At 44.0% G+C, this 71,375-nt stretch overlaps 5 protein-coding genes and 2 non-coding genes across 8 annotated transcripts; 3 read left to right on the forward strand and 4 right to left on the reverse strand.

Moving 5' to 3' along the window:
• Positions 1 to 9,747: 9,747 nt before the first annotated feature.
• Positions 9,748 to 11,255, forward strand: LOC123417720 (peroxidase 1-like). The gene is made up of 2 exons (XM_045106920.1): positions 9,748 to 10,052; positions 10,173 to 11,255. Exons 1-2 carry the CDS (start codon positions 9,837 to 9,839, stop codon positions 10,935 to 10,937), a joined length of 981 nt encoding a protein of 326 aa, XP_044962855.1. The 5' UTR covers positions 9,748 to 9,836; the 3' UTR covers positions 10,938 to 11,255.
• Positions 11,256 to 13,480: 2,225 nt separating this feature from the next.
• On the reverse strand, positions 13,481 to 18,443 carry LOC123448727 (mitochondrial substrate carrier family protein E). 2 transcript variants are annotated; one of them, XM_045125712.1, is made up of 9 exons: positions 18,235 to 18,443; positions 16,422 to 16,537; positions 16,241 to 16,298; positions 15,914 to 16,063; positions 15,375 to 15,585; positions 15,013 to 15,058; positions 14,587 to 14,707; positions 14,399 to 14,471; positions 13,481 to 14,158 (listed from the first exon to the last, which is right to left on the reverse strand). In XM_045125712.1, the coding sequence occupies exons 1-9, from the start codon at positions 18,350 to 18,352 to the stop codon at positions 13,969 to 13,971; spliced, it is 1,083 nt and encodes a 360-aa protein (XP_044981647.1). In that variant the 5' UTR covers positions 18,353 to 18,443; the 3' UTR covers positions 13,481 to 13,968. The 2 variants fall into 2 exon arrangements, with proteins under 2 accessions (XP_044981647.1, XP_044981656.1); XM_045125721.1 differs by lacking the exon at positions 18,235 to 18,443 and adding an exon at positions 17,089 to 17,362.
• A 4,368-nt stretch (positions 18,444 to 22,811) lies between these two features.
• TRNAA-UGC lies at positions 22,812 to 22,884 on the reverse strand. The gene has a single exon. It is a non-coding gene; the product is annotated as a tRNA-Ala (tRNA).
• A 184-nt stretch (positions 22,885 to 23,068) lies between these two features.
• On the forward strand, positions 23,069 to 23,175 carry LOC123423410. The gene has a single exon (XR_006621070.1). It is a non-coding gene; the product is annotated as a small nucleolar RNA Z279/snoR105/snoR108 (small nucleolar RNA).
• A 4,092-nt stretch (positions 23,176 to 27,267) lies between these two features.
• Positions 27,268 to 28,111, reverse strand: LOC123448749. Its single transcript, XM_045125745.1, has one exon. It carries the CDS (start codon positions 27,907 to 27,909, stop codon positions 27,493 to 27,495), a length of 417 nt encoding a protein of 138 aa, XP_044981680.1. The 5' UTR covers positions 27,910 to 28,111; the 3' UTR covers positions 27,268 to 27,492.
• Positions 28,112 to 28,262: 151 nt separating this feature from the next.
• LOC123448738 lies at positions 28,263 to 30,075 on the reverse strand. The gene is made up of 2 exons (XM_045125734.1): positions 29,129 to 30,075; positions 28,263 to 28,574 (listed from the first exon to the last, which is right to left on the reverse strand). Exon 1 carries the CDS (start codon positions 29,583 to 29,585, stop codon positions 29,151 to 29,153), a length of 435 nt encoding a protein of 144 aa, XP_044981669.1. The 5' UTR covers positions 29,586 to 30,075; the 3' UTR covers positions 28,263 to 28,574; positions 29,129 to 29,150.
• A 12,089-nt stretch (positions 30,076 to 42,164) lies between these two features.
• On the forward strand, positions 42,165 to 44,009 carry LOC123448756 (receptor like protein 29-like). Its single transcript, XM_045125756.1, has one exon. It carries the CDS (start codon positions 42,180 to 42,182, stop codon positions 43,593 to 43,595), a length of 1,416 nt encoding a protein of 471 aa, XP_044981691.1. The 5' UTR covers positions 42,165 to 42,179; the 3' UTR covers positions 43,596 to 44,009.
• Positions 44,010 to 71,375: the final 27,366 nt, after the last annotated feature.

Here is a 71,375-nt window from a genome sequence, read left to right on the forward strand (position 1 = left end):
CCACTTCACATTTGTCGTTTTCATTTGCCTTTCTCCTTTGCCGTTTTCTCTTGCTTTTGCCGGTTTTCTTGCTTGCTTGTGTGCTTGTTTGTTTGTTGAAGTCATCATGGTTGAACACACCAAACTTTGCGACTTCTCGAGCACTAACAATAATGATTTTATTAGTACTCTGATTGCTCCCGCCACTAGTGCGGAATCGTATGAAATCAACGCAGCTTTGCTGAATCTTGTTATGAAAGAGCAATTCTCTGGCCTTCCTAGTGAAGATGCCGCATCCCATCTCAATACCTTCATTGAGCTTTGCGATATGCAAAATAAAAGAGATGTGGATAATGATGTGATTAAGTTGAAACTTTTTTCCTTTCTCGTTGCGAGATCGCGCAAAAACTTGGTTTTCTTCTTTGCCTAAAAATAGTATCGATTCTTGGGATAAGTGCAAAGATGCTTACATATCCAAGTATTTTCCGTCGGCTAAGATCATCTCCTTACGTAACGATATCATGAATTTCAAGCAACTTGATCATGAACACGTTGCACAATCTTGGGAGAGGATGAAGCTTATGATTAGAAATTGTCCCGCTCATAGCTTGAGTTTGTGGATGGTTATACAAATCTTTTACGCTGGCTTGAATTTCGCTTCTCGCAATATCTTGGACTCCGCCTCAGGTGGAACGTTCATGGAAATCACGTTAGGATACGCTACAAAACTCCTAGACAATATCATGACCAACTACTCTCAGTGGCACACTGAAAGGTCACCTGCTAGCAAAAAGGTACACGCTATAGAAGAGATTAACTCGCTTAGTGCTAAGATGGACGAGTTGATGAATTTGGTTGCTAGTACAAATGCTACTGTAGATCCTAATGACATGCCACTATCTTCTTTGATTGAGAGTAGCAACGCTAGTTTGGACGTGAATTTTGTTGGTAGGAACAATTTTGGCAACAACAATGCTTTTAGAGGAAACTATGTTCCTAGGCCTTTTCCTAGTAACTCCTCTAACAACTATGGAAATTCCTACAACAACACTTATGGAAATCACAACAAATTACCCTCTGATTTAGAGAGTAATATCAAAGAGTTCATCAACTCTCAAAATATTTTCAATGCGTCCATAGAGGAAAAACTACTCAAAATAGACGATTTGGCTAAGAGCGTTGATAGGATGTCTTGTGATATTGATGCTTTGAAAGTTAGATGTGCTCCTCCCAAGGTCAACTTGGATGAAACTTTGAAAGCTATGTGTATCTCCATGAATGAGAGCAAAGAAAGAACCGCCAAAATTCGCGCTAGGCATGCATGGTTTAAAAGGGTGCGTTCTACTGATGCAAATCATGAAGATCTTAAAGTGCTTGGTGTGTCACCTCTTGAATCTTTGTTTTCGCGTGTCAAACCTATTTATGGAGGGGCTGGATATGAATCCACTTTGGTTGAAAAACACCCCAATGATTTGGAGTCCACCTATCTTGATGATAAAGGTGTGGAGAGTGGAGTAGAAGAAATCAAAATTTTGGGTAGTAATGAAACTCCCACTTTGGATTTCAAGGAATTCAATTATGATAATTGCTCCTTGTTTGAATGCATTTCTTTGATGCAATCCATTGCAAACTCTCCACATGCTTATAGCCAAAGCAAAGCCTTTACCGCGCATATCGTAGATGCTATGATGAAATCTCTTGAAGCGAAGCTCGAATTAGAAGTCTCTATACCTAGAAAACTTCATGATGAGTGGGAACCTACTATCAAAATCAAGATCAAAAACTATGAGTGCAATGCTTTATGTGATTTGGGTGCTAGTGTTTCCGCGATTCCAAAGTCTTTATGTGATATTCTTGGTTTTCATGAGATTGAAGAGTGTTCTCTTAATTTGCATCTTGCGGATTCTACTGTCAAGAAACCCATGGGAAGGATCGATGATGTTCTTATTGTTGCAAATAAGAACTATGTACCCGTGGATTTCATGGTACTTGACATAGATTGCAATCCTTCATGTCCCATTATTCTTGGTAGACCTTTCCTAAGGACTATTGGTGCTATCGTCGATATGAAGGAAGGGAATATTAGATTTCAATTTCCTTTGAAGAAGCACATGGAGCACTTTCCTAGAAAGAAAATAAGATTGCCTTATGAATCCATGATGAGGGCTACTTATGGTTTGAGCACCAAAGATGACTATACGTGATTCCATCACTTTCGCCTAGCTAAGGGCGTTAAACAAAAGCGCTTGTTGGGAGGCAACCCAATGAATCTATCATTTCTTTCTGTTTTGTGTTTTCCACACTTTCATAATTCTATTGTGATTGTGTTTTTTTGTTTCTTTTTGCGTTTGTGCCAAGCAAAACCGTTATGATTAGTCTTGGGGATGATCGTTTGGTCATGCTGGAAAAGACAGAAACTTTCTGCTCACGAAAAGAATTTTCACTTTTTTTTGTAAGAGCTTTTGAGTTTATTATTTTTTCTGCTGATTGCTACGCAAATTCTTCAGACTGTCGTAATTTTCAGAATTTTTGAAGTACCAGAAGTATACGAAATATACAGATTGCTACAGACTGTTCTGCTGTTAACAGATTCTGTTTTTGTTGTGTTGGTTTCTTATTTTGATGAAACTATGGATAGTATCGGGGGGTATTAGCCATGGAAGATTGAAAATACAGTAACCCAACATCATCATAAGTAGAATTTTAAGTTTGCTACAGTACCTAAGGAAGTGGTGGTTTGCTTTCTCATACTAATGATATCACGAGTTTCTGTTTAAGTTTCGTGTTGTGAAGTTTTCAAGTTTTGGGTGAAGTTCTTATGGACAAAGAGATAAAGAGTGGCAAGAGATCAACCTTGGGGATGCCCAAGGCACCCCAAGAGATTCAAGGATGTCATAAAAGCCTAAGCTTGGGGATGCCCCGGGAAGGCATCCCCTCTCTCGTCTTCAATCCATCGGTAACGTTACTTGGGGCTATATTTTTATTCACCACATGTTATGTGTTTTTGCTTGGAGCGTCTTGTGTTGTAGGAGTCTTTTATTTTTGTTGTGTCACAATCATCCTTGCTGCACACCTAGAGAGAGAGACATGCACCCACCGTGATTTTGTCGGGCTTCACTTATATCTTTTGGTAGACAATTCAGCTCACATGTGCTTCACTTATATCTTTTGAGCTAGATACTTTTGCTCTGTGTGCTTCACTTATATCTTTTAGAGCGCAGCGGTGCGTGGCTTGGTAGTTGATCTATGCTTTGAAAGTAGTCTCAAAAGGGGTAGTTATCCAAAGGGATACGAAAACTTCCACCTTCATGTGCATTGAATAGTTAGAGAAGTTTGATTCATCTCAATTAGTTTTGAGTTGTGGTTATGGTAAATTGAAGTTATGCTAGTAAGGTGTTGTGGATCTATAAATACTTGTGTTGAAGTTATTGATTCCCGTAGCATGCACGTATGGTGAACCGCTATGTGATGAAGTCTGAGCATGATTAGTCTATTGATTGCCATCCTTTGCGTGGCGGTCGGGAACGCGCGATGGTTTATACCTACCAACCCTTCCCCTAGGAGTATGCGTTGAATGCTTTGTTTCAATTACTAATAAAACTTTTGCAAAAAGTATATGAGTTCTTCATGACTAATGTTGAGTCCATGGTTTAGATGCACTTTCACCTTCCATCATCACTAATGGATCTCAACATTCACGTCACATAAGAGTAGTTACAAAGGACATCTATGCTAGGTAGCATGAAAGCATCAAAAATTCATTCTTTACCACTTCCCTACTCGAGGACGAGCAGGAGTTAAGCTTGGGGATGCTTGATACGTCTCAAACGTATCTATAATTTTTGATGGTTTTATGTTGTTATCTTGTCATCTTTGAATGTTTTATGTACCTTTTATATCTTTTTTGGGACTAACTTATTAATTCAGTGCCAAGTGCCAGTTCCAGTTTTTTCTGTGTTTTTGGCCCTTTTCAGATCTGATTTTGGAATGGAGTCCAAACGGAATAAAATCCCCGAAATGATTTTTTTCCCGAACGAAAGAAGATCAGGGGGCCTGTGGGCCAAGCCAGGAGGGCTACAGGGAGCCCACAAGCCCCCACTCCTCCACGAGGGGGGAAGCGGTGGTGGGCAGGCTTGTGGCCTCCCTCGCGCCCCCCTGGCCTAGATCTTTGGCCTATATATTCCCTAAAATACAACAAAAAATCACGGGATCCACGAAAATACTTTTTCGCCGCCGCAAGCTTCCGTTTCCGCGAGATCTCATCTGGAGACCCTTCCCGGTGCCCTGCCGGAGGGGACTTTGGAGTTGGAGGGCTTATTCATCATCATCATCGCCCCTCCAATGACTCGTGAGTAGTTCACTTCAGACCTACGGGTCCGTAGGTAGTAGCTAGATGGCTTCTTCTCTCTCTTGGATCTTCAATACAAAGTTCTCCATGATCTTCATGGAGATCTATCCGATGTAATCTTCTTTGGCGGTGTGTTTGTCGAGATCCGATGAATTGTGGATTTGTGATCAGATTATCTATGATATATATTTGAGTCTTTGCTGATTTCTTATATGCATGATTTGATATCCTTGTAAGTCTCTCCGAGTCTTGGGTTTTGTTTGGCCAACTAGATCTATGATTCTTGCAATGGGAGAAGTGCTTGGTTTTGGGTTCTTACCATGTGGTGACCTTTCCGAGTGACAGTAGGGGCAACAAGGCACACATTGAGTAGTTGCCATCAAGGGTAACAAGGTGGGCTCTGTCGTTGATATGAGATTGTCCATCTACATCATGTCATCTTGCTTAAGGCGGTACTCTGTTCTTTTGGACTTAATACACTAGATGCATGCTAGATAGCGGTCGACGTGTGGAGTAATAGTAGTAGATGCAGAAAGTATCGGTCTACTTGTTTTGGACGTGGTGCCTATAAATATAATCATTGCCATAGATGACGTCACGACTTTGCGCGGTTCTATCAATTGCTCGACAGTAATTTGTTCACCCGCCGTCTACTTGCTTTCATGAGAGAAGCCACTAGTAAACACTACAGCCCCCGGGTCTATTCACATCTATCGTTTCCACTTTCGCTTTTACTTTGCTTTGTTACTTTGTTGCTTTCAGTTCTCACTTGGCGAACAATTTATAAGGGATTGACAACCCCTTCATAGCGTTGGGAGCAGGTTCTTTGTGTTTGTGCAGGCACTTGTGATACTCCTTCACTGGATCAATACCTTGGTTCTCAAACTGAGGGAAATACTTACCACCACTGCGCTACATCACCCTTTCCGCTTCGAGGGAACACCAACGCAAGGCTCCAAGGCCACAGGGGAAATCCTTTGCATATTTGCCTAGAAAGTCCCTTAAGGCGTAGCCGTAGCAGAAGGATTCCTGGTGCCGTCGACATACCTATTTCTGGCGCCGTTGGAAGGTCTTTTGTTGCAGTAGCAGTCCTCCTCCTCCAATCCTAGTCCAACTAGGATTGGAAGGTGGGGTCCTTCTCCACCTTCCCACTTCCCCCTTTTTTTCTTTGATTTCTTTTATCTCCTGCGCATAGGGCCTCTTGGGCTGTCCCACCAGCCCACTAAGGCCTGGTGCGGCACCCCTAAGGCCCATGGTCTTCCCCCGGGTGGGCTGCCCCCCCCCCCCCCCCCGGTGAACATCCGGAACCCATTCGTTACTCCCGGTACACCCGGTAATGCCCGAAAACTTTCCGGTAATCAAATGAGGTCATCCTATATATCAATCTTCGTCTACGGACCATTCCGAAAACCCTCGTGACGTCCGTGATCTCATCCGGGACTCCGAACAACATTCGATAACCAACCATGTAACTCAAATACGCATAAAACATCGCCGAACCTTAAGTGTGCAGACCCTGCAGGTTCGAGAACTATGTAGACATGACCCGAGGGACTCCTCGGTCAATATCCAATAGCGGGACCTAGATGCCCATATTGGATCCTACATATTCTACGAAGATCTTATCGATTGAACCTCAGTGCCAAGGATTCATATAATCTCGTATGTCATTCCTTTTGTCCTCCGGTATGTTACTTGCCCGAGATTCGATCGTCAGTATCCGCATACCTATTTCAATCTCGTTTACCGGCAAGTCTCTTTACTCGTTCCGTAATACAAGATCCCGTGACTTACACTAAGTCACTTTGCTTGCAAGGCTTGTGTGTGATGTTGTATTACCGAGTGGGCCCCGAGATACCTCTCCGTCACATGGAGTGACAAATCCCAGTCTTGATCCATACTAACTCAACGGACACCTTCGGAGATACCTGTAGAGCATCTTTATAGTCACCCAGTTACGTTGTGACGTTTGATACACACAAGGCATTCCTCCGGTGCCAGTGAGTTATATGATCTCATGGTCATAGGAATAAATACTTGACACGCAGAAAATAGTAGCAATAAAATGACACGATCAACATGCTACGTTCATTAGTTTGGGTCTAGTCCATCACATGATTCACTCAATGATGTGATCCAGTTATCAAGCAACAACACCTTGTACATAGTCAGAAGACCTTGACTATCCTTGATCAACTGGCTAGCCAACTAGAGGCTTGCTAGGGACAGTGTTATGTCTATGTATCCACACATGTATCTAAGTCTTCATTCAATACAATTATATCATGGATAATAAACGATTATCTTGATACAGAAATTATAATAATAACTTATTTATCATTGCCTCTAGGGCATAATTCCAACATGGACAAGCGCTACTACTATAGTTACCAGTAGCGCTGCCCATACCAGCACTACTACTAGTGTTTAGCTGTAACGCACATATTTTCAGTGCTACTACTAGGTTTTCCTCTAGTAGTGAGCCCTGAGCCTGCTTCATAGGTACCGCATTCAACAGGGTGAAACAGTGTAAAAAGGTAGAGTCAATAAAAAAAATCATCATGCCCCGGGCCCAGCCCCCCCCCCCCTCGCGCGGCCTGGCCCTGTCTCCGCCAGTGCTGGTATCCTCCATGTAGTGTTGTTAATATATTCGGACACTGGTTAAATGGGATAGAATACATGTTTACAAATCTTTTTGGGATGGGAGCGCTTGATGCTATTTGACCGTGGCTATGTAGACATGGTAAGTTATTTAACGATAAAAGTATTTCTCTAATTTAGGTTATCTATAGATGCACAGATACACTTTGTTTAACGTGCGGAGAATCGAGATATGTTTACGAAGGTGTGTACACGCAACGGCACAGCTAGGACCGGTGCTACCAGGGCTATGGCATGGGGCGTAGCAGTTTGTTGCTTCGCTATGTGTAGCAATTGTTTGCCACTATTTGCTACAGTACCATCGATCCACGCCACCGTGTACCCGCTTAGAGCCCACGGTGAGGGATATTTTTACCTCACATGGATGGCAGCATGACCTTCGAATCGGCCCTCATATGTCTTAGGCGTTATACAGTCTTCATATGATTACTTGTAATCTAAATTTTACATCTTTTAACTTAGACTTAGTTATGCTTGTGTGCATCTTAGTTATGCAGAAACTTGGATGTAATTTTTAAACATTTTAAGTAATAGAACTTCTTTATCGAAAAAAGAACCAAACAACCCCTTAGAGAGAACCCAATGATTGTAGGACGTCACTACACAGCGGCGCCGCACCTGTGTCTTCCGGTGCGGCGGCCGCTGCCTCCTCTGTAAATCGTATTTTAAACCATACTTTCATCATATAAAAAAATTAATGCTCCTAATCTTGCATGAAGAGCATGGGCTTGCACTACATGCATCCGGATCCAAGGAGAAACACGACAGACTCGGCATGCATCCAAGGAGTACTAATAGCAACGATGTTGCATTTTCAAAAAGATTTATCTCTCAAACTGTTATCTCAATTAATGATCCGTTTTCATCACTGACTTTATCGCGACGAGATCTTCAAAACTAGATCCCATGTCGATATGTTTCGACAACTTATGTTTTTCGTTGTTATTTGCCAGATTACTATCACTTACTTGTCACACTATTTGTCACATAGTTCTCACATTAAATCAATTTGGTTATCAGATTTATGAATGTCGATATATCCCCACTAAAAAAGCTTGATTCATTGTACTTGAGTTGTTCATGCATTTACTTGCTTATTATTAGTGTTTTAATACTCATTTTTTAGCTCCACATAACACTGCATTATTTAAAAAGTATAAAATTATTGTCTCGGTAACTACGTATAATTTTTTTGACAACTGGACATATGTAAGATAACAACTATGATAACATAAATGTGGCAACTAGGAACGACGAAAAGAAATCAACGAAACATATTAACATGTGATCTTATTTTGAAGATCTCGTCGAGACGAACCTAACGGTGAAGTCAAATCTCCAATCAAATTATTAATCTGTGAGATAAATCTTTTTTAAAATACAAAAATGCATTTAATGCAATGATGTAAGCATGAGGTGAAAGATTCTTGCATGCACATGGAATTGTGCAAGCAGACGCATGAGAAAGGTGTGGTGGGACGGTTCTCCTTAGATTTTCCCATAATTGTAGTGGCATGACATAGCATACGAATTAGGAGCTTTCGGCTTGAAGCAACAAGTCACCCGTGGAAAATCTGTAGGGATTGTATGGACATGAATGTTTGGTTTGTTGGTGTATCTACATCTTATATAAAAAAAATAGCAATTCAATAAATAGTTGAAAATTTCTAAAAATATTTTTGAAATAAACTTGAAATTTCGTTGTACTTATGAAAAAAAAATTACCCTTTGATTTCTTTTCAACAAAGACAAACTTTCGATCAAAATAATGTGAATAGTGGCCTATAATAGCAAATAAATTTTGTCTTTTTGCCCTGAAGTCAATTTTGGTTTTTTTCATGAGAATTTGTATAGTGATGCAAAACAAAGTCAAGTTTAATCTAAAAAAATTAAACTATTTTGACTTTTTGTTTAAATATTAAAAATAATTTTCTATATATAATGCATATGCAATCAGAAACCAAAGTATATTTTTCAGGATAGTATTAGATATACAGCCAGCCCAAATCATCGTTCAAGCACATGGCACTACAGAAGGTCATTCCCTACATATTATATCATGTGGATAGTTGCCCTTCAATCAGCTGAAACCAGTTCAGAGACAGACGATAGATTCATAGCATGTTAGTATGGACGCCAATCATGGACAATTGCGATGAACGGCTTCGGCGACATCTATTTGCTTCCCTTTTTTCGCTTTGACTTGTTCGATCAGCCGCAGTTTGCATCAGTTGATAACTGAGGCGGTTGTATCGAGATGGTAGTTAGCACATGCATGTGTATATAGGGGGTGTTTATTTTCACGGATTTTTTGATGTATGGATTAAAAAAAATTCTTTTATTCTCATGTGAAACAAACAGGACAGACTTTTAGGGACTAAAAGGGGTATTTGGGAGTAAAGAAAGAAGTCCTTATGGAGGGTCTTTTTGCGACTTTTTGACACTTTTTTCAACAGTGCCCCTACTTTTAACATGTCATTTAATAACTACTATTGCATCATTAGGGGTAACATGATCTTTTTGCATGTCATTTAACGACCTTTAGTTCATGTTTAGTTCATGAAAACAAACGGATAGGGACTAGAGACTTTTTAATTAGGACTAAAAAAAAGTTCTAAGACTTATGAAACAAACAGGGTGAAAACAGGTTGTAACTTGTAACACGTACGTTGACATGCATGCACCCAAAGACTACGTAACCGGCCGGCCGGCATATGCACGTGTATAAATACAGGGAGTTGCGAGGCATATACGCACCACCATCGACATAGATACCACTCGTACCAAAACATTCTTCTCTGTGGCCAAATATTGGAGCTTAATTCGAGCCAGTAATTGGCTAAGGTCCATGGCGATGGCGATCAGGTCTTTGCTGCTGCCTCTGGCCCTGCTGGCTCTCGCAGCTAGCTCGGCGGCGGTGGCTAATCTAGAGATCGGCTTCTACAGCAAGACATGCCCGGACGCCGAGAAGATCGTCCGCGAGGAGATGGCCAAGATCATCGCCGCCGCGCCCAGCCTGGCCGGCCCGCTCCTCCGGCTCCATTTCCACGACTGCTTCGTCAGAGTACGTGTAGTAACTTGCCTAGTCTGTTGTCGCAATTCTTTCTGCTGCCATCGACCATGTCATGTCATCCCATGGAGTGTACGCTTACATGTGCCGCGCATGCAAATGGGTTCATTGCAGGGTTGTGACGCCTCTGTCCTCCTGGAATCCACGGAGGGCAACGTGGCGGAGAAGGACGCCAAACCAAACAAGAGCCTGCGAGGGTTCGGCTCCGTGGAGCGGGTCAAGGCCAAGCTCGAGGCCGCGTGCCCGGGCATCGTCTCCTGCGCCGACGTGCTCGCCCTCATGTCCCGCGACGCCGTCGTGCTGGCCAAGGGCCCCTTCTGGCCGGTGGCGTTGGGAAGGAGAGACGGCAGGGTGTCCAGCGCCACGGAGGCGAGCAACGAGCTGCCCCCGGCCTCCGGCGACGTACCTCTGCTGGCCAAGATCTTCGCCTCCAAGGGGCTCGGCCTCAAGGACCTCGTCGTCCTCTCCGGCGCCCACACGCTCGGCACGGCGCACTGCCCGTCCTTTGCGGACCGGCTCTACAACACCACCTCTGGCTCCGTCGACCCGTCCCTGGACAGCGAGTACGCCGACAAGCTGAGGCTCAAGTGCAGGAGCGTTGACGACCGCACCATGCTCTCGGAGATGGACCCCGGCAGCTTCAAGACCTTCGACACCAGCTACTACCGCCACGTCGCCAAGCGGAGGGGCCTCTTCCGCTCCGACGCCGCGCTCCTCTTCGACGCCACCACCAGGGACTACGTCCAGCGCATCGCCACCGGCAAGCTCGACGGCGACTTCTTCAGTGACTTCAGCGCGTCCATGATCAAGATGGGCGACGTCGGCGTGCTCACTGGCACCCAAGGAGAGATCAGGAAGAAGTGCTACGCCCTCAATTAGCGTAACTGCATGGTGCATGCATCATCTGATACGATTATCCAATATGATGTATTATTGTCAATGGTATTTCATTAATTAAATCATTTCTTCACCAAAGTCCATGGGGCAGCTACATGTTACGTAAGTAGTACGTGTTGTCTTGTGCCATTGTGTGGAGGTCCTGGACCTTTCGACCTGGTCACATTCTGCAGTTCATCAGAAACTTAAGAGGAACTTAGTGAGGCCTGGAACTACCGGTTGCCGGATTGTTCACTCAGAACTTAATTAATGAGAACCCATGTTTCAGCAATAAGCCGTTTCTCTTGGGCACATGGCCTTGTAAGCGGTTGTAACCCATGGATTGTCGTTCAAGACAACTGACAAGGAGCTAGCAGTCTTTTGTATTGACTTATTTAAAAGTCATGATATATATCTCAACACATTTCCTCAGGTTTAGGCTTATTTAGTCTTTAGATGTGGGATTGATGTAGGCTGTAGAATTATTATTTTTTTAATATTGTGTTGGCAAGGTCTTAAACTCAAGACCTTTTGGCTCGGATATCATATGAATTCATACTCCAGTCAACTTATCCAAAAGTCCAAACTGATGGAGGGAGACACACAATATATTTCAACATTTTAGTCATATTCGCGACAGTTGCTCATGGCCACTGAGGTCATTAGGTTGTTCGATGTTGCAATAGACTCTCGTGCACTTTCGGGTGCAAAATTCTGGCTTCGTTGACAATTGAAGAGGAAGGTGACGGGTTTAACTTCGCCACAACGCACTAGTTCATGTCAAAAATCAAGAATTCACTGGATATGGGAGGGGAAGGCGGACACGGGATATTTTCAGGCATTTGCAAGTGTGCAGCGACGGAAGAATCATATTTTTAGACTCCGAGCAGGAAAGGCGAACCGCATGTTTGATAATGTCGCAGGAATGGATGCAATCTTATCGTACCTGTGGATGCTAACTAGGGAGCGTGGATTGGTGGATGATGATGTGAAAAATGAGCAATGTTCCCATGTAAGGTGGGTGCTCGCCAAAGGGCGTTGCACATTCTATAGATAGTTGTATAGGATCTTGTACTGTTTGGATTCCCTTTCTTAATACAGAAGATGCACGACTTGTATGTTCTTGAAAAGAAAAAAATCATTGGTCTAAAAGAATCTAGGCTTATGAGATCCTAAGGCATGGAAATCATAATGAAACGACGCTTACGGAACACGGACGGGGTAACCCACCTTACCAAAGCATGACCACAAGAAAGCGTCAAAGGCGATACATGATACTCCCTCTGTTTTTAAATATTAGTCTTTTTAGAGATTTCATTGCGAACTACATACATATACATATTTATAAACATAATTTAGATTGTAAATTCATTCCTTTTGTTCCGTATATAGTCTAGTAAGAAATTTGCGTACAAAGTAGTTGTAGTCCGTGAAGATACATATAACCGAGTCCGAATTGTAAGGAGATGGAATGACCAACTTACCGGCCTTCGTGTCCTTAGCCGCCATTGGCCATACCAACATGCCAACATGCATGATGCGGCCAGTTTAGCTAGCTTAAGCCCGCATGCATGTTTAACTTGCATGCTATGGGATAGCGGAGTAAGACTCACTTGCACGTTATGTCCACACTGTACTAATATATGATCGTTCGACAGCCGAGGAAGATACTTCCTCCGTTCCTAAATATTAAAGTCTTTTAAAAAGTTTCACTAAGAAGACTATATACGAATGTATATAGACATACTTTAGAGTATAGATTCACTCGTTTTGTTTCGTATGTAGCCCTTTAGTAAAATATTTGAAAAGACTTACATTTAGGAACGGAGGGAGTAGAACTTAACTTTCTTGCATGGAAATTATGGAAAAGAATACTCCCTTCGTTTCTAAATATAAGTATTTTTAAAAAATTTACTAGAGGACTACATACGAGCAATACGCAAAAGAATACTCCCTCCGTTTCTGAATATAACATATGTCTACATACATGAGTGAATCTACACTCTGGAAAAGACTTATACTCCCTCCGTTCCGAAATATAAGTCTTTGAAGAGATTTCACTAGTGGTCTACATACGGAGCAAAATAAATGAATCTATACTTTAAAGTATGTCTATATACATCTGTATGCAGTCCACTAGTGAAACCTCTAGAAAGATTTATATTTAGGAACGGAGGGAGTATTTAGGAATGGAGGAAGTACAAAGTAGTGTAGTGGTCTAAAAAAAATCGTGAATACGCAAAAGATGTGTGTATCATTGTATTGATAGAGAAAATAGAATATAATTTGTAACAGGGTTAATCTCATAAGCACATGCGCAGAAGAGATATAGTGATCTAAATGATCTTATATTCCTTTACGGAGAAAGTGCCTTTTTTGTATATAATAGTTAAGCTACAGCACAAATCACACAATTTGTTGTACAAATATAAAAAATTAGAAGAAGAAAAAAATAGTGAATGGGACATTTAGAGATTGTTAGAAGCACGTGCAGCAAAGGATCATATATTGTGTTTTAGAAAAAAAGGATTTTGTTCTTTCTTCAATCAAGGCAAAAGTTTTTCATTTTTATTAATTGAGAAGAAGAATGTTGCCCGGTTAATCATGCAAAACTCTAGCAGGACTGTGCAGGACACACGGCTTATATGTCTAACTCCGGTCGAGCTTGTTCAGACTACAAACCATCCTCCACCTTGTGACATGTCAGCTCATCATATCACCATGCATTGCTCGACATCATACAGATGGTTGATCCCATACGACACAACCCCTCGAGCATTCAAGGAAACGATCATCATCCATACACAAACTATGTGAGAAACTGAGAATGCTGCTGCTGGCTCCTAACTCACAAAATCTCCGACTTAACGAAGGACAGCCAGCTCTTCTCTCTTTCTGCTACCTACATATGTTTCTGCATTGCTGAAAATGCATATCCACTTCAACATCGGCAAGAAGGAACTCCGCCACCGGACAAACCAAAAAAAAATCCTCTGGGTCAATTCTCTCTTGCGCCTCAGCCTCAGTGGGTCTGTTAGTTCAAGGCCGTTTCCGCATCTGCATCGGTCTTCTTGTTGAAATGCTCTCTCAGGAATTCCACCGCCATGAACGTGAATGCAGATGCGGGTATGTACCATATTATCCGAGGGACACTTCCCTTGAACAAGCCATTCACTCCCTCGGAATCCCATGTCTTTTTAATAGCATCCAGCCATCCATCATACCTGATTGATTGTATTACAAAACACAAAGAAATTTAGCAGCCGAGGATACAAATCACATGCTACCAAACGGAACAGGAAATGATGTTTGTCAGGGTGATGTAGAGAGTGAATGGTTCTAGAGGTCAACGGAAAGAAAAATGGGGAGGGATGCGTCAATGTGCGTCGAATAAATATCAAACTGGCTAGCCGAAAAACTGATGCATGCGTCAATCACAAGGGTCAGATTTTGCCATGTACTACCTAGTAGTTGATCCTTGTACTTGTAGTCTTGTCTTGATCACATCCAAGGGGGTTGTCAAGTATGCACTAAAACCTGCAAAACACATTGGAAAAGAGTGGTAAATCAACAGGCTAAACACTTCGGGATTCTCAAGAAACATGATAGCCAACATATGATTTATTAAATATATATAATAGACCAGACCTACCGCCTGATAATCCTCCTAGAACAAGCCCTTCAAAAGAGTTGCTGACTTGCAAATCGCTGTCTGGCAAATACTTCCTCTTCCCATATACAGTCAGTTCTTTCATTGCTTCGTAGAAAGTTACCTGGAGGTGCCAAAGATCATGCACATAAAAAGGATTGGAAGGGAAATATCTTAAATTGTCTGCAGCACACAAGCACGTGGTTTTAAAGAAAAAATTAACAGATCTGGCAATGACATAATACTGTTAGACAAAACCAATATCCACAACATCTGGAGTTGAATGCAATGACCAAGATCTAGCCGCCTTACTACCTACTACCGATAGGAGCTGGCCCAAACATAAAAACAGACATTTCTTTCAAGAGGCGAACAGGTCTCCAAAGTTATAAGAAGAATGAGAAAAGCATAAGCTGAATTCTCGCTTACCATTAGGCCAGCAAACGGGACATCCCTGGCAAGCGTAGACCCATATCTGCGAGAAATAAATGGTTTTGTGACTGAAGCAAAACTAAAATGTGTGACAACTAGACTATCATCATGTGCGGAATAGTATCAGTTTTCTTTGCACAAAAGTTGGTCAAGTTTGTTCCACGAACAACCATACATTCATCTTAAAAAATGTGCGCATAAAAAATTCAAAAAAATTGTGATAACCTTTTAAAATTGATACTCATACTTGTATCACAGTATTCGAGTGTATGTTTTCTTATGCCAGACCAATAAAACTCTTTTTTTCTCTCTAGAAAACAGAAGCTGTTATTCTAGCAACAAGCAGTCAGTGCCAGTACCCTGCATAGAGTCCCTTCACACCATGATCTCTCCAGATAGAAGAGCCAGCATGGAACATTCCATTATAGTAACCATACATCTGAGTGCCAGGAGATTGAGAAAAATTCCCTTTTGTAGCATTTAGTGCCCAAGATTTGCTGGAGCCTTGGACTTGCATCCGTTGCTTCATAACTTCACAAGGCACATAGATAAAAGATCCAAGTGTATCTCCTGGAGTGGGCATTCAAAAGTTTATGTGGTGTCAATGAAGCAGCACATTATTCCAATGAAAAGGAAAAGTGTATCAGTACAGCATTACATGAGTGACAAAGCAGAAGAACAGAGAAGCTTGAATATGCAGAAGACCTCATGCACTGCGTGACACTAAAATTGACAAAGAATAACTTATTGAGAACTCAATGTAGACTGCGTGTGAAAATCAGTTTCTGCCTCTAAATCCTAGTAACATGCTGATAAAACCATTCACAAATTTTAAGCAACATCATGCAGATTTTCTGGGGGGTAAAATACAGTACACATAAAGTAAATAATTTCTCACCAATTCCTCCAGCAATAAAGTGAGACCAATGACCACTGAGATTAGGATTATTGTTCTCCAGCCATGTCTTTGTTGATTCAATAACACCAAAATATGTTGCACCTGTAGCAAGTGAACCAGTAATGCCTGGACTAACTCCTCTGTAAAAACCTGAAATATGGCAAGAGTACTGAAGTTTACAAGATGACTACTGGAGCTCTGAATAAGGTCAAACAAATCTCAGTACTCGGCCACAGGGAGATTTTTTCTGGGTTTCACAAAGCTAATACTACAGTGTTCCAGGATTTTCACTCTCTTTTTTCACTAAAAATCAGAGCAGCTGCTAACCTCTTAATCCATCAGAAGCCCAAACTGTCCTGACCATCTGAAAAATATTCTTCTGAGCCTGTTCAGAACAAGTGAAGAAAGACATGGCATCAATGTGTCAAAATCATTCAATAAAACAAGAAACTCTACAGCTCACGGCCATATAAAGTGCGTGGAAATTTTTAGGAAAACGATTCCACACCTTAGCACCTGACATTATAGCTTGACTCTGAAGCCTTGTTTTCACGGTGTCAACTGGATGCATCATGCCTTCTCCAAATGCGCCTGCGATTGCTCCCCACACAAATTCCCTCCATACTGTATCAGGAGATTTATGTCAGTAACAGCATAGTGCACATTTTTGGAACTGTGTATTGCTCTGTTCTATAAACTCTATTATAAATTAGCAGTTTAGCACATAGTCTGCTGTCAAGGTGCAGCCAAATTTCGGTGAAAATGAACCATCATAAAATTATAGATTTACTGTAGTGAAATACATAATCCATTCTAAAAATGTCAAACTATTTATCAGATTCATGAGTGGGCAAGGATATGATACATCAATTGCCATCTTGCCATGTCCGGATCTAAACAGTAATGTTTGCTCATAGAAGCATGTTTACTACATAACCATCCAATGCAAGGCAATAACTAACAACAATATGAATAATAACCTGCTATTTGCATAGAACAAAACCTATATTGCAGAAAACATAACAGATGGTCCGTATCATTCAATCAGGTCAAAATCCTAAGCCCAATAAACAACAAACTCACGCTGCGAGGCCCACCTCCATCTTGTACACTCATCTCAAGTTAAATACAAAGGACCCCAAGATTATTATTTTTTTGGGAAGGGGGGAGGGTACTGCAGAAGTTGGTGATGTTCGGAGACAGCGATTGGTGGGTCAGGCTCTGGACGCTAACAACGGCAGTAGGGGAAGAGGGCCAGGATGCCGCCATGGATGCCGATGCGTGTGATTGCTCAGGGGACTAACTACATTGCCTATTTTGTGGTCCTAGCGAAACAGCTAGCGAAATCATTCAAGAAGGAACCAAAGCAAAGCAACATGAGCAGCATGCATGCATATGAAAGATAGTGGTGTCTATATCAAGATGTAAGCAAAGCTGAACCCAAAGGAGATGATTCTGGCCATCAATCGATCCCCTTTACTCCTTTAGAGTTAACTGGAATATGGGAACAAACCACAAGGCTACATACATCTGGCCTTTGTTCTCAAGTAACTAACAAGGGTTTAGTCTTTAGTGCAAAACTAGCTACTAGTATAGTAGTATAACACTATATATGCACTGGCAAGTACACAAGGAAACCATCTCAATCTGCAGCGTTAACAGAAAGTGCAAGTGATCTGGAATTTGCCAAAGAAAATAGTTATCTGGAGCTCACCTACCAGGTGCTTTGGTAACTAGGTGCTGATGCTAATTGCTTAGTATCAAATGTAAACTGTCTGCAACATGTAGGTTTAATTTCCTGTCCTGTTCCTGACATACATTTTGGATCTACTGGATGATTTCCTTGAAATAAGGTAGTTACAGGCAACCATTTCCAAGCATTTTTTGAGATTTTCGCTAACTTTTGAAGGACAACATACTTGTGGGTGTGTATGGGTGTTCCAGTGTGTAAATATCCTGGGCAATGGCATATTAGTGCCATTGACTGAAATTTAAGAGCTCATTTTTTCCGTATTCAAGCCACGAAATCATTCAAACCGCGAAACTATGCCTTTAAAATCACTCACAGCAGCGTGGATTGATAAAGTACTGGCTAGCTAGCTAGCTAGCTACTCTCCATGAATCCGTGCCACATGCCCTTCATGGCATTTCTACTCCTGGTACAACCCATGTCGACCTACCTCTCCACCTGAAGGATCAAAAAAGGACCTACCTCACGAACGATCCATGGATGCCCTGCATAAAGCTGCTATTGTAGCACAAGCGAAAAGCTACTGTTCTAGACGAATCCAGAGGGGCGGGGGGCGGGGGGCGGTCCTTACCTGGGGGGAGAAGAGGAGGGGGAGCTGAAGAGAGCTTCGGCGGGACTGGAGAGATAGTAGAGGAGGCGCCCCCGCAAGGCTCGGCTCGGTCTCCGGCGCTTCTCGACGGCGGCACCATGAAACGGAGGGAGGACTGGAAGGGGGGGGTGCCGGTGGAGATGGCGGCGGCGGCGGCGACGGCGGCGAACGCGGTGCGGGTGGAGGGAGGGAGGAGGCGAACGCGATGCGGGTTCGGGAATTGTTTGTTCTCGGCCGCTGCCGTTCATGGGCTTTTCTGGGCTGTCCACTTGGGCTGGTTATTTTTTCAGATGTCCACTGGCGGCCATTTGATATTTTTTTACAGCATTTGCTGGAAAAAATGATTTTTTACAGCAGGGCATGCCCAGAAAATTTGAGAGAGGAAGTAAAAACTGCTGAATGTCCAAACAGTACCCGGGATTGCCTTCTGATATAGGATCTTCGGAAACAAAAATGCTAAACATACAAAGAGTTACATAAGGTTACACGCTGACTAAGATTATTTCTTTCAAACTAACCACTCCCCCCTGATTTTCAAGGAGGGTGGGGCCCTCGTTTCCCTTAATCCCCAATCAAAAAACACCATTTTGTAAAACCTATGTAAACTTATGTATGTGTAGCATTGCTGCTTCGGAAATGGGGTCCTTTAAATACTTCAAGGACATCATTTGGGGGAAGGTGAAAGGGTGGATAAAAAAATATTATATGTGACATGCACGGAAATCCTAATAAAAACAGTGGCCCAAACGATCCTAGTATATTCAATGTCTTGCTTGAAACTTTCAAGGGGTTTATGTGAACACATAAATGAGCTTAATAGACAGTTCTTTTGGCGCAGCAAATATAGATAACGCAAACCTTATTGGGCATCTTGGAAGGCAATGAAGAGTTATGGTGGTCTTGGTTTCCGTGATCTTTAACTATTTAACATTGTTGGACGAGTGGACGTAGCAGTAATAAGAAGTTACCATTATGTACCAGTTAGCAAGACGATTTTTGGTCATGGCAATACGAAAGAAAGGGATGCTTCATGGTTTGCTCAGCATATTGTATGTTGGTCTCAAAAGGAAAAGGAGAGGATATATCCTTGACGGTAGAGCTTCATCATCTAATGCGGGTGCCGAGGAGAAATGTTGGACTACCATGTGGAGTGTTAAGGTTCGGATGGAAATCACAACCTTCTTGTGGGGCCTTGCAAGGCATTCTCTCCCTACGGAAGATGTGCGTCACCAACGAGAGATGAGCCCAAATGAGCACTGTCATTTTTGTGGCGTCGTTGATTCTTGGAGACTCTCCTTAGTTGAGTGTACACCATCAAGGTGTGTATGGGATTTAATGGATGAAGGTCTAGTGGAGCATATTGTCGAGATTAGAGAGTCGAGTGCGAAACATTGGCTTTTCAAGATGTTGGAATCATTGTCACTTGCAAATTTATAACATTATTGGTAACCTTGTGGGCGATTTGGACGACGAGAAGGAAGTCAAATCAAGAAGGAATTTTTCAGATCCCTATGTCAACATACATGTTTGTTCAACGCTTTTTATTTTTTAACTTGACAACATCAATGCCCTAAAATCTGTGTTCGTGCCCCGGGCTACCCACATTTTTTCTATTTGTAAATGTTGGAAGCCACCCCCGGCCGATCATGTTAAATTTTACGTTGATGGTGGTATAGCTAGCCACTAGTGGCGATGGAGGTGTAGCAGCAGCAATATGCAGAGGCATTGTCGAAATTTATCTTGGATCATCGGGAATTGTCTGCCCCTGGTGTGAAGGAGCCGACATCATTGGAGGCTCTTGCGTGCATTGAGGCATTGGCACTCGCCGAGGATTTGATGGTGAGTAAGGTGGTTATTGCATGTGATTGCAAGCAAAAAGTGGAGAATATCAAAGGTGGTTCCACGGGCTCTTACTTGCTCATCATTAAGTAGTTCATTCTTTGGTCTAGCTAGTTGATAGTTGTTCAGTTGGGTACGAAGCTTGAGCTTCAAAATTTGAAGCTCATAGTCTTGCCAAACATGTCGCTTGCTTGATCAGGGTCGCCATTTATGGCTTCTTAATCCCCATGACCCAACTTGTATCATATGAATGTTTATATCACGCAATAAAGGTGGTTGGCATATGTGGAACTAGTGGAAGCCAACACCACTTACATCCAGACACATGGCACTAAAGAAGGTTATTTCCACGGGTGCATATTATATCTCTTGACAAGTATCGCATAGTTGTTGACATTGATATATACAAGTAAACACGACCATGTGTTGCAACGGGAGGGAAAAAAGAACAACCAGATCTATCTCATGACTCGCCGACGATGACGTATGCTCTCAAAGAGGACAAAACAAGAAAACCGTAGATGACAAAATTAACTTGGTAAAGGAAGATCTACTTTTGCAGAAAAAAAATACTTAATGATGACATGATAGATGGAACATAACTTAATGATGGCATGCAAATATTGAAAAAGAGAAGCTTAAAAATGGCATGATAAGATATAAAAAAATAGATAGGAAAAGCCAAATGGTGGAAACATCCCCTAAAGGAGGAAAAGGACGAGAGCAACAGCAGTAACTAAAAAAACATGACTCAATGCGTGATACAAACATATATATAGGAAAAACAGAGAATCTATAGAAATAAACTCAACAAAGACAAGAAAATATTAAAATCCCTGAAAAAACTTATATATAAAAACGGGGGAAGTAAATAAAAAAAAGGTAAATTTGACGATGACATGAAAAGATACGAGCAAATCTATACCTAATAATAAAGCGGCTATTGCTTCCGTCGGAAAACCTACCACGACATTTTTATAAAAAAGCCCCTGTAATTTTTGTTATTCAACCCGTGCTTCATAATTTATCTGCAACGCAAAAAGAAAAACCGATTCACTGTAAAAATTATACCCGTACGCATCGTCTCCTCCCGTCGACCCTGGGCCGCCGCCACACCACTCGCCGCTGCGGCCGACCTCAACCGCCACCGCTGTTGATCTCAACCCACCCGTCTCCGTGGCTGTACCTCTCCCCGCTCACTGCCCCCATTGCGGCGCTCGAGCGCATCGCGTCGACCCTGGTCCATCCTGGCATGTGCCCAGACCGCTGCCACACCACTCGCCGCCGCGGCCGACCTCAACCACCACTGTTGTCGATATCAACCCACCCGCCTCCGCGGTCGTACCTCTGCCCGCTTGCTGCCCCCGTTTCGGCGCTCGAGCACATCTTCTGGATCAAATCAACGCGACAGCTACAACGACTTGGGATGATGCGTCTGCTCGATGCAAAACGGCGGCGGCGCGCGGATAAGGTGCAGCGGAGCGAAGTACTTGCAGGTGGAGGCGTGCCTCCATGGCTCACACGGGGAACTCCGAGGTTATGGCGCGGCAACGACGACTCCTTATGGCCAGATAGAGGCGCCTAACCCTTGCTTCCCTCATCGTATCCCCTCCTCCGGCAGGAACTCATCATCTGGTGAGATCCCCTTCCCTTGCCTCCAACCGTGTGCCAAGCACCGACAAGAAATTTTGTTTTGTGAGAATTTGTTTGCTGATGAATGAATGTATTGAATGTAAGATTGCATTGTTGGAGAGAGAGAGAATGGAACACCACATTCAGTTTGTCATCTGATCCCACATTCTCTACCCCATGAGTGAAATAAGATAACAATCCATTGATCAATTCACGTAGCCTCTTTGTTTTGCTTTGCTTGTCCCGCTTAATTTCTCATCATGATGGAATTAACAATGGACGAGTTGATTTCTCAACAAAATAGGATAGGACTGACTACATTAGTTAGTTAGCTTATTATTTTAATAAATCAAAATGATTATAAAAAGATTAAAAACGTGTGGTATTTTTTTCTTCGTTGCAACGCACGGGCCCTTTTGCTAGTACATATATAAGATGAAAAAACAGTTTTACGATATAAAATAGGCATGCGGAAAAAATCAAATGGTGAAAACATCCCCTAAAGGAGGAAAAGAACGAGAGCAACAACAATAACTAAAAAAAAACATGACTCAATGCGTGATACAAACATATGGATAGGAAAAACAGAGAATCTAAAGAAAAAAAACTCCACGAAGACAAGAAAATATTAAAATGTCTAAAAAACTGGGGAAGTAAATAAAAAAAGGTAAATTTGACGATGACAAGAAAAGATACCAGCAAATAGATATATAAGATGAAACATCAGTTTAACGATATAAAATAGGCATGCGGAAAAAATCAAATGGTGGAAACATCCCCTAAAGGAGGTAAAAAACGAGAGCAACAACACTAACTAAAAAAACATGACTCAATGCGTGATACAAACATATAGATAGGAAAAAACAGAGAATATATAGTCAAGAACTCCACAAGGACAAGAAAATATCAAAATCTTTAAACGCACTTATATATTAAAAACAGGAAAAGTAGATAGAAAAAAGGAAATTTGACGATGACATGAGAAGATATGAGCAAATAGATAAGATGAAAAATCAGTTTATAACGATATAAAATAGGCATGAGGGAAAAATATATAGACAAACTGACCAGCGGCGAAAAAATAAATTTGGAGATGCGGGGGATCGAACCCCGTGCCTCCCGCATGCAAAGCGGGCGCTCTACCATTTGAGCTACATCCCCTTTGTTCATAATCGTCATGAGATATTATAAATGCTTTAGCATTGCTGCCAACTTGTTATCTTATCAGAACGTGTAAATGCAAGTTTAGTCCCACCTCGGCTGCAGGGCGCGAGCGCGTGGAGACGAGGCGTTTAAAGAGGGGACGGGGTGCGGCGTGGTTAAGCATGATCCTTCAGGCAGCAAAGGGAGATGAGGAGTGGTACAGGCTCGCCTAATTTATGCGAGAGGGGTGCCCGCCCCAACAAGCCTGTTACGACACTGGGGCGTCCCCGTGATTTACCATCTGATCCCGAACTCAAAATTGTTTCTTTTTTTTTTCCCCGTTCAGCTCTTTTTCCTTGGTTTTTCTCTTGCTTCTTTTTAGCGTCTTTCTGATTTTGAATACCGTTTGGTTTATGGTTTTCGTTTTTTGGTTTCGCCGAGCTTTGTTTTGGCTGTGGCTTCTCTATCTTTTGGCGGGGTGATCTTGCGTTTGATGGAGACCTTAGCAAAAATCTCAAATTGCATGCTTCACTCCATTGAGAACACGGAAGAGATCTGTGCTGATGGAACCGCGTCCGCGCGGTTGCAATCACTCGAGCAAGGAAAAGACGTGACGCGTTTCCGTCCTAATCTGGTAACATTATTATTCCTTTGAACGAATAATCTACAGTCCGCATATCGACTGCTCTCTCGTACACGCACTAGCTCATGGCCACGGTCCCACAAATTATATGCCGGAAAGACTGCCCCCCTCAATTATTAGGCACGCAAAGACACGGAATTCCTGGACAGGAACTGCGCCGCTCTACGCCAAGAAAAACCTCTCGCACCAAACATTCTTCTAACATCGACTCTCTAAGAGCGAACACTGTAAAAACGTAAACGGTAAAAGTTAAATACAGATTGAAAAAAAAACATTTTAAGAAACCATTTTAGCTATGTTGAAACAAAATTTGTTAAAAAAACTGTAGAACCGTCGTAAAGAGTTTCTTCCTCTGGTCCGGTGACCGCCCTCCCTTTCTCCAGCTGACCGTGCCGCGTCTAACTCCGTCAGCCGTGCCTTGTCGACCGCCTCCGTCGTCAGCGACTTGCTCTGTTGCCAGCCGTGCCCCTTTGCCCGCCACGGTGGGAGTATTTCGGCGGCCAGGCCGAGGTCATGGGAGGCCATGGCGAGGTCGAGCCCATCCAATTCAAACCGAAGGCGATGATTGTGGCGTACAACGGCCTTTTTTGGCTTGTGGTGATGAATTGCGACAAGTTTTGGACGGATTCTTGCGGCGGCGTGTTTGCTCCAACGAGGTTTGACCGGTATACGGACCCTCCCTCCTAGAATCTGTCTTCCAACCTTCAAAAATAAGGGTTTCGATGTGGCTTTATCATGCCTCTTGAAAATTTTACGGGTTGAACCACTTTTACGGTTTCTGTTCTGCACACTTTTTGCGATCAAAATTGTAAAAAACAAAATTTTTACGGATTTGACCACTTATATGCCTAGTTTTAAAAACCAGATTGGACTGGAAAAAACTGGAACCGACAGCCTCATCTGTTTTTAAGCTAATAAGACTGTTTTGCAATTGGACCGGAGAAAATTGGTCGAACCGGCTGGTTTTCTGGAGAACCACTGAAAAATTGGGTCAATAAATCGGGGAAAACCAAAAAAATATTTTAATAGAAATTGGGAGAAGTGGGATTCTATCCCAGATCGTGTGAGCAATACGCGAAGCGTGCCCACGGCCCTATAACCAACTCAATTATGCTACTTTGTTGATCACTACATGAAAATAATTTTATTGGACTATTGTTTCATACTATATTAGCACATATATTTATTAACGTTTATTATTATTTTGCTTAAAAACCCGACAATCGAACCGGTGAACCGGCGGTCCGACCGGTTAAAACCTGAACCGACAACATTTTCAGTTCGATTTTCGATTCGCTTTTTTAAACTATGCTTATATCTAGGGTCGCGATATTCGTCACCCTAGATGAGGAATAGTTATTCTTCACCCCTCTATTTTACCATCGATGCACCATATTTTTATGTTCCATAATTTTTTTCTTGCTTCTTACCAGAAAAGAGAAAGTAGGAAAATATTAAATCGCCGTAAAAAAAATTTACGCTACGTAAAGTTACGAACATAAAAACATAGTATAAAATACACATAAAATGCTTTTTTTCTGGTTTCCTGACATATATTATTGTTTTATTATGCCAAATTTTATATAATGAATCAATATGCATGTAGCTATTTGTAGAAAAAATAAAATTTATTTATGAAACAATCGTAAGATTACCTCGGGTGAAGAATAATTCATTATATTTATACGTCGTGTGTGCCATCAAAGTTTTATCAAAATCATTTTTTTGGAAGCTGTAGCTCCAAAAGAAAAGTAAAGGAAATTGGAAGGAATTAAAAGGGTCAATTTCCATTTTACTGTAAGCTCAACATAAAATTATTTTGTGTGTGTTGTTGTTGCACTTTGGTGTACTATTATGTTACAGTTTGTGATTTGAAGTCTTCGTTTCTACATTGGGTTCACCAAGTAATAATTCTCTACAAGCTAGTTTTCTCTTTACTTTTCTCAAAATTGCATGGCTGGTCTGAAAATCAGACATCAAGGTCAATGCATCTACACAATGCAATCAACATTTTCTTTGCTCACATGGAGTTATCGTCGCCAAAAAGAACCACTCACACGTAGTTATGGTCGCTACCATAACAAAATCGGCCTAGCCTTGTTGATGACAGTCGTCAAGTCTTTGTGCACGTATTCGCAAGGACGAGTGCGCCGGTGCATCAATCATTGCAGTTGAACCATTAAATCGATCTGAAGAACCTGGTACCAAATCTCGCCATCGCGTACACACGATGAGAAACCCTAAACCTCACCGCCCCGACAAGCTGATAGGAATATACCTCGGGCTTCCTCTAATCTGTCCCGTCAGGGAAATTTTAGGAGGATTGAAGCCCGGTAGATTGACTCAAAGAAGCACTACCATTATTCCAAGTGCCACTCTTGTGAGGAATAAAACCTTAAACTATCTAGTAAACGGAGTAAAGGTACCATGATTCCCCTCCCAGCTACCGGCTGCCAGAGCGACAAGCATAGGGAAGGTAACGATATTGTCTCGATGGTGAAGAATTGAGGGTAGGAAGGCTTTACCCTACTTGTCTTGCGAGAGGGAAAGAAAATACTCCCTCCGTCTGAGTTTACAAGTCCGACACATGTACCTAGGTCGTTAATTTGACCAACTTAATGAGAGACATATATAACAAAAAATATATCATTAGAAACTTTAGATGTTATATTTTCTAACGATATAATTTTTATGTTAAACAATATATTTTATATAAGTTAAATTGATGACATAGATACACGTGCATGCCTTCTAAACAGTGACGGAGGGAGTATCAGATATGGATGTCGACAATCGTGGATGTGTTCCTTTCCACTTTGCTGTCAAACAACGAGGTCAAAGCCATATGCAAGATACAATATGCCCAATGAAGGTACATATTGGCCATACCTGCAACGCCAACTAATTCGCTGAGGGTCAACCCAAGCCTTCCTCCCGCGGCCAGAATAACACCCCTTTCGACGAATATTCGCCTCCTTCCTTAATTTTGAAGATGACGACCTCGAATGGGTTTTGTCCCAAAAGGAGATCCAAAAGTGGAATGATGTTGTTGAGTTGGGATTTTACATTGCACGGAAAGGTTCGATATCCATTGATAACAAATTCTGATCGGGGCAAAGGTTTAAGAAGAAGAAGAAAGCATGTTATAGAAGAATGTAATTACCTTTTGGTTTTTTAGTAGGGCCTTTTGGAGCTCGACCTTTTAAAAAAAATCAAACTTCCGGTTTAAAAAAGATCAGAAAAAATGCAAATATACAAGGATAAAATGTATGTGTGTGCAATAATTCATGATGAAATACTTTGAGATGCGATCTGTAAAAATAAATTCATGGACTTTTGTGATGAATAGTATCATGTGTTAAAAAGCCACATATTTGTCTATTTTACATAGCCCTCGTTTCAATGTATTTCATCCTGAAAATTTACACACATGTGTGTTATATCTCCATGCATATTTGTATTTTTAGATATTTTTTTTGAAATGTAAAAATATGAATTTTGATGAATTTTAGATTTTTTAAAAACTGGCCTCCATAAAGGTCGAGCTCCAAACGGCATTTTCGTTTTTGTTTGCACTACTCAGTACCTTCTAGATTACTCCTACTATATTTCTCAACATGAGATTAAATAGTAACGACTAAGCACCGGCTTACAATTAACTTACATAGGGATTACAAACTAATCAGATGATTTTGCATAGCTAGCAGCTCTGTTATTCCAGTTAGAGTTTTTAACCCTCTTCCCTTTTGCTCTGTTTCTCAGAAATGTACATTTATTCCTGAGCAAGCTACTCGCACACTACACATGCTTAATTTTGATTAAACAGATAAAATTAATTAATTAAACAGAGAGTTTATTACATCTCTTGTCTTTCTTCACCTCTGCTCTCACCGAAAACTCTAATTAGGTTGCCACAAGCTTTCACACACATCCATGGACGTTCCCAAGCAACGAAGCAATATATCCACGGTGTAGAATCCATTTCACTTCTCGATGAATCCGGTCATCCTGAGGACGAGGTTCCTGATATTGCGGAGGTCCCGCCCTTTGAGCGTCCTCCCTTTGCCGGTGCACATGGAGTAGGCCGCCGTCGACCTCCCGGCGAGCCTCCGCCGTCGCTCGGCCAGGACGTGGGGCGGCACGTTCCTCTTCGCGTCGTTGGTACATCGGACGTCGCCGTCGCTGCAGTCGTCGTTGCCACTGCCGCTCCCGTCGGACGACGCCGTCCAGGATCGAGACCGCCGCTTCCGGAGAGGCACGAGGACCGGGGCAGACAGCTCCGGCGGGGACACCTTGGCGATGTCTCCGTCGACGTTGCTGCCGTCGTCGCCGTCGCGGCGGTGCTCGGAGTTGTAGTGTGGCCAGAGGACGTCGGCTTCTTGGAGCTCCTGATGATCCATGGCCTCCCCGGCCGTGTGTCCGGGAAGGCAAGAGCTGGGGCTGCCATGGCGAGGGGCATATATAGCGAGCGAAGGTAGGTGTGCTGTGGAAGGAAGGGGATGGAGATTGGAGAAGGAGACGATGGCGTGTCTTGGTGAGCAAGCAGACTTCCTTGGGGAGTTGGCAACTGGAGGAGGAGTAGTGGCGCGTTTGGACAAACTTTGCTAGCTGTGGGTGTCTCTGCCTGCGCCTGGGATGGAAGGAAGGAAGGGGTTGATGTGGAGTGCGGTACACCCTATCCTCGGCTGCCACGTGGACGTGCGCCTGGTACAGGTGTGCACGTATGTACGTACGTATTTGCACGCGTATCGTCCTACTTACCAATGGCGGAATTTCTGTCCTGTGTAAACTTGCTTCGTTTGACCAATATTTGACAGAGTTCTCACACGGCAAGATAGGTTGGCTCGGAACTTAGTGCTAGCCAATCCCATTGATAGCAACAAGTTTTTTTAGGCACTTTCATACAGTAACATATTCATTGATAACGCACATGTAAGCTTAATTTGGAGGAAGGAATCATGCACGTACCAACTCACTAGATTGATGCCACGTACGGACCGGTTCAAACTCATTTGACCATTTTCTGACATACAAATTGAAATAGTAACCCCAAACATAGGACGACCTAGAGGGTGTTTGTTTCTAGGGACTTATTGGTTTTAAGACTTAAAAAAGTTCCTATAAGTCCCACCTAAATCAAACACAAGGGACTTATTGGGACTTATTATGGTTATTTGGGACTTATCAAATAAGACTCTTTAATAGGAGCTTATTGGGACTTATTCTGGTTAGGCCCGCGGTAGTCTCCCGATGCAGTGGCCGCCGCCCTGCCCCGATTAACGCTCGCACCGCCCCAATCGCCGCCGGCCGCCCGCCCCGTCGCCGCCCGGCCGCCGGCCGCCCGCCCCATCGCCGCCCAGTCGCCGCCCGCCCCGTCGCCGCCCCGCCGGCCGCCCGCCCGTCGCCGCCTAGTCGCCGCCCCGCCCCGTCGCCGCCCGGCCTCCGCCTCGTCTCCCTCAGTTCGTCTGGTCCGACCGCCGCAACATGAACTTATAAGTCCCTGTAAACAAACAGGTAGGGACTCTGGACTTATAAGTCCCTGTAAACAAACAGGTAGGGACTTATGACTTATAAGTTGGGATTTAAAAAAGTCCTAGGACTTATGAAACAAACAGGGCCCTAGTACGTGCATCGGTGCATGTCATCCTTCGATGAAGCCGGTCATCCGCAGCACGGAGTTGCGCAGGTGGCGCAGGTCGCGCGCCCGCTTGCCGTGCCTCGCCGCCCCCGACCGCAGCAGCGTGCACGCCGCCGCGGCCTCCCCGTCGGACAGCCGCCTGCCGGAGACCAGCAGGTGCGGCGGCACGATGATCTTCTTCCCACCGCCGTCCTTCCCCGCCAAGTCGTCATGGTCAGTACCGTCTTTCCACCGTAGCAACAGCACGGCGGCCCTGCTGGGAGTGGGAGGAACGTCCACCGGCCGAGACCGTGCCGCGCGCCGCTGCCACGGCGTGGCCGCGCTCTGCGCGTGCACGCTCGACGCCAACGGCAGCGGCTTGTGCTGGTCATCGTCGGCGTGGGCGAGGCCGGCGTAGTACTCCGGCCAGAGCACCTCGAACTCGTCGAGCTCCTCCATTGATCAACTGCCACCACGGTAGGATAGGACGAGGTCGAGGTGGCGTCCGGCACCGGCGAGAGCCAGGAGGAGGCGTGCCCAGAGCTGCGACCGAACAGTGCCGGAGACGCGGCGCTATATATCAGCGGGGTAACGGCCGGATAGGACCCTGTTCCACCGCGTCTGGTCGATCGCGACGGTGGCCGCGCGCTCGCTCGACGGAGGCCGCACGTCTGGTGGTATGAAGAAGGTGGGGGCAGAGGTGTGGATCCCGTTGGCGCCGTCCCGCCGCGGGCTCCGGACGCGGCGCCGGGATCACACACGCGCTATTCCCTCTGGGGTACGCAACGTGCATCCATGCCGTGTTCGCGGCGTCACTGAGCACCCGCGCGTATGTGCATGCGTTGGCTAGGACGTGACACATTTTGTCTTTAGAATAAGTCGTTTGCGGTCACTGAAGTTGATTCCATGTCCCATTTTTGTCAATGTACGTCAGAATACGTAAAATATGGCCGCCGGAGTGGTTGAAGTGACTCTATACGTCATTCGTACAATTTGACAGATATTCCCTTTGTAAAGAAATACATGACATTTTACATCACTACTTTTTTTTTTTACATTATTCACTTGCTTTATTGACCTGCCAAGGGATTACAATCTTACTGAATAATTCTAGTCAGGAATCCAGGAATTACATCAAATCATGTAAAAGAAGAAATGCTAAGAGCTGCTCTAACGCACGTAAACCTGAGAAAAGTTTCATACTTGAATTTTACTTGAACCATACCCGTACATCTGCCTCTCAAAATCATACTTGAATCATATCCATTTAATGTCAATTTCAGCCTAACCAAAACTGAATTCATTATTTTTTTCACTCAAACTAATTTAAACCTAATACATAACCATGGGTTTGCTTCAATGTACATATGATTGCATAAATTGACATGATAAAAAGCAAATGAGATATAAAAGGCATAAGTGCATCTACAACAGTTTGCGAACAAAGTTATCCTTGAGATACAGTCAGGACACAACAAGAGGCAAAAAGAAAATGCTCACGGCCAGTGGCGGAGCCAGGATTTTGGATATGGGTATGCGTAGTAAAAAAAACTGCTTCCCAACATTGTAAGAAATAGGAAAGTTCATAATAATAACAACGAAACTAAAAATTATTATTTGTAGAAACTGTGTCTCCAATAATTCGATTACATCGCAACAAGGAGAATCAAAATTTAACCCTACGATCACCTTTTGGAAGCGAGATATGATGGTGTCTTCCTTTACTTGGATGAAGAATTTACGCTCAAGAAAAGTAACCAAGCAATCATTTAAATATTGCTCTCCCATTTTGGCTCTTAACTTATTCTTCACATAATTCATAGAAGAGAAGACCCTCTCAACACTAGCAGTCGCCACCGGGAGAATTAACACCAACTTGAGAAGCCTGTAAAGAATGGCATATGATATGTTCTTCTTTGTCTCAACAAGCTTGGCTGGAAGTTGGGCAATATTTTTCACCTTTATAAATCTTTCATCTCTACGCATATCAGCAATAAACATTGACAATTCATAAGGAAGTTTCAATATTTCAGTCTTTGAGAAATCCTTAGGATAAAAATGGGCAAGCTTGACCAACTTCTCTTGATCATAAGCAGCAAATGAATCAACAGGATTGAACGATGCCATACATACAAGTAATTCGGTGTTTACCTCATCAAACCTATTGTTGACCTCTTGAAGTTGCCTATCAATAAGACCCAAAAACATATCAATACGAAAGCGATGGAGATTCTTTACTTTCTTGAAGAACTTATTGGATCTCTCGGCCGACTTATAAAATCCATCCATGTCAGGCACTTTGATCTTCTGCTTCACACAAAAAGACTTGACATTTTCGAGAAATAATTCCCACCCACTATCTTCTCGCAAATTCAACAATTGCTGCTTAGTGAGAGAAATTAGATCAATAGCATTCCCAATATCTTGATCCCTCCTTTGTAAAGCTTGACTCAAGCCATTTGTGTACCCAAATAGTTCCTCCATCAAGTGCAACATGAAAACAAACTCAAATGACTCAAATGATTTCAATATAGTTTGGAATCGTTTTCTTTTTTGTTTGTCTACTCTATACGTACAACAAGTTTGCCATATGTTATATAAAGGTATATAGGAGCTTATATACTTTTTTTTGCAAAGAACGTTGGGTATGCATTGCATACCCTTGCATTAGCCTAGCTCCGCCCCTGCTCACGGCTGAAAAGCTCACTAACAGTTCTATTAAAATCAAACCGCTTAGGCAAAGCACAAGCAAACATTTCCAATATTCATGCGGTGTTTTCCCATAATACATAATTACATAGTGCTTACAGCATGCACGCGGATCAAAGATACTCGTTCTCGGTTGTCATTGGTTATTGCACATAACCAATGCCTAGAAACCACTTTGGACCCATAGTATATAATCGCTAATAACCAAACTGTTTAAACTCATAACCAACTATACCCAAACTAGTTTCTCCACATACCCAAACCAAAACCAAACTAAAAAAAACTCAGGCCAATAAAATTTGAACCAATCAAATCCAAATGAAGAACCGAACCGTCACTCTTGATTTTTTAATAACCATTCTCAGGTTTAAACGCAAAATGCGCCAGCCAATTTGTATTGTGTGGAGTCCATAGAAGCTTGAAACACTGAAAAGTGTCAGCCAATTGTTTAATTTCCCTTATGATATGTGCCCCATTCGCCCGGAGATTGCTAGGCCTATGCCACAAGTCCAGTAGATCAGAACAGTCAATTTTCCATATATACTATATCACTAAACCCTCTAGAATTAAAGGCATTTCATTCAATTGAAGTCATCAATTTAGAATTGAATCACCAATTTTAACCAGATTAACAATTTCTCATTCAATTATTTCAATCCTAACACTGCTTCGTATTTCTTAAGGCCTCGCAATCAATTGAGCACTCAATATGAAGTCATCCAATTTTGACTGAGTCAACAATTCCAAAATGAGCTCTCTCATTCATTTTCACTACATCTTGCTCCCTAATTTTTAAGCTTCTCCCGTCAATCCTTGATTTTGACTCCGTCAATCCTTTATTGTGGCAATCAAATCTCTAACTTCGTTAAGCTGTCCCATTTTAAATCCCCTCATTCAACTCTTCAATTTTGATTGGATACATAATTGAGTGGGTCGTTCATCCTGGTTCCATGGTGGGATCTCTCGATGAATGGGTGACAAAACAGAAGTGTCGCACATGATACGTTGAGCATCAGCATAACATACGCGTCACACAACATAAGTAACTTTCTCATGTTTTTGTACTAATTAAAAGACGTCCTATCACACGGTCAAAAAATATCCACCCAAGCACCATAATAAAAAAGAAAAATGATACACTCATGAATGATTCGCTATGGATTGGTTATACCAGACATTTTCCCACTAATCACTTCTCTGATTTGCATTGTTGTCCCATTTTTTCCTTAATCTCTGACCATAAATTAACACATACATCTGTAAGCACGATTTCACAAAGTATGTCCCCAAAAGTAGCATATCTGATAGAAAAAATACACTTCATTGTATCCCCCACCTGTCAAACCAACTAATAGGAATATTTATCAAAACTTAAAAAAAAAATACACGAAACATGTACAACTTAAAAAATATAAGCGGCGCAGTAAAGGAGGCAATGCCCTTCTAGTAATCTGTTGATCCCCCATTCTACTAGCTGCTTGAAGGCCTTCCCGGGAAACAAGAAGCTCGCTGATAAATGGGTCCATGATTTTACTATTTATGAGAAAGCATTTGAGCTCGGGCATAGAATAGGACTTCCGAGTTTAGAGGGTCTTCTTCCCAACGGGAAGTTTCTTGGATCTGAAATTTTTTCGTTCTTCTAAGCTCTCTCCTCCCCAAAAGCTCTAGTAAAATGATAAATATCAATATAACGTGGATACAAATGAAGATGGACATGAGAAAAACGATAATCAAAGAAAATATTGTCGAGTTCAGAACGAAGGCCCATCAGTACTTGACCGTAGAAAGGGCACAATCTAAGCGTCATACTCATCCAGAAAGAAAAGCAGGGATTATATATTTCTTGTACATAGGAAAGCGAAACTGGATTCTCAAAAAAAAAGGAAGGCAAGACTGAGCTGAGGTCATCAAGAAAGATCTAGCAAAACTATTCTTCGTGGAGCTGTTGGTTCTGCACACATGGGCGATTTAGTACATTGGAAATGATTTTATTTTTAGAGGGAAGTGCGTAATTTGAACAATTCTAGGCGTATAGATTCAGAGAAGAGCTGAAGCTGTGTGAGCTAGTAGAGGAAGGCCCATGCACATTTTCAGGCATGGTTCGTATCTACTTAGCGCGTTTACAGCCAGAGCTGCCCAACCCCCCCCCCCCCCCCCCCCCCTCCCCCACCCATATGTTTGCCGACGCGCTCACACTTGTGTGCGAATGGTGAAATGGCCAGACATTAAAATTGTGCCTTCACAAAAGAATCCATCAAACCAAATCCTCAAATTCATATTAGTCTAATGCAACGTTAAACATATGTGGAGTTGAACACGTGTGAACGAATTACCAAACATTGATAAGCTATACTAACTATGGATGAAACTTCAATGAAAGAAGTTCCTCCACGACCGCCCTTGCCCTAGCCTACATCATTTTCCTTGTAAACATAGCGGTCCAAGATGCAAAATAGATTGAGGTGGGCCTGCTCACTACCGGAGTTGTCCGGTCCATCGCCGTCCTTGGGCTTCTCCTCCTTTTGTGTGTGTTTGTGTGTGTGCGGGGGAGGAGGGGGGGGGGGGATCCGGCGATGTCATTGACGACACTCCTTTGCTCCATTGCCATCACCTTTGTCGCCTTCCTTCGCCGCTTCTCGGTTATGCGGTCACAAAGGTGTCCCTCCCCTACCCATGTTGGCATGCGATTCCACCGGCTTTGCCTCGTGGGCTGTCAAAGTCACCTCCGCTTCAAGGCACGCCCGCAACCTCGCAAGAAGGGCCATCTATGCTTCCTTCTCGTTTTGGCCACGAAACATAGAGGCAGATATGGCCTCTGTTTCAGTGGGAGAGGCCGCATGGATGAGGTATCACTTAAATGGTTCCGCCGACACAACGGGGTTGCGCTTCCATGAGGTGGTCTCCGCTGCCGACGAGGCGACGATCACGTGTGATGATCCCACTGGCCCTAGCGGATCCTAGCGCTATCCTAACGGAGGCAATGGCTTCCTTCCGGATGGATGAAGACCGTGGCGGGCACACTCCTCCTCACAGAGTCAAAAAACTGTGTGGACGACCATCTACTTCTTAGGACTGCAAGGGATGATGTGACAGCCCGATGCCGACGTTCCCGAAGATTCCCCTCTCTTTCCGTTTTCGTCGTGTGTCTATTTTTATTTGTCGCATCATCGTTGCATCATGCGCATCATCTGCATTGCATCGGCGTCTCCGTTGCCGCCCGTTTTCAAAACTTGCATCCGTTGTTAGTTGCCGGTTCACGTCGTTGTCCGTTCTGAGCCCGACCGCACTCGCACGCGCCCGCGGCATCGTTCGAATCTTGTTTTTAAAAGTGTGTTGAAAACTTTCTCTGATTGGGTTGTAATTTGATGTGCGGTCTTATTTTAATATAGCTAGGCCGCCTGTCGAATTTCGTCGCAATCGGAGTCCGTCTGGTACCCGAACGGTCGACCGTAGCGGCACCGTATTCGGTCTACCGTCGGACGTTTGTCGGTGTTTTAAAAATCGTTGGCGCGCCGCCCGTTCTCCCTCTCGTCTCCGGATATCCCCTCTACACGGCCGCGTACCCATACCCGCATTCGGAATCGTCCGAATCCGACCCCGCGGTTGGATCCGGAACGCGATTCCGGTTAACCGAGCCCCTCTTTTCTCTATAAATACCCCCCTTCATCATATTTTTTAGACAGCCCCCCTCCTCCACCTCGAAATCCGTGCAAATCCTAGCCGCCTTCCACCCCCTCTCTCTCTCCCCTCAGCCTCCCACCAGCCGCCGACGGCCGCCCCTGCTCGTGCGGGAGGGAGACGAGGCGAGCAGCCCCGAGCCACGAGGTTCCCCGAGCCAGGCCTAGCTGGCTAAGCCAGGCCGAGGCCTCCGACCCCAGGCCCAGCTCCACAGCGCCGAGCCGGCCCACCGCCTCCTCCTCTCCAGGCCGCCTGCGCCCTAGGCCCACCGAGGTGAGCCTCTTCCCCCCTGTAGCATTAGGTAGATTTGGCCCATTATGTATTTAGGTGTTTTCCGAATTAGATTTATTCCAGAGATATACGTATATTTAAACCCCCATAACTTTTAAACCGTAGATCGGATCGAGACGCATTTTATATGGTTTTCGGGTAGCTTCGCGGGTAGAACACGATTCTACAACTTGCATATTTATTTGACATCGTTTAGAGTGCCTAACGCGTCGTTTTGCGTGCTGTTTCACTAGGATCCGTTCCGTAGTTATTTCTCGTGCGTGTCCGGACTGCCCGTATACCGTAGATTAAATGCCTATGTTTTAGGGACCTTTTTTCCATGCATTTTAGAGCGGTCATTTGTATTTTTATGTGTAGGGATTTGCCACTGGTTTATTTTCTCGTATATAGGTTATTTTCCCGCATTTATGTGTGGCTTTATTTTGTTGTGCAACCCCACATATTTATATATGTTTCCGGGATAGAAAAATCCATGTGATTTTTCAGTGCAATTAATTTTAGCTTTTGAGTAAGTTAGTTTGCGTGATATTGTGCCGTGCCCTTTTGTTTATTTTGTAGGATTTAATCCGTGCTTTGTTTGACTAAGTTGTCAACTAGAGAGTTGATCTTGGATGTTTTGTTTAGCCCCTGGTAATTTTGGTTGCAATAGAAATGCATGTTTAGGTGTGGTTTGATTGCCCTCAAGTTGCTAGAAATAATGTTGATTTGGAGGTGCTGAAATATTTCGAAGTCTGGAATCTGTTATATTTTGTTGCTGTTTTGTTTTGCTTCTAGCTTGTGATATGTAGCTCTTTTGAGGTTGGTCCAATGGAGTTAGTTGTAGCCCTTGTGTTCCTCTAGCTTGCTGTGAATTTTCATGCCCTTTGGAGTCCTGTAGCTATTGGTTTTGCTGCTGTCAATATTGCTTTAGATCGAAAACTGCACTTTCATGAGGTGTAATTTTCACCAAGTCTGAAATAGTGTGTGAGATGCCATTTTGTATCTTCTTTCCCTAGTGTTTCATGATGCCATGCTAGTTGTTGTTGGTTGTTTGTAGTAGTGCTTCTTGCCCTCTTTCGTGCCATGCCTTGCTTGAGCATATCGGAGTTGTGTAGCCCGTAGTTGTGGGGCGTAGAAAATGCTATGTGGCTGATTTTGGCAGATTGTAGTGATTTCTTGTTTTGCTTGTAGTTGTTGAACCGTAGCTCCGATTTGCTCGTGTCCTACATGAAACTTGCTTAAAATCTCGTACAGTTTCATTTTCTCTTGCTGGTTGTAGGTTTTGAAGTGCTCGTAACCGTCGTTGCACAAATATTGCATTCATGCCATCATATCTTGCGGTGCTTGTAACTTTTGATCCGTAGCTCCGTTGGAGAGGTTCTCTATGTATAAATTGCTTGCCTTGATGCGTAGAATCACGTGAACCTATTTGTTTTGCTGTTTAACAACTAATTAAATGTGTTAGTTCAGATCTGGACAGAGTTGTAAATTAACATGTGAGGTCGTTTCGGAGATGCTATATGTCATTTCCGACCTCATTTAAAATGCCTAGATAGATAGTTTAATTACGCTTCACCTCTTGCCATGTTTAAACACATTTAATATTGCCGTGTATCTAATCGGGATAGAACTAAATAATTAACGTGGAGTTTCGTCAATATGCAACTCGTTGCATATTGAACTTCACTTAATGCGTAAATCTTCCCCCTCTTATTTCTGGTACTCGTAAGTTAGCCACCTCATATATGCTTAGCCGCTGCTGCAACCTCACCACTTAACCATGCCTCGCCCATTAAGCTTTGCTAGTCTTGATACCTTTGAAAATGAGATTGCTGAGTCCCCTGTGGCTCACAGATTACTACAACACCAGTTGCAGGTACAGGTAAAGGTTACTTGACGCGAGCGCGTTGATTGTACATTTGGAGTTGCTTCTTCTTCTTCTTCATCATCGATCTAGGATGGGTTCCAGGCCGGCAGCCTGGGATAGCAAGGATGGATGTCGTTCTTATTTTTCTCGTTTGTTTTCGTCCGTAGTCGGACCCTGCTCTTACTCTTGATGATTATGTAATGTATTGAAGTGACTCTGATGTAGCTTGTGGCGACTGTAAGCCAACTTTGTATATATATATATCTCTTCTTTTCAGTACATGTACTTGTAACGATATCCATTCTTGCGACACGACGAGATGCGCTTCTATCCCCGACGAGGCCTTCGTGCCAAATTGAGGATAGAGTCGCATCTTGGGCGTGACAGATGAGGCCCCAGTCCTCGGGTCCAGACATATCGGAGACGAATCCAGCGCCCCGCCATGAAGGAGTACGTCGGAGCTCGCGAGAGAGGAGCTTGGCTACCTTGGAGGGGGGTGTGGAGTGGAGTGGAGTGCGACTAGAGTTTCGTCCGAAGTAGAGAGGATAATTAAGGTAAAATATATATGGGATCAGGTGGACCACAATGGGTTGGATCCGATTTGGCGTGCACGTCTAAGCGTCCACATACTCGCCGAACTTATGGGTTGGATATGGGAAGCGCCGGTCGGTGTTTGAGTCGGATTTGCCACTTGTGGTTGAGTGGCAACTTTGTGTTCGAAAAATGACCGGGCATGCCACCGGGGCGTTTACAACATTTCGCTTGTAGATGCTCTTTTAGGTTATCTCTTCTGTTCGTTTTTGTTGTGTACTTTCAAACGTTCAAATAAATATATTTTTAAATACACGCAATAAAAGACTACTGTTTTTGATAACAAAATAATATGAGTCGCGATATTCATGGCATAATAGGCACCCGACCACATGATTGTGTGAGAAAACATTAAAACTGCCCACATGTCCAGACGCTGCTACTTTGTGCCACACATCGAACCAACAATAACTATCCGTCCCACCATACACGTGTGGCACGAAGCAATTCCACACTCATGTTTTTTATGGCAAGTTTAGTTATCCGATAATGACAACTTTAGTTGTAAAGCATGACAACTTCTCTAGTTTGGGTGACAAGTTTTTTTTTGAATTTCATTTTTTTGGATAGCAATTTTAGTTGTAAAAACATCAGAACAATGTTACTTCGTGCCATGTGCGTGGCATCATTTTGATTAACTATAGTTGTCATGTCTAATTAATAATAGTTGCGAGGTGCATCAAACCATGGTTGTCATACATGATCAATCATAGTTGCCATATGTGATTAACTAGTTGCCATGTGTGGTCGAATCATAATTTCCATGTGTGATTAAGTAGTTGTCATGCGTGGTAGAATCATAGTTGCCATGAATGGTCAACCATACTTGCCATGTGTGATTAACTAGCTGCCATATATGCACAACTATAATTGTCATCTATCACCGTAGGAGCATCGTGTGGGCGAAGTCAAATTCACCCACACGACGATGTGAGCAGTCGTGTGCTAATGAACTGAATGATGTCCATGCGGGCGAGGACCGGTTCACCCACACAAGCAAAGCTGACAACCACTCGTTACGGGTCGTGCAAGGCCGTTTGGGCGAGCGCTCTAATCCCACACAGCATATTATGCCTACATGGCACTGGAATTTGAACAAACCCCTGCAACATTCATGCAATTCAAAACCAACTATGATTAAAACGTGTTGACCAAGTGTTGAAATGCCGTGGGCGTTATCATTCGGGAAAGTAAACAGGGAAGCAGGATCGCATGCTTGCTTTAGAAATATTTTGTACGGTTGCACTGCAAAATATGAATGGACTTGCAAAACATCAAAAGGATCTTGCAAACAAAAAGAAATATAATAAATACACATGCCCCCTATGTTCCTCGATTCCATTGACAACTGAATAATCATGTCCTTCCCCGGAAAAAAGAAAGAATAATCATGCTCTCGATTCTGTAGTACTCCTGCTAGCTGACTGTATTACTTTTGCTACAGCGCTGCAGCTCGTGACTTGCGACACCCCCCTTTCCTTTCCTCTCGTCTCCTTTCCTTTCCTTTGCTGTTCCGACCGCCGTCGCGTTCCACTCCGTGAAACTTCGTCGCTGGTAATAATGCGAGACTGTTTACGCTCTGAATGAGGGCCTGAGCCAATGCACAGTCCACCCCTTTCAGCATGCTTGCCTCGTTCTGAATTCCGATACACATGATCCTCCCTGCTGTGCATGCACCACAGCTGGCGTTCCTCGTCTGCTCTCAAACAAAGTTTGGCGTCAGTTTGATACATATCCACGTGTCGTGTTTCTGGACTGCTGGAGGCAGGGGCCTCCTCCTAATTCCATCGACAACTCGTCAGGCTAGCAGCATGTATATGAAAAAAGCTCGAGCCCGATCGACCTACACCGCTACACGTCGGATGGCCGAGGTCTGAACCTCACGCGACACGCCATGACGCTATTTGAAGCCCGGCCGAGTCTGGATCTCTGGTTCAGCACTGAAGCGCGACGCACAATCACTCCAGGGGTGCAGTTCAGACCGGCAATTACTTAGCAGCATACCTACTCCAGCCAGGAATGGTACGTACGTGCAGGTCCGCAGCTGGGTAGCTCCCCAGCTACTACGTGCTCCAAAACCGTGCATCAATGTCGACCGGCATGGGCCGTTCCGTTTCAGACGGCCGGCGTAGAAAACTAGAAACGGACGGAATGATTCGTTGCCCGCGACGCCCATGGCTCCATGTCCATGTCCGGGTACGTAGCGTACGTACGTGCGTGCGCGCGCGCGCACATGGCGCCTGCACGCCGTGAAGGTGAGGCCGCGATCGGTCATCTCAGCCTCTGCTTTTCCGGTCAACTTTCACCCAGCACGGAGGGCCCGTCAGGTATCTTTTGTCACATCACCTGGGACTCGCCATGCATGCGTGCATGCATGCATGGCCATGATACATTGATACTTTCCCGCCGGTGACGGGCCGCCTGCCTGCGTCTGCATGCCTGCTTGCCCCTCCACGGCATGCACACACACGAGCTCGACCTCGAGCTCTCCTTGTCGAGATTCGTCTGATCTCCGGTCGAGGGGATATATCGGTGCAGCGATTTTCAATGCACGCATGACCCACTGATCGATCGATCGATCGCCGCACTGTGCGTCTTCCCTGTAGAGATTGGCCGGGTAGTGGGGCTGGGTGATCTGTCCTTGGAAAACTCGGCCACCTTTTCTTCCTCTCCTCCGGTTTGAATGCATGCTTTGTTCCGAAACGAACAGAAATTCGCTACAGTTGCCACAGATGCTCCTATCTCCCGTGCGCACGTACGGTCCTATTCCCACACCACATGTGCACGCACTTACCCTCCGTGTCCATGTCTACTACGTACGTATGCGTAACTACGTACGTACGCCCCCGCAAAAAATAATACGTACGTACGTATCGTAGACGTAGAGTACGTAGCTACAGCTTGTCTCCTCGTTGTGGCAACATGCATGAATGCATGCATGCATGGAGCTAGCGATGACCAATCATATGATGCTTCGTTCGGGTGGTGACCTCACGGCTGCATGCAAAGTACCGTACTGTGATGCTACTAGTACAAGAACTCGTCGACCGGCAGCACGTACTGCTGCACCTGCTCGACCGACGAATACAGTCGGCCAACCCCATGGGCTACCAGGGGATGAATGAGCTCCAGTTGCGTGGAGCCGGCCGCCGACCGATACGTCTACAGACGTAGTACTAGAGAGGAGCGCAGGCTCCACCAGAGAAGGAAGGAATCCTCACCTCAATAATTCAGAGAGGCGTCCTGCCCTGCATGCGCCGCGTCGATCACATGCATGGCTACGAAAGCTTGCCTTTCCCTGTGCATATGGCCGCGCGTTGTGATCGATCGGTCGATCCCACATGCATGCATGCATGCATTCACAAGCAAACAATGCGTGCGTGCGTGCGTGCGTGCGTGTGATCGATAGACGTCCAATTATATTAGCTCGTACAGTACTAAGCCGGACACTGTTCGGGATTGATCTCTGTAGTCTGCAGTTTCACCACTGTGCCGGACAGCAGGGTTTGCACAGCTCGTGTTGCTGTAGCCAGTCAAGAGCGAGGTCACCATGCAAGGCTGCAATTAATAGGCCATGCGATGCGAAACTCGTCTGTCCAGTGTCCAGCCTCACCGTCTAAGATGTGTGTAGACGTGTAGTGTGCCGGCCGTGCTTGCTTGCTTGTGATACATCAATGGAGGTCAGTGTGAATATATTTTACGGGCCATTTCTTTCAGCAGATCGATCGATCGATCACATCCGGTCCCAATGGAATCGAGCGAAAGGTTGGTGGTGGCAACAGTGGATTTCCCCGGCAAAAGCCCGCACGCACGCACGCTGTGCTTCTCCTGGCTGCTTCTGTAGGCTGCACGGGCAGGGGCAGCCAGGCCCCAGTCCCGTCACCTCGGGTCAGTCAGTGAGATGCCCCCACCGCTCTCACTCCCATAGCGGCATCACCATGGACGGACGAGACGACGTCAAAAAGCGAACACCCCCCTGCCCGGGCCGCAGACGCAGCCAGCCAGCCAGCACCCGCACGCGCAGCGCGATGCCAGCCTACGTCGTGCCCCTCCTCCTCCTCCTGTGCTCCCTCGTCTCCCTGGCCGGCGCCGCCATGGACCCGGCCGAGCGGGAGGCGCTGCTGCGCGTCATGGAGCTCGTCTCCTCCGACCGCGACTGGCGCTCCTCCTCCGTCCCCGACCCCTGCGCCGCGCCGTGGCCGGGGCTCGAGTGCAAGCCCGACGCCGACGACAAGCGGCTGATGCGCGTCACGCGGCTCGACTTCGGCGTGCCGCCCAACCCGGCCTGCAGGGAGGCGGCGGCGTTCCCGACCCACGCCTTCTCCGCGCTGCCCCACCTCCAGTCGCTCTTCCTCGTCGACTGCTTCAAGAACCCGGCCAAGACCGCCGCGCTCGCCCTCCCGCCCGCCGCCAACCTCTCCGCGTCCCGCCTGCAGCAGCTCAGCATCCGCTCCAACCCCTCGCTGTCCGGCACGCTGCCGCCGCAGCTCGCCAGCCTGCGGTCCCTCCAGGTGCTCACCGTCTCCCAGAACGCGCTGGTCCACGGCGAGGTCCCGCGGGGCATCGGCGGCCTCGCCGGCCTCGTCCACCTCGACCTCAGCTACAACTCGCTAACGGGCCCGATCCCGGCGCGGATCGGCGAGCTCCGGAGCCTCCAAGGCCTCGACCTCAGCTACAACTCCTTCTCGGGCCCCATCCCGAGCAAGCTCGGCCAGCTCGCGCAGCTGCAGAAGCTGGACCTGAGCTCAAACAACCTCACCGGCGGCGTCCCGGCCACCTTCTCCGGCCTCAAGTCGCTCACCTTCCTGGCCCTCAGCAACAACGGCTTAAGCGGACGCCTGCCCGCGGGCCTCGCCGGCCTCCGGGACCTGCAGTACCTGATCATGGAGAACAACCCGATGGGCGTGCCCCTGCCGCCCGAGCTCGGCGGCATCGCGCGGCTGCAGGAGCTGCGGCTGGCCAACTCGGGCTACTCGGGGTCCATCCCGGACACGTTCGGGCGGCTGACGAGCCTGACGACGCTGTCGCTCCAGAACAACAACCTCACCGGTAGAATCCCGGCGGGGCTGAGCCGGCTGAAGCGCATGTACCACCTGAACCTGAGCAAGAACGGGCTGGACGGCGCCGTGCCATTCGACGGCGCGTTCCTGAGGCGGCTCGGCCGGAACCTCGACCTCAGCGGCAACCCCGGGCTGTGCGTGGACGATCGGGCCGTCGTGAAGGAGGTGGGCGTGGACGTCTGCGGCGGCGGCGACAGCTCCGTCGGCAGAGCGATCACGAGGGGCGGCGCCATGTGGCCTGCCCTGCTCAGGCCATCCGCCTCCGCGCTGCTCTGCTGCTGCCTCTTGCTCTGAGACTTTCATGACTGATGTAGTAGTTGCACTGATTAATCGCTCGCTCCGTGTATGTAATTGTGCTGCTTGCTTTGTAACGTCGATTTGTGCAAGAATTCCGAGTGGAGCTGCAGTGGCAGGGCACAGTGGCGCGCATGGGGTTTTGTCTCGTCGCTTGTTAGGCTTGGGCCACGGCGGTCAACGAAAGCGCCGGGGACTGGAGTGCTAATCATGATGTCTTCCCTCCCGCCTTGCTTCAGATTCTGCCTGCTTCCTTTGTTGCGTCGTGGTGCCGATTGAGCTGGTCATGGGCAGCATTTTGCATCAGTTTTCAGCCGCTGATCTGTTGTCTCCATAGCATTGTACTCGTCATGGCTTTGTGGGTGCATCAAAGTTTTTAAAAGCGGACTAGTATACTGTATCATTTAAGGGAAACACTATCATTTAACCGGCTGATGCACACGTGAGCGTCCGTCGCTTGCATAACCGGCTGGTCAATTCTCATCAAGCATTCACGTTTGGCACAAATCAATCTGCAACACATGACTAGTTTCGAGAAAAAAAATGATTCGGTTATCTTTTGTTTCTCTAAGAGAAAAAATGGTTTGAAGGTGATTTTTTTTTTTTTGTAACAGGGATCTTGTGTCAGAAACACAGTCCGAGTTACAACATCGGACAACATCGGAAGAGCGCCCGAGACTAGCATGAGAAGTTTTTGCAACAAGACAAGACCTATGTTGCGGAAGATTCCGCAACACCAGCTTTGTTGCGGTTGTGGAAGACATCGCACGTCCGTACGATGATGCTTTGTTGCGGTTGTGGAAGACATCGCACGTCCGTACGATGATGCTTTGTTGCGGTTGTGGAAGACATCGCACGTCCGTACGATGATGCTTTGTTGCGGTTGGAAGACATCGCACGTCCGTACGATGATGCTTTGTTGCGGTTGTGGAAGACATCGCACGTCCGTACGATGATGCTATATCCGACAACACGTAACCGGGTCAATCTTTTAAAAAGATCATCCGGCGGACATGTAGCACTGCCCGTCATTTAAAGGCGGATCAACATACATTTACAAAAAATATATAAAGTCAGGGCTTATGATCATGAAAAAATAATAATGATATAATCAGGTGTATATGTCCCATGTATATGTCATAGATATTTCGGTCACATACATATCAGCTAGCAAAAACAACCACATGTTATGTGATATCACTTGTAGGGAACATAGTTTTTGACCCATGTATGTCGCAATATAACACCGAGCCGAAGCAATAATCAGAACATAACTTTCACAAAATTAGAGGATGCACAAACACATACCATCCAACTTGTTAGACTTAGAGATAGGAAACTTGAATTGTAATCTCAACTATCTCTCCCGTATCTATCTCTACCTAGAACAACTTGTAACAACCAGAATCCTAGAGGTTAGTTGCAACCTTGTATGCCACGGTATAGGTTGTTTCTGCCCATCATCAATAAATACCGACGCGGTTCCCTCACGAGGGAGTAGGAACGCTTAAACCTGATATGGTATTAGAGCCAATTCTCTTCCAATCTAGCTATGAAAATCCATCTCCATCGCCATGCCTTATTCCTCGACACCAGTCTTCCTCAACCTATGATCTCCACCGACCGAGAAGCTCACCAAGGGGAACTACCACTTGTGGAAAGACCATGTTATGCCCGACCTGCGAGGAGCGCAGGTCACGGGGCTCCTGGATGGAACCGAAGTCGCGCCCTCTACCATGGTGCAGCAGCGGCAAGCACACAAGTCCATGGCAGTGGTGCCAAATCCACCGTACGTGTTATGGCTATCGAGGGATCAACAACTTCTCAGCTTCCTCCTGAACTCCCTCTCCAAAGAAGTTCTTGCCCAATTCGTTGGTAAGCAACATACTCATGAATTACGGTCCGTCATCACCACCTTGTTTACCTCGCAATCTCAATCCAAGATCACTAACCTAAGAATTGCCATCGCCACAACCAAGAAGGGAAGCATGCCCAGCACCTCCTACATCTCCAAGATTGGGACTACGATCCGGTTGTGGCATCCATCGGCGTTGTCAAATCCTCCGTCACAGTCGTCGGGCTATTAGCTCACATCGCCGCCTTCGACCAACGCTTGGAGATGCTCGGTGATGGCGGGGAAGGTGGCTTCCACACCTTCGTCAATCTGGCATACCGTGGCTGCGACCACTATCGTTGTGGTGGCCGCGCACGCGGCAACAAAGGCCATGGCCGCGGGAGGCGGTCTCCTTCTGCACCAACCAGCGGCAACACGGGATCTCGAGGGGGACGTCTTAAGCAACATCAGCAACAACATCCACCGCGAGACTACCCCGAGTGCCAAATCTGTCTCAAGCATCATCACAGAGGCGCCCGTGATTGTCGGGACTCCCACGAAGAGGATGAGTACGAGGAGAAGGAGGCAAATGCTTTCACCGACTCCTACGACATCGACACAAACTAGTACGCGGGCACTAGAGCCACACGTCACATCACGGGGTTGCTTGACAAGCTGACAATCAGAGACAAGTACTGTGGGAGTGACCTAGTGTGTACACTACAAGTGGATCTGGTATGAACATTAGTCATTGTTGGTAGCTCAATCGTTAAAACCCCTATGAAAAACTTACATCTAAGTAAAGTCCTATATGTGCCTGAAACGCCAAAGAATTTACTTTTTGTTCATAGATTTACTCTTGACAATCGTGTTCTCATTTAATTCTATCGTTATTTCTTTTTTGTTAAGTACTTGGACATGAGGAGAATCCTTCTTAGGGGAAATGTGTGGGTGGTCTCTACCCACTCATATCTTCACCATCATCATCGAATTAACAAGCCTTTGTCAGTGTCAAGCCTTCTTCAGCAAAGTGCCATAGCAGATTAGGTCATCCCTCATCAGTCATAGTTAAGCTCGTTCTTAGCAAAATTAATCTTCCTCATAGAAATGAGTCTAGCATTGAGTGTGTGTGTGATCCATGTGAGCAAGCTAAAAGTCATCATCTGCCATACCCTACATCTACCAACATCTCTACTATACCCTTACAACTTGTATTTTCAAATGTTTTGGGGCCAAATCCTAGTTCTATTGGTATACACTCATATTATGTAAGCTTCATTGATTAATATAGCAAATTTACTTGGATCTATCTTCTCAAGAAACGATCTGAAGTGTTTCAAGTTTTCAAGAATTTTCAAAATATTTTTGAACGAAAACTTAAAACTAAGATTATTGCCATGCAAACTCACACGGCATGTGAATATCGGAAACTTAACCTCTTCTTTCAAAAACTTGGTGTTTCATATCATGTTGCGTGCCCGGTGCCCCCATGCGCATCAACAGAATAGTTGTGCCGAAAGAAAACATTGCCATGTTGTTGAAGTAGGGTTAGCCCTACTAGCAAATGCATCAATGCCACTCAAATTCTTGGATGAAGCATTCTTGACACCTACATATGTCATAAATTTACTTTCTAACAAAGTCAAAATTTGAGACTCATATCACACGACTTTTTGGCATTACTCCCGACTATAACTCCCTTCGTATTTTCGGTTGTTCTTGGTGGCTAAACCTTCGTCCATACAACACACACAAACTTGCCTTTAGCATGATGATTTCAATGATGCTCAGATAAAAAGTAGTAATTGAAACATGCAAGAGAGCATCATAAATAACATGGCAAGCACATTTAAGTCTAACCCACTTCCTATGCATAGGGATTTTGCAAGCAAACAATTTATTGTAGCAAGAATCATCTTGCATAGGAAGAGAAAACAAGCATGACTTCAAAACTTTGAACAGACAGAGAGGAAACTTGGTATTATTGCAATGCCTACAAGCATGTGTTCCTCCCTCGTAATAAGTTTTAGCAGCATCATGAAGGAATTCAACAATATAACTATCACATAAAACATTATTTTCATGATACATAAGCATATAATTTTCATTACTTCCCACACAAGCAAACTTCTTATCATTCATAATAATGGTGGGAGCAAACTCAACAAAATAACTATCATGTGATACTTGATTGGAATAATATAATTGAACATTAAAATCATGATGACAAGTTTCCTCGTTATTATTGCTCTTTATAGCATACATGTCATCACCATAATCATCATAGTTAGCAACTTTGTTGTCATAATGAATTGAAGCCTCTTCCAAAATAGTGGACTCATCACTATATAAAGTGATGACCTATCCAAAACCACTTTCATCAATATAATCATTATAAATATGAGCCATGCTTTCATCCTAATAAATTTGCTCATCAAAACTCGGGAGACTAATAATATCATATTCATCAAACATAGCATGCCCAAGCTTGTGGCTTTGCATATCATTATCATTATGAATATTGAGAGAATTCATACTAATAACATTGTTGTCATGCTCATCATCCATGGATTAAGTGCCTAACATTTTACTTAATTTTTCTTCTAACAATTTGGCACAATTTGTGAAACCATTATTTTCATGAAAGACTTTATGAAGACAAAGCATTTGAGACCACCTCAATTCCATTTTTTTATTGTTTTGTTTTATAAAACCAAACTAGTGATAAACGAGAAACTAAAAGATTCAATTGCAATATCTAGAGATATACCCTCAAGCACTCACGTCTCCGGCAACGACGTCAGAAAAGAACTTGATGTCTACTACGCAACTTTATTCTTGTAGACTCTATTGGGCCTCCAAGCACACAGGTTTGTAGGACAATAGCAATTTTCCCTCAAGTAGATGACCTAAGGTTTATCAATCGGCGGAAAGTGTAGGATGAAGACGGTCTCTCTCAAACAACCCATCAATGAAATACAAGAAATCTTTTGTGTCCCCGACACACCCAATGCAATGATAAATTGTATAGACGCACTAACTCGACGAAGGGATGGTGATAAAATGCGATATGAATAGTAGATATAGGTTTTTGTAATCTAAAATTATAAAACAACAAGGTAACAAGTCGCAAAAAAAAGCAAAATATTATATAAATGCTTGGAAATAAGTCTCAGGGTTCATACTTTCACTAGTGCGACCTCTCAACAATGATAACAAAATAGAATCATATGATCATCCCTCAACGTGCGTGAGAGTATGCCCGAGCTACAAGTGCCAAGTGCAGAGCCCTCTTTGGCTATATCAATGGTGCTCTCTAAGGTGGGCTTGGTTGTGGCGACGACGGTTGCCTCGACGCCCTGACCACCTCTGTTGGAACCTAGCGAGTTGCTCCCCTTTGTGGAGCGTCCTGGTTTAGACCTCGTAGAAATTTTCGCCATTGAACTTATTTCCTCACAAACTTTGATCCTAGCACAAGCAAGGCAATCGGATGTCTCTTGGGGGAGAAAGCTCTGCCTCGTTCGGGCATCCGCAGGGAGAAATCGAGCAAATGCAAGAGCAAGAATATGAATGGAGTGATGCAAGTAGTTTCATGATGCGGCCTTCTAGACTGTGGGTTCGGCTGTGTTTGTTGTCTTCGTCCATATGTTCTTCTCAAATTGCAGCTTGTCCATGGTGCTTCATTTGTGATGTTGAGATAGATCTAGGTGTTGGGGGGTAGTAATAGTGTTGTGTTGGATGTGTTGGTCGGTCGACCCTTCCGGTCTTGTAGCTCCGTAGTTTGGACATGTGAGCTCTTCGTTGTGACGGTTTTTGTCCGCTTTCCGATTAATTAATCGGACAATTTTTTTTCTTCGTAATTAATGGATGAGTCATTTTTTTCTTCTTCCGTTTAAAGAAAAAACTCGAACGACTGTGTTAACCGTGAGAACCGTTCATAGTAGAGAAACCAAGACAATCTCAATTCCCGATGTAGCAAAGCATCCGGAGGGGCTGTTTCCGTTTTTCGCTAGCGAGGAACAATTATTAGCCACGATTCAATCTGGCCACCACGGTGCGCATCACACGCACCACAGACCAGATGCAGTGCGAGACAGAGAAAACTGGCCCAGCTGCCTATACTCTGACGTGAAAGGTCGTGTCATGACGCGGCGGCAGCACACGTGGTGCCGGGCGGTGGAGGAGCAGGAAAGGAAAGCCCGCACAGCGCCGCACTGTTGCCCCTGGCTTGTCCGCCTCTAGTTTACTGCTGACTCGCACGGCCGCGCCCGGCGTCGCAGCACTGTCCGTCGCAAGGCGTATGCAGGTAAGAGAAATTACAATAGATCTGATTTTGCTGGCTATAAAGATTAAATTAATATATTTTTTTATTTAGTTAGAGTAAAGAGAAGAGGAAAGAGAAGGTAAGCGGGCTTTTAGCTAAGAGCCAGATTTAACACGTGCTCCTAAACATTTCATGAGTATTAAAGATGAACCATATAATAAAAAAGTAGTACACTTTTACAATAAACTATTGTACATGTTGACCATAAGATGAGCTATAGATGACATGGCAATGGCATATAGCCAGCAGCTGACTATACTATTGTACTTACTCTATGAGCAATACCAACCGCTTTATTTTAAGAACCCGTGATTTTTTTTCTAACATTTTCGAAAATGAAAAATAAACACTACTAATTAAACATTAAAACCGGCCACAAAGGACCGTGAAAGTCCACGCGTTCCCATTACGTCATTCACTAAACATTAAAAACTTAAACTACGAGGCTGCCCTAGTCGTCCTTGTCGTCGTCGTCGGTGCCCGTGAGGTCAAGCAGCGTCGGCGTAGGACCGATCAAAGGGAACGCTGTGTCCAAGACATAGTTTAAAAAGCCAACCAGAGATCGAACCGGAAATGTTGTCGGTTCAGGTTTTTATCGGTCGGTCCGCCGGTTTATCGATTCGATTGTCGGTTTTTTAAGCAAAAGAATAATAAACATTGAGTAATATATGTGTAAATACAGTATGAAACATTGGTCAAATAAAATTATTTTCATGTAGTGAACAATAAAATAGCATAGTCGTTTTGGTTATAGGGCCGTCCGACAGGCCTCGCGTATTGCTTGACCTAGGATCGAATCCCACTTCTCCAAATTTCTATTAAAACATTTTCCTCGTATTTTCGGTTTAATGACCCGGTTTTTCATTGGTTTCCTAGAAAACTGACCGGTTCGATCGGTTTTCTCCAATCCAATTACAAAACGATCTTATTCACTTAAAACCCGATGAGGTTGTCAGTTTCGTTTTTTTTTCAAAATGGCCGTTAATCCAGTCCGGTTTTTTAAACTAGGGTTCTAGAGCGTCGGTGGACGGCGCGCTGACCCACTTGCGGAGGCTGCTGGTTCAGTGGCAGACCTCCGGCCGCGACTCACTCTTCGGCGGAGGGGGCACGACGCAGTCGCTAGCGGCGGGCAGCGCGATGGCCTCCGCGGGCTGCGCCTCATACGTTGCCTCCCCCTTCTCGGCCTTGCACCGCTTTTCCTCCTCGCTCTCACGGAGTGCGGCTGTCAGCGCCACCTGGTAGGTGGCCTCCGCCTCCTGGCCCTCATCGCTAACGACGGACGGGGACAGCGAAGGGCCTCTTGGCTGCACGTCGCACACGCCGCCCATGCGCTGGTCCTCGTGCTCGACCGCGAGAACTCCGAGTGTGGAGAGTCAGCCGCGTATACATGGTTGAGCCACTGCTCCGGCGTCAGCTGCCGCCTTCGGCGACTGACCTCCTCCGCGTGCATCCGCGTCGACTGCGGCACGACTGGCACCGGGTTCCTCGCCGGAGCCAGATGGTAGTGGTGCGGGAGGGTCATGTCCGGGTACGGCAGCGGGATGTGGTGCTCCTACTGCCAGCGCGCTTGGTGCACCGGGATGCTGACACGCTTGCGGGGCCGGCGGGAAGATCGCGCGGGGGTAGACGGGGGACTTGCCCTTGTTTTGGGAGGAGTCGGCCATAGCTGCTGGCTAGGGTTTGGTCGTCGACGAGGTGACGAGATGGGGACGGACGGTTCTGAAAGCAGATGAGGCCGAACACCACCGTACGTTCGGATTAAAAAAGACCGACAACGGTTGCTGACGCGTGGGTCCGTGGATGGTGGCCGTCATTAATTAAGTTGACTGCGGGTAGTTGGACTACCGGCGGGTGTGGATGGAGCGGACATCAAGAAGACGCGTGTAGAGTACTTTAATAATAGATCCACGTGTTAAACCATGACTTTTATTTACGCAAATTCAAACGGACAGCGACGAATAAAATGAAACGTTCCGCTGGAGTTGCTGTAATGACACGAGCGTCACGGTGCCTGCACGGTCGCGGGAAGGCGATGGGGCCTGTCAGCCGCCGGCCGCGGTTTGCGCCGAGAGGCACGGGCTGTGGCTCTGCTCATGTGGGGGAGCGAGGAGCAGATACGTGGGCAGGGGAATGGCGCTGGCAATGGTGTTGGGGCAGGGGCGCAGGGCGCTGGATGGAGGAGACGCCGAGAGGATGGGTGCATGTCTTGTTTGGCTCTAGGACTTTTGTAGGGAGAGTAAAAAAAACTAAACAATCAGGTTAACTCTAACACTGCTCATGCCCTGTGGTGGAGCCGATTGACGCACTCTCAGTCGCTCATCTCTCTGTAGCGTTGTACTCGCTCTGGTTTTGTGCTTGCCACTCAATAGTCCGGTCGGAGAGATGTGTTGTGGATTTGCTATTCCTCCCGTACCGTTGCTTCAGTAAGTTTAGCATTATCAACACTGGCTATACGTAACTCGTCTCATTTTTGTTTTTTGGTAAGTCAACTGTCGGCCATTAGGGCATGTACAATGATGTTTTTTTAGAAGTGCCACATAGCATAAATGATGAGATGGAGGAGAGAAAACTCGAAAAAAAGGCTTTGCCTTCTTTTAAATGGCTTTGTCTTTTTTTATTTAAGAGAAGGCAAAAGATGATCTCTTAGCAAAATATGTCTCATCATGTTTTTAGGAATAACTAATTATAGAAGATAAAGCTAAGAGATGACACATTGTAAACTCTTTTTTTTGTCATCTCTAAATTACATGCAAGATTTAAGATAAGATTATCTTACCAATCATTGTACACGCCCTTATATTAAGATCCTACGTCCGTCTTTCTTTCTCATCCTCTACTTTTTTCTCTCCTCCAACCGTCCCTTCTCCTACAAAATTGACTCACCTAAATTACGGACTCCTTTGATTCAAAGAAATTCTACAAAAAATTTAAAGGATCGAAATTCCTAGGAATATTTCCTACATTGCTTCTTTGATTCATAGGATTGGATTTCATAAAAAAATGGCATCTTTTATAATACATTTCATAGGAAATTGAATATCTGCTCTAACTTTTTTTTATAATTTTTTATTTTTTCTGACATTAAAACTCATTGCTAATCCTATAGGATTCAAGTGGACATACCACTCCAACCTTATACTTTTTCTACTCCTATGTTTTCAAAATCCTACGAATCAAAAAGGTACTACAAATCCGCTCAACTTACATATAGCTGTTATGCATTTTCTTATTCCCCTGACATGTGAAAACGACCAGAAATAGTGCACTGGACGTCATCAATGCAAAGGGATTTCCATGAAAAACTACCATTGGTTGAAATAGTTTTAGAAGAACAGAGGATTGGTATCTTGCAACTTCAAATAAAATTGCCGATTTCTAATTATCTTTACGTAGGATTGCTTTAAGGAAAACATCAAACTTCAAAGTAAACCGAAAATAAGCTCAAACCTCACGGGAAAAAAAATGCATGTGAATACTTTAGCTGTCCTGTACTCCCGCAATTTCTTAGCCAACGGCAAAAACTCAATCGCAGTTTTGCCACTATTTTTATTAGGATTTTATAAACACTATGTCATTCATGAAACTCAGTCCTAGTTTCCCCACTATTTTCAGTAGGATTTTAAACACTATGACATTCAATCCTATGTCTTTTGTGCCGTTTTTACGTTTTCTAAATTCTATGATCGAAAAACTGCACACAATTAAAAATCAAAAGCAAAATTCTACGCTATAGCGAATTGAGGGACTTCACACATCACCTATGAGACTTAGCGTAAAATAGATACAGTCGCAAATCCAGAAATTGCCCAAAATTTCTTTCTAGTTTACGCTAAAGTGAAATTTCATGTCTCCGTAATCCCCATCCTACCCCAAACCTCGATAATCTACGAGGGACAAATAAAACACGCGATGCACGGCCAACGGCCACTTCGATTTTTGCTGCGCTCAACTGAGATAAAGGCAAGCAATGATCAGTTGCCACTTCGAGCCTTCAACAATACGACTGCCGTGAGGAAGGTAACCAATAATTGACGCCGACTGACACTAAACCCTCAAGGGTATATACGTCGGTGGTTGCTTTCACTATTTCTGCACCAACAATGACCCTGTCGTCGACAGCTCGGCTCCATCACCAGACACGGTATCTCTCACGTGTCTTCTCTCTTATCCGAATATTTTAGATTGACGATTATGTAATGGACTGGAGCCACAACCAATATTCTTTGATGTATGTATGATGCTATGTTCATAAATGCTGATGCATTGATATATGATAAAAGATGGTTGAGTGTTGGTTATCTGGATGTATATATGTGATATATGATGCCCTACAGTTCTTTTATGTTTTTTGAATATTAGTACAACCGCTGATTTTGGCTTAGCTGTGCTATAGCTCCGTTTTACCTTTTCATAGCAGATGGTCGAGTTGTCGCTAAATGAGTGACCCGCTACTTAAAAACTTTGCTAAATAGCGGAATTCACTTTGCCACATGGGAGCATATGCTCCTGTCACCAAAAAAGTACATTTAAAAATGTCAAAAGAAATTAATTTTTTTGACATGTACATCTCGATATTCTATGTGCGCACTCCAAGTTTCGTGGAAAACCGACATTTTATGTGGCTTGTGTAAAAAAGACAAAAAAATATATTGTGAAAACCCTTTTATGACACTATTTTTTGTCTTTTTCACTTATAACACAAAAGTTGACATTTTGTTTTGCAAAATAACTTTCTGAGCACATAGAATATCAAGATGTATACACGAAATATTTTGTCAGGATATCGGGACATTTCAAAATACGTTTAAAACACGTTTAAAAACCAGAAACATATGCTCCCGGATGCGAAAAGGCTCCTCTCGCTAAATAGTCACAACTTTACTCTACCCACATACGGGTTTCCAAAAATTAGAGTTGCTATGGATGTGATTGTAATTGAAATTTGGGTGCAAGGGTACAGTGAGAAGGAAGTGGTGACCCTACTAACATTCTCTGCATAACCTTAGTGTCTAGCTTATTTATAATTTATGGTAGTTGGACCATTCCACAAACTAGACGGAGAGACGATATTTGTTAATGAGATTCAGTAATCAATGTCTACACCCACCGAGCATGACTTCAGTGTTGCTCTTGCCCATGTTCTAAACCGACAAGTAAAAGCAACGGCAAATCGCACTGAGAGTGTCATGCGCATTTCCAACTATAGCGGCATGTCTGATTCGGCCACCCCTCTAGTGGCGTCTAGATTGCCACTCTTGAGATCTCATGTCTAGACTACTAAATTTGTCTAGTTTATTTTAGTTATGTGGCGGTGCCTTTTATAAATTAGATCCAAACTACGCATGTTGATTTCAACATGTAACTTCGACATATTCAAAGTCCAATTATAGCTAACTTTGGAAGCCAAATGAGAAAGTATTAACAATTTATAGAATTTTAATGCAACCTTTATCATGTTAGGGCCTCTTTGATTTGCATAATTACGGGAATGCGAGAATACATAAACACGTGATTATAGTGTACTGCCATTTCAACGCTACATAGTAAAACATTTGTTTGACTGTGCAGAGGAAAAACATGGTTTTGTTTCCAAATAGTTGGAGTGAATGGACGTTTTACTATGAAACTTAGTATGAATAAATCCTAAGGAGAATCCATATATGACTTGCAATCCTATGAATGAAACAACTCTTGTAAGATAAATTCCTAAATATTATTACAATCCTCTAGAAGTATTTTGAATAAAAGAGGCCATTAAAAGGTGTGGCCAACGGCTTAAATTTGTTTCTCAATTGTTCCCAATATAACTTCCATGTAGTGTTCAACTCCAAGATAAGGTCGGAGCAGATTACTGGATGAAGACTTGCGGTTTCCTCACAACTCTAGGCGTTTGATCAATAAAGTGTTTTCGAAATATAACATGGTGAACTATATTTTGCGACGAACCTGGATGGTGCTACGGGTAGGCGAGGAGGATACCAATGGTCACACACAGTGGTGGTACCACACTAGAAGAGAAGGGAGATAAGATGTTTTTTGAATAACATTTAAACATTAAAAAGAGTCCAGCGATATGGTTATTCTAGAACTAGTTAACTAAAATCTCATGATATCAACTACCTTGAAGTACGATCACGGAATTCCTTCTGCTCATGTGAATTCTAAAGTAAACATGTATGAACTGTTGACACGAAACACGGAAGGAGGCTGAGAATGTTAAAACACAAATTAGAAGTGTTGTGGGAATGAAATTAAAGATGGTGTTTAACACACCACCCCAAGTGCCAAATCGTTAGGCGAGATATCTCTATGTAATAAGTTGGGATAAAAACAACAAATCAAGGAGAATCACTCAGCTGTCACATGCATGATTCAAACCAAATGCGGTGCAAAAAATGCTACATTTGTGTATAATTTCAAAGTCGACGTCGTTGCCCCTCTATCTACCTAACATTATTGCCATGTTCTAGGTCGAGTGATGCTGACATGAACAAACCCCCTGATGCCGGCTATGCAACATCCTATTGCTCTCTTCACTATATGATATGGTGTACCATATCGGACAATCGATCGGTGGAGGGTATAGAGAAACTAGTAATGCATATAGAGGCATGGTGGTTGTGTGAACTGCATAGATTATCAACCCTTTTTGGTTATCCATCAATTCTTGATGCCTCTTATGCCACTAGTGGGGACGGGGCCTTTAGCCCCGGCCCGTAAGGGGCTTTAGTCCCGGTGGGCGGGACTAAAGGCCTAACCTTTAGTCCCGGCCCTGTTACAAGCCGGGACTAAAGGTGCTCCTCGTGGGCGCCTCGTAGCGCCCCAGGGGCAGGACCTTTAGTCCCGGTTCGTTACACGGGCCGGGACTAAAGAGTTTCAGATTTTGCTTATTTTTGAGTTTTTTTTTTGAATGAAATTATTTTTGGGTTTTAGGGTTTTAGGGTTTAGGTGTTCGGGAGATTAACGTGATTCCTCGTTTGGTGTTCAGGAATTAGTTTTCATATAATTTAAATAGAAATAATTATGCATATATATATAAGATTAACTTATCTTACAAGCGAGCATATATATACAATTATATGGAGATCTGAATTATCGGGACTAGAGCCCGTCCATTCGATTACATGGACGAACATCAGAAATGGCCCCTATCTACACTAAATCGTCCTTTGTCATCTATAGCTTCCGTCCTCAGAAAGGTCGCAAGCTCCTCTGCAACAACAATCGCGCATTGCTCTGGTAGGACCTTCATCGTCATGGCCGTGTACTATATAAGAAGAGGAGATGAATATGAATATCAATCATGATAACAAAGAATGACGGGTAAAAATAGAGGTGTAAATGTTCATTGCTTACGTCGAATCTGTGATCCTTGTGCTCAGAGGTAAACGTGCGAATGGTCTCGCAAACATAGTATCCGCATAGATGCGTTCCCCGTGGCTGCTGGTCGCACTTTATGAGAATAGAATATATATAATCAAAATAATAATCTAGCATCATAAATGTATTGAAAATAGAAGTATATCATACTACTACTTACCTGAGCCGCTCTAAAGGTCAGCTTCTCGGGAAAGTTACCGGGAGTCACGCACTTGAACCGCTTCCAAACCCTGCCCGACAAGGATAATGATTTGCTAAGTTTTTCATTAATTGATATATCAGAAAATCATCGAAAGAGACCGATAGAGCGCAAGAATGATTGAAATTACCCTTGGAGCATGTCCTGCAGGCTTTGGAACTGTGCCAAGGGTCTCGATAATGGGTCGAAGGCATCAACTCTTCCCTTATCAATTTGAATGTCCAACAGAATCCAATGGAAGCTGCACATGTATATATATATAGTGTGTCAGTAACTTATCAATTACACTTATAAGTGAATGGACACAACAAAGTAAAGACCCTCACCTAAAGTTGTATGGAAACAGTATGTGGTCACAGAAATTTTGATCTGTTAGAAACCTTAGAAGGTTTTCCTCCGTCTCCTTGGGTTTATCAGTTAGCGTCACTATATGTATTTTATCTGGGTCAATAAACCCAATATTTAGGATGTTCTTACTTTTACAATCCAGAATCTTATTTCTGCATAATAGAGTACAAGTTATATATAGACAATGAATTGAAATAACTAAACAAGTTATATGTAGATAACGAATTGAAAAACTTACAGACAATAGCAACTCATAAGCGATTTGTCGAGGGCGTCGCCATTGTACATCTGGAAGAGTTCATCAAAGTCGATATGGATATCTTCGGGGCGGTCGTAGTACTCCCGTGGGACACTCAGCACGATCATCGTTCTCCCATTCTTTGATTCACTTAAGTACCATTGATGCAAGTAACGCATATTTGTTGGAAGATCATCTTTGCTGACCAAAGGCTTTCCATGACAAAGACCAAAGGCTCTTCCATGACAAACTGTGGCTTAGGGGCTACCACACCCTTGGGTAACCTGTCGTCTTGGGAAGCCAGAAAATCTTCAACCGGGACACCACATTCAGCCGCCCAATTCTTTGCTATTTCAAAAGCTTGCCCCTGCACCGGAGGGGGAACATTCTCGGTTAACACCTTGAGGGGTGGGATCGACTGTTTGGCCTGTTGTCCAAGCTGAGGAACGTCTGATTTTTTCTTGCTTGTAGTTGAACTTGATTTGCTCCCACTTGCACTTGCACGTGATCTGCTCTTTTTCACTTCCTTCTGCAATGTGCGTGTATAGTCATCAGGCTTATGGTGTAAGTCATACTGTGATGGAAGGGTCGTGAAGTATTTTGCAAATGCTATTTGCTTCTCGGTGTATTCCGGGCGGGGCTCGGGTTCCTTCTTTTTCATCTGCGCATCTTGATGTTCCTTTGCTATCCTGGCGTTTTCCTCGGGGGTACGATCATAAGGTCTGATAGAAAGATTAGCATGACGTACCTTTGGGGGGGGCGACCGTTTGCGCTTTGGGGGCTCCGTCGCTTAGGAATCGTCGGCGAGCGTTCTTGGTGGCACGCTCCCGCTTAGTATCCGAAGCGGGCGGCGGCGGAGACGGACGACCCAAGTCCGGCGGCGGTGATCGAGATGGACTCGTGTTGTGCTGGCCGACGTCATGTGGAGGGCTTAGAGGTGATCTGCTCTTTTTCACTTCCTTCTGCAATGTGCGTGTATAGTCATCAGGCTTATGGTGTAAGTCATACTGTGATGGAAGGGTCGTGAAGTATTTTGCCCATGCTATTTGCTTCTCGGTGTATTCCGGGCGGGGCTCGGGTTCCTTCTTTTTCATCTGCGCATCATGATGTTCCTTTGCTATCCTGGCGTTTTCCTCGGGGGTACGATCATAAGGTCTGATAGGAAGATTAGCATGACGTACCTTTGGGAGGGGCGACCGTTTACGCTTTGGGGGGCTCCGTCGCATAGGAATCGTCGACGGAGCGTTCTTGGTGGCACGCTCCCGCTTAGTATCCGGAGCGGGCGGCGGCGGAGACGGACGACCCAAGTCCGGCGGCGGTGATCGAGATGGACTCGTGTTGTGCTGGCCGACGTCATGTGGAGGGCTTGGAGGTAATGGAGGTGTAGGTGACCTGCGACGACTCAGAGGCGGTGTTGTCCTTGGGGCCGAGCTTGGAAGCTTGATGTAGTTCTTGTCCCATAGGATGACTCCACCCAGTACTTCTCCGAGTGTCCTCTCATCTTCGGGTCCAGCTATGTCGAGCTCCATATCTTGAAACCCCGCCAGGATTTCATCCACCCCGACTTTAGCAAAGCCAGCTGAAATATCACGGCCATGCCAGCGTGCATCAGGGCCAGAAGGTAAAGCTTGTCCGACGGCCACCTTCATGGATATGTTCTTGAATATCTGATGGAGTTCACATGATGTTGACTCCTTGGTTACATCCACGGGGTAGCCGGGACCGCCCTCTATCATTCTTCGTGCATCATCGGGCGGGGCCTCAGATTCAGCCACGCTGCTTTTCCGCTTAGATGGGGCACCGGTAATATCAAGTGCAGGATCTTCCTGGCGCGCTACTCCTCTAAGATCATCAATCTGCTTCTGTTGCTCGTTAATCCTGGCAAGCAACTGGTTGAACTTGTCATTCTCCTCATCCTGCTGCCGCTTCTTTGCTCTCTCTCGGCTTCTGTAAGTGTCTTGGTCTCTGGCAAACCCAAGCCACCACGGGTAAGAAGGACCGAAGCCTCGCGTTCGTCCTCCATGTTCGTCATTGCCGAGGACCAGTGTGAGCAAATCGTTCTCTCTCTCTGCAGTGAACTTTCTTTTTCCCTCCTTAATTTCTTTCACTATCCTTTTCCAATTCTCCCTGGGTATCCTAAGACCGTCACTGCAGATGAGGTCCCCTGTTTTTTCGTCGTACGAACCACCATGCGCAAGGAACCAATTTCTTGCTCTCAATTCCCACTCATCACGGAGTGGTTCAGGTACGATGCCTTTATCTAGCAGATGTTGCTCTTTCTTATCCCACTTTCGGATGGCAGTCTCATAGCCCCCTGGCCCCAGCTTGTGGTGATATTTCTTCTTGTCGGCATTTATCTTGTTCTTTTCTGATAATGCCTAGGCATCTTCTGACTCCTTGTACTCTTGAAATGCCTTCCAGTGATTCGCCTGCTTGGCTAGATACCCCTCGAATACTGGCACTTTCTTTGTCTTCAGATAGTTTTTCCATAGATTCTTCTTCCAGCTACGGAACAGTTCGGCCATCTTCTTTAGAGTCCACTTCTTGACTTTGGCCCTCAGTTTGTCTGCGGCGTCTTCATTCTCACATTCTGGCAGGTTGAAATGTGACATGAGATCATTCCAAATATTATCTTTGTACCTTTCGGCGACATAGTCACTATCGGCTGCCCCTTTGCGCTTGTTCCACTCCCGAACGCTGATCGGGACGTTATCCCTAACGAGAACTCCGCATTGCTTCCTGAATGTGTCAGCAGCATTCTTAGGAAGCTTGGGTTCGCCCGTAGGCAATATCACCTCAAAGGTGTAATCCTTCCGTGCATCCAACTTTCTAGTCGGGCCTCGTTTCGTAGCTTTGCTCGATGTGGAGGCCTAAGAGGGAGAAACATTCGTCAAATGAATGTATATGTATACAATATAGATATATCTCCAATATTTTTCACATATTACAAGTGATTGTCGAACTTCATATGTATACCTCGCCGGACTTTATTATTTCTTCACCGGCTTCTCCATCAGTGGAGCTATCACCTTCTCCGTCATTGGACCTATCTCCTGCCCCATCGGCTTCATCTTCGTGTCGCTCGACCTCCATTCCATATCCGGAGGGGTTTAGATATGACGACGTAGATTCAGCTGGTTCAACGTCGGGGCCGTCTTTGATTATATCTTCGAGAAGTTCTTCCTCTTCGAGGTTCCTGATATGTGGATCCATAGTTCTGCAAAAAAACGTACATTTGATTAACTAATAAACTAACAAACTATATAAGAGGGGTTGGAAACTTCGAAGTGTCGTTTTATATAGGAGGACCTTTAGTCTTGGGTCTTGGCTAGAAACACTATTAACACTTAAGCATATACACTATACAATAGCAAAATTAAATGACAAAAAAAATATGTCTTCTTCTTGTAACCCTAAACTAATTTTTCCTCTTCTTCTATTTCTCCTCTTCTTCTACTTATTCTTCTACTTCTACTTCTCCTCTTCTTCTACTACTTCTCCTCTTCTCTTCTTCTACTTCTCCTCTCCTCCTCTTCTAATTTTTTCTCTTCTTCTATTTCTCCTCTTCTTCTATTTTTCTCTTCTTCTCCTCTCCTCCTCTTCTTATTCTCCTTTTTCTTCTTTTCTTCTCATCCTCTTCTTATTTTCCTTTTTCCTAATTCTACATATTACTAACCCTAATAATCTAGCACAAAACTAATAACAATAGGAATTAAATGACAAAAAAATCTTTTTCTTCTTTTCTTCCCTTTTTCTTCCTTTCTTCTCCTTTTTCTTCCTTTCTTCTCCTTTTGTCTTCCTTTCTTCCCTTTTTCTTCTTTTCTTCTCCTTTTTCTTCCTTTCTTCTCCTTTTTCTTCTTTTCTTCTCCTTTTTCTTCTTTTCTTCTACTGGCTGGAGTGTTGGGGAGGAGGGGGCAGGGTGCTTACCGGCCGGAGGTGTCGACGGCGCGCGGCGAGGAGGACGGTAGGTGGCGGCGAGCAGGACGGCGGGCAGCCTGACGGCGTCGTCGAGTTCGTCGTTGTGTCGCACCGGGCAGGAGAACGAGAGGAAGAAGAAGAGAAATGGATGATTTGGGTTGGAAATTTTCTAACTCCCGCTTATACAGGTGGATCTTTAGTCCCGGTGTGTGGCCCCACCCGGTACTAAAGACCCCCTTTTGTCCCGGGTGGAGCCACAACCCAGAACTAAAGGCCCTTTTTCGGCAGACCAGAAGGCGGGAAGCAGGGGCCTTTAGTCTCGGGGCCGTGCAAGAACCGGGACTAAAGGCCCTTTTCGGCAGACCAGAAGGCGGGAAGCAGGGGCCTTTAGTCCTGGGGCGTAGCAAGAACCGGGACTAAAGGCCCTTTTTCGGCACACCAGAAGGCGGGAAGCAGGGGCCTTTAGTCCCGGGTGTGGCAAGAACCGGGACTAAAGGTTAGGCTATTAGTCCCGGTTTTAGACAAAAGCCGGGACTAAAGTGTTGCCTATATAAACCCTCGCCCCTGCCCACCATATCCCCTGTTTTTTGGTTGTTGAAGTGTGACCATGCCATGCTCTTGCCACTCTAGTTCATGCACATGACGTGTTCGATGAAATGCCCGAGCCACTCGACTTAAGCTTTCTCCTCTCCAAGCTCGACCTCCAAGCTCCATTTTCCTTAATATTTGTCTAGGTTTGGCCGTGCATGAACTGCACAAGTGTTTTAAAAGGTTAGCTACTTCATCCTTTTATTTGTCACTGCTAGTGTAGCTCATTTCAAATGCTCAAATTAACTTCTTAGAGTCTACACATGCGTAGGGTGTCGTCCCGTGCCCGTCCTCACCATTGTCGATCGCCCCGTGCCGATCTCGTCGCGAGCACCACCGTGGTGAGCCTCTTGTTCTTATCTTCTTTTTAAAAGAAAAAAAATCTTACTTGTATGATTTAGATACATACTTGTATAAATTACTCACTTTCATTATTTTTTGTTATTATATAGTGCGATGGTTTTGGTATCCGCCTCCGTCGGCTCTCGTCCTGTCTATGATTCGGATGTGGTATATATTATCTTTTATAACTATTTGTTTTATTTAGTGTTTATGACAATTATGACGACCAACGTGACATATATTTTTTAATCTAGGAGGTATGTGAACCGGAAATTCCAACCCACATAGAAATTCTTGTCGAGAAGTTAAATTTGGTTGAAAAAGAAAACAAATACTTGAAGAAAAAATTGAAAATAATTGAGGATAAAAATATGGAACTGGAGTTGCATGTCGCCGATGTCATCGATGATCGCAAGATGAAGATCGATGCGATGTGGTTGAAGATGGATGCAATGCGCTTGAAGATTAGGAATATTAGAAAATATGCCATTGATAAATAGGCTTGGTATCATTATGCTGTTGGGTCAATTGTTACCTTAGTTGCGATTTTGATCGCATTTTTTGTTTTATTTAAATGTTTTACATAGTTATATGTTGTTTTATGAGAAAACTTTATGTATTTATTTTTTGCAATAATAACATTTGATCACTACTGTTCTTTGGCTTTAATGTGATTGTGAACTTGTATTAATTTGGTCATATGTTCTGCAATGGTTTTTGATATATTTAATTTCATAATAGAGATGAATCGCCAATGATAATATTTAATTTCATAATATGGTTTTTTGAACTTATTTGAACTCCATACTTTTTGTGTGTTCAAAATGCACCATTCAAAGGCACATCATAAAATTTCAACAATTTCTGACTTCATTTGGTATATTTCATGCATTTACTTATTTATTTTTATTTTTGAGCTAGTTGACCCTGAAATTGAAAAGCACTACAAATGAACTCTGAAAATGTTGAAAGTTGGCATGCTATCATCATTTCACCACATAGCATGTGTTAAAAAGTTGAGAGGGCTACGACAAAAACTGGATGCACTTCGTGTACAAAACGGACAATCTCTCTCGAAGTATCAGGGTTTCAAACGAGAACTCATCTCTTACAAAGGGATTTCATTTTTTGAACTTATTTGAATTCCATACTTTTTGTGTGTTCAAAATGCACCATTCAAAGGCACATCACAAAATTTCAACAATTTCGAACGAGAACTCATCTCTTACAAAGGTTTATTAAAATTCTTTTTGCGTATTTGAGAATTTGACAAAACTATGAAAATGAAAAGTGTTTGAAATTTAGTACATTCCATACATGCATTACATAAAAGGTTTAATACATTATTACATTGTTGCACCAATATTCCTATCTATTATTTATGTTTTCTTCAGGGTCGTAGCCATGGAGAATCTTCATCATTCAGTAGGATGCTTGGGTCAGTTTTCACTTTGAAGGGCGGAATTTCATGAAACTTATTATAATCTTCTGACATGTCTGTCTTGTCATCTACTCCCACGATGTTTCTTTTCCCTGAAAGAACTATGTGGCGTTTTGGCTCATCGGACGATATCTTCTTTTGCTGATTTCTTTTTCTCGTTTTTGTAGACATGTCCTTCACCTGAGCGACATCATTGGCTAGGACAAATGGTTCGTCCATGTACGCAAGATTGTTGAGATCCACTGTTGTCATACCGTACTTTTGGTCTACAACTACCCCGCCTCCTGTCAGCTTCACCCATTTGCACCGAAACAAAGGGATCTTAAAAGTAGGTCCATAGTCAAGTTCCCATATCTCCTCTATGTACCCGTAATATGTTTCCAAATAGTGCCCATTCTCGTCTGTTACATCAAAGCGGACACCACTATTTTGGTTGGTTCTCTTTTTATCTTGGGCAACCGTGTAAAATGTATTCCCATTTATCTCATACCCTTGGAAAGTACATATAGTCGAAGATGGTGGCCTGGCCAAACAGTACAGCTCATCTCCAACGGTGTCGTCATTCATGAGATGTGTCTGCAACCAACTGCCGAAAGTCTTCTCGTGTTCCCCTTCAATCCAAGAGTCAGCCTTCCCCGAGTTTTCGGAGCGTAGAATATTCTTGTGTCTCACGATATACGGAGCCACCACGGTGGAATTGTGTAAAACTGTGTAGCGTGCTTGAGAGAAAGAATGCCCGTCCATACATACTTTTGCTTTCCTTCCTAGTGTGCCTTTCCCTGTCAGCCTACCCTCATACCGAGATTCAGGAACACCAATCGGCTTAAGGTCAGGAAGAAAGTCCACACAAAACTCAATGACCTCCTCCGTTCCATAGACCTTGGAGATGCTTCCTTCTGGCCTAGCACGGTTACGAACATATTTTTTAAGACTCCCATGAACCTCTCGAAGGGGAACATATTGTGTAGAAACACAGGACCGAGAATTCTAATCTCTTCGACTAGGTGAACTAGGAGGTGTGTCATTATATTGAAGAAGGATGCGGGAACAACAACTCAAAGCTGACCAGACATTGGACCACATCAATCTGTAACCCTGATAGACTTTCTCGATCGATTACCTTCTGAGAAATTGCATTGAGGAATGCACATACCTTCACAATTGCCAGGCGAACATTTTCCGGTAGAATTCCCCTCAATGCAACCGGAAGCAATTGCGTCATAAGCACGTGGTAGTCATGAGACTTTAGGTTTTGGAATTTTTTGTCTTTCATATTTACGATTCCCTTTATATTCGACGAGAAGCCAGTCGGGACCTTGATACTGAAAAGGACTTCAAAGAAGATTTCCTTCTCTTCCTTAGTAAGAGCGTAGCTGGCACGCCCTTGAAACTGCCTTGGATGCATGCCATCTCTTCCTTTATGACGTTCCTGGTCCTCCCGTGCTTCTGGTGTATCTTTTGACTTCCCATACAAGCCCAGGAAGCCTAGAATATTCACGCAGAGATTCTTCGTCAGGTGCATCACGTCGATTGCCGAGCGGACCTCATGGACTTCCCAGTAGGGTAGCTCCCAAAATATAGATTTCTTCTTCCACATGGGTACGCGCTTATCAGGGCCATTAGGAACAGGTTGGCTGCTAGGACCCTTTCCAAAGATTACTTTTAAATCTTTGACCATATCAAATACTTCAGCACCAGTACGGATGACAGGCTTCTCCCGGGGTTCTGCCTTGCCATTGAAATGCTTGCCATTTTTCTTTAAGGGATGCTTGGGCGGAAGAAAACGACGATTGTACGGGTACACATTCTTCCTACATTTGTCCAGATATATACTTTCTGTCTGATCCAAACAGTGCATGCATGCATTGTATCCCTTGTTTGACTGTCCTGAAATGTTACTAACAGCAGGCCAATCATTGATGGTTACGAAAAGCAACGCTCGAAGGTCAAATTCCTCTTGTTTGTGCTCGTCCCACACACGTACACCTGGTTCGGCCCACAGCTGTAAAACTTCATCAACTAATGGCCTTAGGTACACATCAATATCGTTGCCGGATTGCTTTGGACCTTGGATAAGCACTGGCATCATAATGAACTTCCGCTTCATGCACAACCAAGGAGGAAGGTTGTAGATACATAGAGTAACGGGCCAGGTGCTGTGACTGCAACTCTGCTCCCCAAAAGGATTCATGCCATCTGTACTCAGACCTAATCATAAGTTCCTTGCGTCAGCTGCAAATCTCGGGAACTCTCTCTCGATTTTTCTCCACCGCCGACCATCAGTGGTGTGCCTCAACTTATCGTCTTTCATACGATCTTCCATGTGCCATCGCAACAACTTCGCATGATCTTTATTTCTGAACAGACGTTTCAACCGTGGTATTATAGGAGCATACCACATCACCTTGGCAGGAACCCTCTTCCTGGGTGGCTCACCCTCAATATCACCAGGGTCATCTTTTCTGATCTTATACCGCAATGCAGTGCATACCGGGCATTTATCCATATTCTCGTACTTCTCACCGCGGTAGAGGATGCAGTCATTAGGGCATGCATGTATCTTCTGCACGTCTAATCCTAGAGGGCAGACAAGCTTCTTTGCTTCGTACGTGCTGGCGGGCAATTCGTTCTTTCTTGGATGCATCTTCTTCATCAGTACCAGCAACTTTTCAAATGACAAGTCAGTCACACCGGTCGCTGCCTTCCACTTCAGCAATTCCAGTGTGTTACCCAGCTTCTTCTGGCCATCTTCACAAGTTGGGTACAACAATTTGTTGTGGTCCTGTAACATCTGCTCGAACTGCAACCTCTTCTTTTCTGTGTCGCAACCTCGCCGTGCATCAGAAATGACCCGGCCATCAGCGGGCTCATCTGGTTCCCGTTCTTCATCCTGATCTTCTTCTTCATTGTCTTCCATTGCGGTATCAGCATACTCAGGGAACATAGATCGGTAGTTGTCATCATCGTTCTCTTCTTCTTCATCGTCGTCTTCCATCATAACCCCTCTTTCTCCGTGCTTGGTCCAAACATTATAGCCCGACATAAAACCGGACCGAAGCAGGTGGCTCTGAATGACTCTTGAGGAAGTGTAATCCTTCTCATTCCGACATTCAACACATGGACAAAACATATAGCCACCACCATGCTTGTTCGCATCGGCTGCATCTCGAAAAGAATGCACGCCTTCTCTGTAAGCAGTTGTGCGTCGATCACCGTACATCCATGGATGGCTCATCTGTGTTATACGACAGTATATCAAATACAATCATGATCCTAAAAATTAGTACCGCATGGTCTAAACGAGGAAATATAGTTGCTAACCTTTTAGAATAAGTAGAAATAAAGAGGAAGAGGTTTAAGCGTGGCCCAGGCATCTCATATCGTAGTTGTGTTCCGTGAACTAAAGCGGCATCGCTCTAACACACATTTCAACAAACACCACTAGTGCATCAAAAAAAGTGGAGAGCTAGCACACACCCACAATCCTCCATCCAAGAAAAATGCAAGGAAGAGGGGAGAGGGGGGTTGTGCAATATATAGGCAGAGGACTTTAGTCCCGATTTGGGACACGAGCCGGGACTAAAGGTGGTGCACATGCGGGCTGCCCACCGCGTAGCCCTTTAGTCCTGGTTTGGGACACGAACCGGGACTAAAGGCTCCTTACGGACCGGGACTAAAGCCTCGAGGGAGGCATTGAGAATTGGGGCGACGTGGCCGGGCCTTTAGTCCCGGCAAAGACCCGTTTTCCACTAGTGTGCCTACATTAACCAAATTGAAATTCTTGGTGTATAGTACCGAAAATATATATACTAGATGAAATAGGAATGAATATTTCGAATATAAAGTAGTAAGATGTAGAACAAGATGTTTTTGTTTGTCTTAGGGAAGGGTCACTCCTTATAGAAGACTTGGGTACATGGTAAAAGTAGTGGCTTCAAGTTGTTGTATCTTTGTTAGGTCGATAGCTAAACATTGGTTGGTTATGAGTGTGGTCCTTTGATGGGTAAGAACATTTGAGATATTGAAACAAATAATAGAGCCCATGTGCTTGCTTCTTCACGTGTAGGTTAGACGAAATATGGCACGCAAGCTTTAAACTAACTGTGAATTTCCTAGGTCCCCTTTTCAATTAAGCTTCGGTCTCTACACCCAGGGATGTAGCTAGTTCGTCCAATTTGCCATCATCCTCCGACTGCAACTAACAATGTCTCCAGATGTTAAATAAATGTACTTTCCTCTAGGATGTTTCTTATATCCGAAATACTATTATACTATACACCGAGTAACATTTTTTATTATAATGCCATAGATCATGTATCAGCTTTATGCACTATCTTGGAATTTCTCCTTGTGTGCATCATTCCAACTTGAACGATTGTTCCAATAGCTACCGCCATGACCCGCTTTCACAATATCACAGTTCACAAACCCAAAACCATCCCATTTTCTAGACATGTTGGTTTTGTGCATCTTATAATAAACAAAAGAGTAGGTATTTGTTTAGTGTTGTTATATCAACTCGATCGTAATGACTTAAAGAAAATCCTTTTACTACAAAAAATAGTATTCTTCAAACTAATGATGATTTTTCCGTGATTGTTTGTTTTCATGTAGGTCATAGAAATGAGAAGATTCAACAAATAATGAATTTCCTGGGCTTGTTTGTCCTAGTAGTTGATTGGTCTATTAAGCTAAGAAAGCTTTAAACCAACTCCCTAAAAATTACAATATATATTTTTTAGTCTCTAGACCAAGATGATGTATAACCAACTTAAAAGGTCTAACCTTTAATCACACAATAGCAAAACAAAAACATATTTTTCCACCTTAGTAATCACCATCTTCTGTCTATAATCCACAATGCTTCTAGTATTCCACTTAGATTATTCATCGTGAGGCGCATAAATAAGTCCTAAGTGTGTTGCCTCCCTAATATTTTCATATATGGGAAAAAAATAAACTACTATAAATGGATTGTATGTCCGTACACCTTTGCCATATATAAGTAGCCTAAATATAGAATTCGTACCAAGCGATTTTGAGAGAGAAGGAGATGTCGCATTGAGGCAACGAGGTGGCAAAGGGGAGTCTGATGTTGGCTGGCTTTGGTGGAGGGCGAGCATTGGAAGAAGAGTACTCGGGCGGAGGGAAACTGACAAAGATGGTGGTTTGAGGAAGGTGTGGCAGCGCCACTGACCGCGGGTTGTAGAGACATGCGGTCTGCCTAGCGATGTAGGGCGACAGGAGGAAGAGAAAAGACATCGGTAGGAGGAAGACAAGGAATGAAGATGACATGAGAAAGAATACGCATGCCGGCCATTGAATTTCAATCTAATGATCAGGAAAATTTTCTCACTCCAAATTTTCTATGTCAATGTGCAAATAGGTTGCCCCATGTCAATAACATAATTTTGCATATCATGATCGAACTTTATCCTACTAATTTTCATCTTGTGTGCATCACTCGAACTTGAACACATGTTCCAACAGCTACCGCGAGTACACCTTTCAAGGTTTCACAATTTGCAAACCTAAAACCATTTCATCTTTGGAAAGAGCATCCAAAAATAGTGAACCAGCTATGTACCATGTCAAGAGTTCTCTCCCGATCTCGCTAGCAATAGAGGCTACTCTAGCAGAGTCGTCCAAAAGTCGATGCGCTACAGTGAAATGGGTGGAGGTAGACTCAAAGTAGCTACATGGTGGCCTCCAAATTTATCTGACTCGTGGGATTCACGCATCAATGGTACATCCAATCTTCTTTCATCTCCATGTGAGTTGAGGAACCATTTGTAGTTTTCTTCATGTCGCATGATTTTGTTTGATGAAGTGTGCACCAAAAGTTGGCCCTTATGCGTTAAATATGGAGGCTGAGAGGCCATGACATCATAATATATGGCAATAGTAACTCATGTTGCCGCTCTGCTCAAGCGTATATATTTTCATGCATAAGCTTCAAATGATTTATTACGGAGTTGAGTGTTCGTGGCTATTTGGGTTGCTATAAAAAACGGCTAAATTTACACGGAGATAAAAAAGGCTAATACTATAGTCATTTGATGGCTATATGAAACTGTCATGTATAGTCATCATCTATTCCCACTCATATAGTATTATGGGCTATCAGGTTGGCTATTATATTATGAGTATTTTTTGTTTATCTTTTATTTTCCTTCTTTTCTCATATTTAATGTACTTGTCTTCTAGCACTTATATGCTAAGACTCTTGCATGGGAGCTCACTCTCCTTGTTACTTTTTTTATACCTCTCTCGCTCATATATGCAAATGTGCCATGTAAGCGGTCTATAAGCGAATAGGTCATTTTAGAGACCGGTCTTCAGAGAAGTTTTAACTTTGAAAATTTCAAAATTCAAACTTCTCAATTTCAAAAAAATCTAAAAAAAATATGCATGTATACAAGTATGTAATTTGTATATGCGTAAAATTTCAGGATGAAATATCTTGAATTGCGAACTACACAAAAAAACCATGAACTTTGAGAATGAACAGTACATATACTAAAACGCTACATATTTATTTTTTAGTGCAACACTCATTTTAACGTATTTTGACCCAAAAATTTACACGCATGTACATTGTCTAGGTGTATGTGTATTTTTCTTTACAATTTTTTGAAACTCAAAGTTTGAAATTCGGAAGTTTTTAAATTAAGACCTTTGTGAAGCTCGGTCTCCATTAGGCAAACTGGTTTGTACCACATGTTCGCGATGCTCAATCAGCCGAGTTTCAGGCAATGAGGAATGGGCAAATGAAATTGGTTGAAATAGTGTTGAAATTGAATCTGATTACATGTTGGTGGTGGAAGCAATACAATCACTGGATGAATACCTCGGAGCTGATGGAGTGATGGGGCTTTGGTTTTAGAGTGCAAGCAAATGGCTATGGATTTCACAAGGATTTGTTATAAACATTGTTTTAGGAAAGTAAATCAAGTTGTTGATAGTTTAGCTAGACATTTATTCGATAGTCGATCGTTTAGTCTATGGGAGAATTTTACCACAGATTTTATTTCTCTTCTTTTTATAAATGATATGACCATTCTATAAGAAATAAGGAAAACTCTCAGCGTCAACCGATGGATTTTTTCTTCCTCATCCGCCCCCTCGCACGGGAGACGCGTGTCCAAGTGGGCCAGTCTTATCTCAA

This window comes from Hordeum vulgare, chromosome 1H (assembly GCF_904849725.1).
Source record: "Hordeum vulgare subsp. vulgare chromosome 1H, MorexV3_pseudomolecules_assembly, whole genome shotgun sequence".
Classification (NCBI taxonomy): domain Eukaryota; kingdom Viridiplantae; phylum Streptophyta; class Magnoliopsida; order Poales; family Poaceae; genus Hordeum; species Hordeum vulgare.

What these genes read in the sequence shown, in the direction of transcription:
- LOC123448738 (XM_045125734.1), bottom strand. Translation starts at nt 29,585, where the DNA reads ATGGAGGAGCTCGACGAGTTCGAGGTGCTCTGGCCGGAGTACTACGCC.
- LOC123448756 (XM_045125756.1), top strand. Translation starts at nt 42,180, where the DNA reads ATGGACGGACGAGACGACGTCAAAAAGCGAACACCCCCCTGCCCGGGC.
- LOC123417720 (XM_045106920.1), top strand. Translation starts at nt 9,837, where the DNA reads ATGGCGATGGCGATCAGGTCTTTGCTGCTGCCTCTGGCCCTGCTGGCT. An exon ending in TCCACGACTGCTTCGTCAGA is followed by an intron (nt 10,053 to 10,172) that starts GTACGTGTAGTA and finishes GGTTCATTGCAG; the next exon opens with GGTTGTGACGCCTCTGTCCT.
- LOC123448749 (XM_045125745.1), bottom strand. Translation starts at nt 27,909, where the DNA reads ATGGATCATCAGGAGCTCCAAGAAGCCGACGTCCTCTGGCCACACTAC.
- LOC123448727 (XM_045125712.1), bottom strand. Translation starts at nt 18,352, where the DNA reads ATGGTGCCGCCGTCGAGAAGCGCCGGAGACCGAGCCGAGCCTTGCGGG. An exon ending in CTTTATTGCTGGAGGAATTG is followed by an intron (nt 15,586 to 15,913) that starts GTGAGAAATTAT and finishes TGCCCACTCCAG; the next exon opens with GAGATACACTTGGATCTTTT. An exon ending in TCTAGGAGGATTATCAGGCG is followed by an intron (nt 14,472 to 14,586) that starts GTAGGTCTGGTC and finishes TGTGTTTTGCAG; the next exon opens with GTTTTAGTGCATACTTGACA.